This window comes from Panicum virgatum, chromosome 5K (assembly GCF_016808335.1).
Source record: "Panicum virgatum strain AP13 chromosome 5K, P.virgatum_v5, whole genome shotgun sequence".
In the NCBI taxonomy this organism is placed as follows: Eukaryota; Viridiplantae; Streptophyta; class Magnoliopsida; order Poales; family Poaceae; genus Panicum; species Panicum virgatum.
In genome coordinates this window covers 24,528,095-24,589,789 of record NC_053140.1, presented here as the reverse complement: position 1 = coordinate 24,589,789, position 61,695 = coordinate 24,528,095, and the positions used below count along the sequence as shown (strand labels likewise).

Genomic DNA, 61,695 nt, shown 5'->3' with positions numbered 1-61,695 from the left:
GGTGCATGAAGCTCTATGTCAGTGCGGATCGGGTTTGGTAGCCCTCCTGTGAACAATTGCACTTGCTGTTCTGGGGACAAGTAGCCAGCGTGTGCCTTACGAGCTTGAAACGCCTCTTGATAATCAGTGACTGAACCACGGAATTGGAGGCGAGCAAGATCAGACAGGTGGTTAGTGCCGAGTGGTGGACCGAAGCGTTGCTGGCACAAGGAGCGGAAAGCAGGCCAGGTGATGGCGTTGATGTCGCCCACATCATGCTCGAGCATGTAATACCAGTGTTGAGCGACGCCAGTCATGTGGAAGGAGGCTAGCCACACCTTGTTGGCCTCGTGAGTCCGCTGTGATTGGAAGAAGTGATCTCATTTGTTGAGCCAACCAAGAGCCTTCCCATCATAAGTTGGGAACGACAGTTTGTGATACCGCGGGATGCCGAGATCATCCTCGTGTTCCGGCGGCGGGTCATGGTGAATGGGCGGTGGAAGGTGGGGAATGACGGATGGGGAATGGGGAAAAGGAATTTGTGTGATGGGAACGGAACGGCTGGCTGGGGTGGAGTGAACGAGGATGGATGGAGTGGAGTGTGGCGCTGGAATGCCGGCATAGCCTTGTAATCTGTAGGGAAGATAGGTTGGCGGTGGCCGCGGGGCGGAGGAAGTACCAGCGCCCATAGACAGCAGTTGGGACTCGCCAGGAGACGATGATTGACGCTCAATGTCCATTAAACAGGTGGCGAATTGCCCCATCTGACACTGGAGGCAGTAGATCGCCGCCGTGAGAGTGTCCAGAGCGGCGGTGGGGCTGGCAGTTGTTGGCGGGGCAGTGGCGGCGGCATGAAGGGAGTATGGGGGAGGAGCGGGCGGCGTTGTGGCTGCCGCACTCGCGCCAATCCCCACGGGCGGAATGGTTGTCGGCGCGGCGGTGGCGCCAGTTGCAGAGGCACCGGCGGACATCGCGGCGGCAAAAACAGAGCCCGAGATCAGCCCAGACATATCTGATACCAGATTGTCAGAGCGCGCGCGTCTTAGGCCGTAGTTGTGGTGGACGGGAGGCTGGGGACTCGGCTCCCGGTGGCGGCGAGGACACGGCGCCGTCCTGGCGGCTGGTGTCGAGCGAGCGCAGGAAGTAACTGGAGCAGGGGAGGAGCGGGATCCCTGAGATCCAAATGATCTCAAAGCATAACTACTTCATTCAGTAGTACAATAGTTATAGGTCTATTACATAACCAAACCCTGAAACTGAAACACACGCACACATCTAGTATTTTTTAGCCACGGCGCCTACTTTCATACACGCGGCCGACCATAACATCTGACCACAGAACATAGAGAGCACCACATGGTTCAAACATGTCTAAATCTTGTGTGTTGCTTGTGTGTGACCATTGGTGTGCTTGAGTCTATTCTCCCCCACCGAACTAAAAAATGGGATCTCCAGCCTCCAGGGGCCCTGCGACCGGCTTCTACGTGCCGACAATGTCCTGCACCTCCTTGGTACCAAAGTATACCATCAACCCCCACCTGCGTCCCTATACCATCAACCTCAACTATCGCAAAAGTCTTTTTTTCTCCCTCAATTATAAAATCGGATACAGTAGCTCCCTTGTCTCTTTAAAACCGGACACATGACCTTCATGGTGGTTTCCCTAAGTGGTTTTTGAAATTTTCTTTTATTTTATTACGGTTGAATACTTAAAAAATCATAGTAAATCACAAAAAATCATAAAAAAAGAAAATCTAATTTTGTGGGATTCTACATGAGTATATCTATGCTTGAACATATTATATGATATACTTTAGCATAATTTTTTGTTGTAGTTTTAAATATATACTTCTTGGTAATTAATTCATAACTACAGTTTCCATGGTCAATTTTGTGGTGCGCTAATCATTACATGCATGCTGGAGATGTAGTAAAAATTCCATGCTCATTGGATCAATGTATACCTGAGTTATAGTTACTGGTTTCTCTCTGTGGGTTTTTCTATTTTTTTTATATTTATTTCAGTTGAATCTTTAAAAAATCGTAGTAAATAAAAAATAGTCATAAAATGGAAAATCATTTTTTCTGACTCCACACGGTAGTGAACATATGATATGATATGATATACTTTAGTATAAAGTTTTTGTTGTAGCTTTAGATGTATACTTTTTAGTAATTAATTCATAGATACAATTTTCATACTCATTATGGTGAAATTTTTATGGTAGGCTAATCGTTATAATATTGAGATGTAGTAAAAATTGCATGCCCATTAGATCATGTATGCCTAAGTTATAGATTTATCTGAGTTTATCTAGACAAATCCATAACTCATCGTGATCTAATGAGCATAAAATTTTTTACTACATCTCAACAGTATAATAATTAGCCCACTATAAAAATTTCACCATAATTGGTCCATAAAAACTGTAGCTATGAATTAATTTAATAAAAGTATATATCTAAAGCTACAACAAAAACTTTGTAGTAAAATATACCATATCATTTTTTCACTACATAGATGTACTCATGTGAAGTCATACAAAACTGGATTTTCTATTTTATGATTTTTTATTTGCTAAAATTTTTCAAAGATTCAACCGAAGTAAACATAAAAGAAAAACAGCCAAGGAGGTCATGTATTCGGTTTTATAGAGATGACAGAGAAATTATGCCCGGTTTTATAGTTGAGGGAGGAAAAATAGACTTTTACGATAGTTGGGGGATATAAATAAAACTTTTTCCTAACCACAATTAAGAAACATAATTGGATTATTCTTTCCTTAAGTTCACGCGTGGCCCAGCCCATTTTCTTATTTTTCATGTTTCTTATCCATAGCATCTACTGCATGCTTCCTCCTGGTCTTGTTTATCCTAGCATTAAAATCAAGTTCTCCCTGCTCCATGACTCTCCTCTCTCTTGTGGAGGTTTGGAATTGATTTCGCTCTCCTTTTTCTGTGGACGTTCTTCAGAATTTTTCTCCGCTAAAAGGAGTACTCCTAGTCCCTAACATTTGCAGGGGAATATATCAGGTGCAAACCAACCTCTCCGTGCAAACTGTACAAACATCAATCTGGACTACCGGATCAACATCCAAGGAGCATGGGGGATTGGATAATTTTCAATTAACCGTCCGCTCTTAGATTGGGTAATCACACTTTTACAAATCCCCCCTCCCACCCCCTGCGCCCCTCCCCTTGATCCGATGGTCCAGATTGAAGTTTGCATGGTTTGCACCCGATATATTCCTATTTGCAGTTCTTCTAACATTTTTCTTTGCTCGTAACAGTTCACGTTCATGTTTGGAACAATCAATTTTCATACATAGAGCATTTTTGTTACTAGCGAAACTTTTTCTTGTTTTATTCACAACATTTTTTCTACTACCAGAATATTTTTTTTATTATTGGAACATTTTTCCACACATCAAGAATCATATTTACTACTTCTAGGCGATGCAAATAGTGGTAGTGGTGCAAACACTATTGTAGTAGCAACTTATGTGTATATCGACTTCTTGCGGTAACAACTTATGTGCGTAACAATTTTTATCTTGTGTCAACTTATATGTATAAGTGTACGATAGACTTTGTTCGTAACTTATATCCTATATGTTTGGCAACTCATGTATGTAATAGATTCTGTTTTTTGGCAACTATTATTTAAATGTGTGACAACATTTATTTTTATGACAATGTGTATAAATTTATGTGTACATTTTTAACTTTGTCTTTTTTTACTACTTATGTACTCCCTCCATACTCATATTAATCATCGTTGTGGGCTCTAGGCCCGTTTTCACAAAAATTGTCGTCCCACGCCAAAGGAGTAGCAGATGGACGCGATTGCCCCCGGCTCGCTGCCTGTTCCGCTCGCCCTCTCGCCAACTGACTATGGTCTGCAACATAACAATATCCTACATGAATGTTAGAGATGATACAGATTAGCATGTCACCTGAGGCGGGGCTCTTGATGGCGATGCACCCCTCTTTTATGTGGGGATTTCCATCTGTTCCACTAGGACATAGGCAATTGAATCCTCCAGGTAAGTTTTTACAAATCCCATAACATGGGTAGCGATCGGGATGTGCACACTCGTTAATGTCTAGAAAGATAACACAAATATATGAATAAGCTACGTGCTGCAAAATAAGCCACACAAATCATCAATTTGATGGTGTGTTCTCGTACCTTTACATCCATTTGGGATAGAAGCGTTGCCGTCGTAGCCATCAAGGCAGTGGCACATAAAGGATCCTTTGTCACACTTGGCATAACACGAGTACTTGTCTGGAGTCTCTCACTCATTGATGTCTGAACAATAATGCAGTGCAAAGCAGAGAAACTAATTAAAGAGTACCATCATTGGAACATGGCGGGAGCAAAACAACTCGCCAGCTTGGTTGGTTTCAACCAATGTTTTAAATAGCGGGCTAATCCATTTAGCTATCTATGTTCAAAAACAGACTATAGCCGGCTATACCGGGCTATAGCAGCAACTAAGAGCTAAATTATACATGAAAAAACTTAGCTAAATCTCTCTCAAACAGCTATAGCCGGAGATAGCAGAAGCTATAGCCGAAGATTTAAAACCTTAGTTTCAACAATAGGCCTCTAGTTTTTCCTCTTGTGTTGGGAGCAATGGCGCTGCTCCACCTTTTCAGGCTCCTCCCTGATCAAGCTGTATTTTATTTAGCGCAACTAAACGCTTGTAAACTCTTTACCACTTATTAATATACGTCGGAAAACTTTCCAGGTGTTTCGAAAAAAAATGAGTACGATCATTGCATATTCAAGCTGAGCAAAACGCCGAATATTGTTGATTTATTGGGAACCAAAGGAAGAATAAGGGGGAAAAAAGGCTGAGTTGATTCATTACCATAGCATCCATCTGGGATGTAAGGATTGCCTTGGTAGCCCCCCTCGCAACTGCAGAGGTGCCCCGCATATGAGGCATGAGTAGTAGAGTTCTCACAAAAGCTGTGACTGCTGCGGCACGCTGCCGAGGACGCGTTGCTGTGGCACGTCGTGTCGTTGATCCTCCAGTTCAGCACCGCAGGGAGTCTCATCATAGGGTCAAACCAAAGTTCAGGCCATTCAAAGCTGAAGTCCGAATCCACTATGCAGGCCTTGGCGTAGTTAGAGCCTGTCGCTCCGCTCATCCGGACAGCCTTGAACTGGTAGGAGCTGCGCCCCCACATGATATTCGCTTGGCAGCAGACAGAGCCGACGCACTCTCTACTACCCTTCCACCAAAATTCCCAACCGCTCGAGCTTTCGCAGAAGGCAGAGCAGGTGCTCATCAGGGTTGCATTGGGATCTCCCACGAGGAGGACCTGGACGTTGCACCCTACTGCCATCAAATGGTTCCTATCCGCCGCCACTGTGTACGGCCCGCCCTCCCCGAGAGCGCCGCTCCACGTGCCATGTGCACCATCAGTAGCATTAGTGGGAAAGGCGCTAGGGAAGAAGGAGCCGGTGGAGCTGCCATTGATGCGCACCGTACCATTGGCATGGTTTTAAATAGCAGGCTAAGGAGTTTAGCGACTGGGCTAAAAAATCAGCTAATAGCGGGCTAAATGAAGCTATAGAGAGCTATAGCGGCTAAATTACACATGAGTTCAAATAGCGGTACCATACCTCAAATAGCTATAGCGGGATATAGCGGAAGCTATAACGGGAGATTTAAAACCTTGACCATTGGGCAGCGAGATATCGAGCACTTGCACGGTGCCGTCGCCGAGGAACAGCTCGGGCGGCTCCGCGCCACCGCTTCTGCACGTGAGGTTGAAGCCGGCTGCCTAGAAGCAGCCCGACTCGATGCCGAACGGGTACTGGATTTCGATGTCGCCGCACTTCCTCGTGCAGTTCCTCCCGAGCTCGGTGGCTGCCGCAGCTGGTGCCAGTGCCACGCCGGCGCCGCCGAAACGGCAGGAGCAACAGCAGCGTGGCCACTGAAGCAGCGAACGCTACCTTCGCCATGTGTGCGCGTGTGTGCCACGATGAGGCACTGTGCTTTTTTTTTTCTTCTTCTTCTTTTTCGCTACAGCTAGATATCTCTCATGGCTATTATATTCGCTACAGCTAGATATCTCTCATGGCTGCCAGTCGGTCTCCGTGACCCCAAAAATCTCGCTCCGGCCGCTCACTCGGTTGCTTCCTGTGCCAACCTGCGACGACTGCGACTGCGACTGGTTGGCTTTTATGTGTAGCGTATATGCCATGCCCATGAATTCGCCAGTTCGCGTGGGAATCCGGATAGGCAAGCGGCTTCCTCTACGAACCTTCAGACACGTAAAGCTCCTCTGTGCAGTCTCCCTCTTTCCAGCTGCAAGTCCCGGTCTCCGGACGCCCCCGGTACGACTGGTTTGTTTTCACTCACACCTCAATTATACACAGTCTCCGCCTGTGTTTACTTGTCCCTCCAATTTTTACCGTAGCAAATTTGACCATTTTTTTCTACAAAATATTTATAGTCATTTAATGTTGGGAACGTATCTGATGCAAACCAACCTCCCCGTGCAACCGTGCAAACTTCTAATCTGGGCCACAAGATATTGATCCAAAGGACACGGGGGAGTGGGTAATTACACTTAACTGCCCGCTCTGTCAGACCTGGGGCAGCGGGACTACTTACAGGCGTGGAATATTTTAGAGTAAGGGATAGTGCATAGATATACCTTACCTCTTTTGTAACTACTCGGATAACAGTAGAACTAGTTGATGTACAAGAAAACTACCCGACTATGTTGGAGTAGGACTCTAGTAGTACTCAGCTAGGACTTTCCATGTAACCCTGTCCCCCCAGAATATATAAGGGCGGGCAGGGACCCCTCCAAAAGAACAGATACACATCTAACAACACCTAAGGCAATACAAACAACCACACACTAACAACTACACATTGAGTCGAGATGTGAGTTTGAACCTCATTTCTCCCAGGTATTGTAACGCATTGGATAACCTTCTTCTTAACAAATAAGTTTTCAAGTGTCATCTCTACTTCCCTCATCGTAGGCCGATCTTCTCCTCTTAATTTAGTACATGTTGCTGCAAGTGTAGCTAGTTCTTGGACATCTCCATCTTCCTCCTCCATGACTTGAGGATCTATTATACCAGCCAAATTACTTGCTGTGAGCAGCTTCTCAAAATGTGAAATAAGACTGTCACCATCAACAGATCTGTAGACGAATGGTTTCTTTCTAGTAAGCAATTCTATAAGAACACCAAAACTGAAGACATCACTCTTTTCTGTTAGCCGACCTGTATAATATTACATGGGGTCTAAGTAACCTAATGTTCCTTGAACGGCTGTAGTTAGTTCTGTTTGATCAATTGGTATGTACCTCAAGGCTCCAAAGTCCGATACTTTTGCTATTAAACTATCATCAAGAAGTATGTTAGAGGACTTGATATCTCTACGAAATATTGGAATAGAAGCAGCTGAATGTAAATACGATAGAGCTCTAGCCACTTCAAGTGCAATCCTTATTCTATGAACCCATGATAGTGATTTTGGTCCTTCGACGTGAAGATGTTGATAAAGGGTTCCATTTGAGATGAACTCATAAACTAGGAATGGAACTTCTGTCTCAAAGCAACATCCTATGAGTTTAACAACATTTCTATGGTTTACTTGGGAAAGTATGGCAACTTCATTTATGAATTCATCAATTTCCCTTTGCACCATGATCTTTGATTTCTTGATTGCCACAACATGTAAGTCAAGAATTCCTTTGAATACGACACCATGCCCTCCTCCACCAATCACACGAGCTCTGTCAAAGTTGTTTGTAGCCTTCTCTAGCTCCCTTAGGGTAACGATCATTCTTTCCCCGATATCTGCATTCTGTGATATCAACTGCTGCAATAGTAACCCATGATTTTGGTTGAAATACTTCTGTCTCATCTTTTTCATCTTTCGTAGCTTGATTTTACGTGTTATGATGGGAGCACCTAGTGCTACAACCAAAATACTTGTTCCAATCCCAACACCGAGCCTGACACTACAAGAAACCATTTAATCTGTGACGATTTTTGACGAAATTTTCGTAACGTTTTCAGATATCGTCACGGATCTGCAACTATGGATATAAGGCCCATAACACAGTGACAGTTTATTGATTTCGTCATGAACGAGCCCAAAACCTGTGACGTTTTAGCAAATCCGTCGCAATTAATAAATTTAGAATTATTGTCATAGCACAAGGTGAGAAAACAAAATTACAAAAAGAAAAAGAAAAAAGGCATCACAAGGTGACAAAACAAAAATACAAAAAGAAAAAAAAGGCCTCGCACTTAGTATTCTCTAATATTATGGTAAACATAAGGTTGTGTTCAAATTCGAGGTGTGTACAAGTTCAAAAATATTATGAGGTATTCAAATTTCGAATTCTACTTGAGTTATATGAAACTATGCAAGAGATGTATCATTTTGTGAATAATGTATAGTGTCACTTTATTAAAATCATATGAAATTTTTATTATAAGCTTATGGACCTAAAATGTAATAGCATATCAATTTTTATGATAAGCTTATGGATCTATATTATGTTGTTATGTAAATTTTTAGAATTTCCTGACCAAATTTAGATATTATTGTAATTATTATGATAAGCTTCTTACATTTTCAATAAGTCCAATCTGATTTGAGAAGCTCACAGTGGGCTGGGCTTGCAAGACTCGGTTAAACTAGTGGATGGCCCACAACTCATAGAGAAGCTAGTAGCACCGCAGCAGTCTAGTTCCGTGTGAAAACTGTGAGGTCAAAGGCCAAAAATTTTGGCGGCCAGAACTCCCGCTCATGAAATCCATATTCATTCCGCACAGAGCACCCTTTCCTGTCTGCCTTGCCCTTATCCTTTTCGCTTCGCTCCCCATCCACCATCTGGCCGCGTGCTCCTCCTGTCCCCTTCCTCCACTCCCTTCTTCCCCCGCTTTCCCTGCCCGTTGGCACCAAGGTCGTTTAGGTCGCGCCCGCCGGCCACCGCATTCGTCGGCTTCCAGTGGCCAGTCGCCAGATCCACCGCCCCCTGTCCCGGATCCGTTGTCTCCGGGCCCGGGGTGGCCTTCTCCCTGTCCTCGGTGCCGCCTTGTGTGCTGTGGCCGCCGATTCGTGCCGTGGTGAGGGGTCCGGCCTGATTCTCTTGGGCTCCCGTCGACGATGGTGCCAACCGTGCCTCCTGCTGCTTGCACCCGTCCCCGCCACCCGACCAACAGCAGCGCCACGGGCCGGGCGGCACGGCACCCCTGCGCGGCGCACGCGAGCGCGATGGGTGGCGCGGCACCACCCGCGCGGCGGCTAGCGGGGCACGCACGCTCCCCCGTGTGGCGCATCACTCTGCTTGAGGCCGGCTCCGTCCTCCTGCTCGCGCCTTGCCGCAGGTATGACTGAATGCTAAGCAGATCTCGTGTTTCCCCCCTTTTTCCGATCTGATGCGCTGAAGGGCTAAAAGATTTCTCGATCTGTAGGGGTTCCTCTGTGTGCTGGTTCATTTGAAGGTAAAAAGGCAAGTATTTGTCCTAGGGTTTCGATTCAGTCATGATCTTGTTTGATGCTGCTGTTCTTTTTGAACATGGCATGATAGATTTAATAGCACTTCTATTTTGTCGAAATAAAAATGCTACTAGTGATTAGTATACAAGTAACTCTGCTTGTATTTTGTGCATGCGACTGCCCTAGCATGATTATGTCATTTTTCAGATTGACAGATTTGGCCATTTGAAGCTATGGCACATTGGAGGATCAGTCCTGGTTGGGTTTCCCTTCGTTCTGGGGACTGTCCGTTACAGCTTCTTTGCAGCGGTGTTCAACATTGGATAGGCAGCCACACAAGTATCCCACATGTAAAAATTCTTCTGCAATTGGACTGAACTTTTTGCCTGCCATTTGGGTTATGAACTTCAGACTGATGCATTCCTTCTTTCAGGTCAATGGTGAACTGCATGACACTGTTAGTTTGGGTCACTTTGTTATATGAAAATGAATCAATAGATGGGCATTAAGTGCATAGAGGTTTTAGTTTTGTATAGAATAAACAGAACCATTGTCCTATATGTCAGCACCTAGTTGACATGCAGAAACAGTTGGCTGAGCATTTTGATTCTTCAGTTTTCTGATTTTTGTGCAGTTATGTCCTAATTAAATGCTTAAATGTATAAAATGTTGTTAACTAGTGCTGATCTGCTAGCTCCAACTTGGCATCCATCTCATTTGTCGTGTGCTGCTGGGTTGATTGATGGATCAACTTGGCCTCTTCATTTTTTATTCAGCATTGTTCTAATTTTGAATCAAATTGTTACCTAACCCAGTATTGCATTGGCGTGGTGTAGCTCTCCATGCATCTGTGTCCATGCAGGTAATCTGTTAGATGAAATGGCCTTGGAGACAAAGTAGCTGCTGGTTGCTTTGCTTTACGGTCATGCAGGTGATCAGTCCTTTCTTATCTGCATATTTGTTTGCTTTATGGTTGAAACTTGAAGGGATCAGGAGTTATGACATTGCTAATCTATGCTATTGAAAAGATCTCATCGCATTGTCTATTTCTGTATTCCTAAGTTGAAAATTATGCTTCATAGTTCCTCTACTTCATTTGTCTATTTCTTATTTGATCTTATCCTTGCCAATGTAAAATTAGGATGCCACTTGTACAGTAGAATTTATAAAAGAACGATTCATATCAGCTTCTTAATATTTTTTTGTTAGGAAACGGAGCACTGGGGAGGATCAGTGAGGAGATGAACAAGAAGCAAGTTGAGCGTGAAAACCTATGTGATCTATTGTTGATGTTGCAGGTCCTGTTGGTGCTCTGGAACATTTGCTCCTTTGCTTCCGGAATCTAACTGCTACTTGTATCAGATGCTTGGATTTTTGTGCTGTAGGTCTTGTTGGTGTGTATTCTAGGCTATTGTATCTCTTTTTAGTGTAAACCTGAGATTGTATCTTTTATTTTGGGCTGCTAAAATTTGGTATATATTCTAAGCTGTAATGATCATTCTGGTGTATGGTATGAGAAATTGAATTGAATTGATGGGCTCAATTTTTAATTGGTCTGTGACGTTTAATTTCACTAACCACGTCACCAGCCACGTCATCATCACTATCCATATCACTAGTCATGCTGGCCGCCACGTGGCATACATCCGTGACGTTTAATTTCGTCATGAACGATGGGCTTGGGCTTGGGTGCACGGGCCTAAGATTGTTTTATGACGGTAAAAAAACGTCATAGATTGTGCTGATCTATGACGATTTTGAAAAAAACGTCATCCGATTTAATCTGTGACGCTCAATACATGACGCTGTTCGAAAACGTCACGAATAAAATTTTATGACGAATTTTCAACGATCTATGACGAAATTGTTCCGTCATGAAATAAATGATTTCTTGTAGATTGTTAAACCTGAAAGATAAAATGACAAGAGTTTGGAGCAAGCAAAATAAATTAAGAATAAGCTAATAATAGGCGCCCATAGTGGTTTGGCACCTGTGTAGGAATTCTTTTTGCACCCTCCTTTAGTGAAAGGATTTCCAGAGTTTCCATCGGGACATTGGCAAGTAAAAGATCCTAGGTGATTTTGGCTGGTTCCGTAGCAAGAAAATGCTTCAGGATTCTCACACTCGTTTACGTCTAAAAAAACATACACAATGAAGCATCCATGTCAACACAACATACCTGAGAAGAACAGGATACCAGTCGGTAATAACAGAAAATACAGATATAATACCATGCTTGTTGAGGATAAAATAGACGAGCAAGATGACATATCTAGATTGTGGATGACGTTGTGAGGCATATATGTAAGCATATGTTAGCAGTTATATATTACCATATACTAGCAAGAAAAGGCGTAAGCACAGAAAACTGATTTGTATTATTGTGATACCTTTGCATCCATCTGGGCGAGAAGCGTTGCCTGTATATCCAGCGGGGCACTGGCAAATAAAACTTCCTGGCGTATTGGAGCAGTTGCCATAACAGGGGTAGCTGCCTGCAGTGGCGGATTTACATGGGGGGCTAGGGGTGTTGGAGCCCCCCCTACTGCCTTGCAAACTGTGGATCCCCCCCACAGGCCCTCCTAAAAATTTTAGCACCATTGATGAAGGAAGGGAGGAGCTCAAAGTAGAAGAAGGTCACCAGCCCCCCTGTTCCTCATTCCTGGATTCGCCTCTGGCTGCCTGGAGAACGGCATTCATCGATGTCTAAAAAAGTACATGCATGACTTATATTAGTATGTAATACTGTATAACAGTAGGAGGTAATTTTGTATAGATTCTTCATTCTTGCAGCTGAGGGAATATATAAATCAAAGAAAGTGACTATATATATATATATATATATATATATATATATATATATATATATATATATATATATATATATATATATATATATATCACCTTGGCATCCATCGGGGACATAAGGATTGCCTTGGTAGCCGTTAGAGCACCGGCACACATACCCAGTGATACTGGTCGAGGGCTTCGTCTTGTTTAGGCAAGAGCTATGATCGCTGCGGCATTCAGGGGCGGACACGGATCCATTTGCAGGACATGTCGAATTACTTGGTAGTATCCAGCTTAGCGTTGCTTTAGGAGTCTCCTTGTTCATCAAATTGTAACTCTCGTCAAGTGTGGCGACGTCACCTAATTTATCTCCACTGAATGATTGATTGATCTTGCGAAACTGTATGCTGTAGAAAGAGTGGCCTTCGTTGATGTTTACCTCACAGCATCTATGGCCCTCGCATTTACCATCCCTATCAAGATCTCTGATGGCCAGATCATCTTGGACCTGGGCTTGGAGTGCCGGACATAGGCATATAGCGACACAGGCACCGATCAACTTGTCATCTGTCCCGCCCCGGAGCTCGACATGGATGTTGCAGCCTTCCACCCGCACCGTGTTCTGTGTCGTCTGCGACAGGAAGTACGGGAGGGGCAGGTCGGCCCCCCACGTCCTATTCGCGGTGGCTGCACCGCCACCGGCACTACCATGACGCCAACGACTGAACTCCAGTCTGCGGCTGTTGATTCGCACCGTGGCGTTGCCGGGGGAGATGTCAAGCACCTCGTGCCGCTCGGTGCCGGCGTCGCCCAGGAACAGCTTCGGCGGCTGGTACGAGTGGTTGCAGTTGAGGTTGAAGCCGGCGGAGTGGAAGCATCCCAGCTCGATGCCGAACGGGTACGGGATGCTGACGCTGCCGCAGCTCCTGGTGCAGCTACTCCCCGGCCCGCCGGCTGCCGCGCCGCCGCGCCGCGTGAGCAAAAACAGCGCGGCAACTAAAGCGCCGAACGCCACTGTCTTTGCCATGTGGGCGCGTGGTATGCGAGGATGACGTTGCGCTAGCTACGAGCTCTGATTTGCTTTCTTCCCCGTCTTTGGCGGGGAAGCAGTCCTCGGCACCGTATGTACTATTCATACAGTATACATGCACTACTTCTCGTCGACTGTGATGCTTCATTGACGTGGTGAGCTAGCATGATAATGCTCGCGTGATTTTGGTCTACTGTGACTTTTCTCTGGAAGATTACACGCTGCATCTGCGTGTGAATTTGACCAGTTGATAAAAATGAAAAATCTACTTTGTTCTGTGGTGTAGGATAACCATCTAGATAGGCCCCTGGTTTCCACGTAGTTTTGGTTACAGTGCTAAAATTAACAACGCGGAGTACTCTAATTTTCAAAAAAAAAAACAACGCGGAGTACTCTAAGTTCTCTTGTGCCAATGTGGGACCATGACTGGTTGGAAAGAATATATAGCAGCTTGGATGTGTAGTGTGGCGTATATGCCACCGTTTTGCCCAGTTTTCGTTGAAATCCGGATGGGCAAGGCGGTTTCCTCTACGAACGTTCTAACACGGAAAAATTCGCTCTCCTGTTCTCCTTTCAGACGACAGGTCAGAAAATTCCTCTACCAACTGAAGTCCCGGACGCCCTCGGCACCTCCGTTTTTATCTCATTCACACCTCGATTCCATACTCAGAACCTTGTGTCTTCAATGTAGTAATTCTGAAAGCGATCGGGTGCTCTAGCCTAAGAGGGGGAGAGGGTGAATTAGGCACTCTTAAAACTTTAACCTATGGCTTCAACTAGTTTGCACAAAGCTTAAACTAAATCAAGCTATCTAGATGTGCAACTACGGTTCACCTTAGTGTGAAACCCTCATCCAAAAGAGTTGTGCAACCTATATCCAATCCTAGCAAGATACTATACTAAGAAAGTAAGGGCACGCAAGTTGCAATATGAAATGCGGAAGCTTAAGGAAAGGGATGAGAGAAAGCGAACTCTCAACACGAGGATATATCCCGTGGTTCGGTTTGCCACAAAAGCGCCCCTACGTCCACGTTGTTGAAGCACTCACGAAGAGTATCGCTTCCCGGCAATCAAGTCTCTTCCGTGAACAAAATCACGGTCACCTTGATCCCGATCTTCACTAAGAGAGATTGCCCACGAAGGAGGGGTCTCCGTCCCCCGCACAATGTCGTCGACGCTGCTCCACACTAAGCCGGAGGGTCGTTGACTTGCCGGCGAGCCACCAAGGCTCCAAGGATGGCCGGCGCACCAAGATACAAGGATGATTCACACTAGAACCATAGCACAAGGATCTAAACCTTGCTTGATCACTCACTCAAGAGCTAACCTTGCACTAACACTCACAAAGCTTGTGCTAAGGACCAAGGATTTGAACTCTATGCTCTTGGATGGCTTGGAGATGTTCTTGGGTATGTGTGGGATGTCTAGCAACTCCAGCAATCTTCAAATGGCCGGGGGAACACATATATATATGCCACCAACTCGAACTAGCCGTTAGCCAGTTTCTGCGTAGGCATCGGAACTTCTGGTGCTTCTGCATCGGTTTTTCTGGTCACTCACAAGCTGAAACTAGCCGTTGGCTTCTCTGACATTCATTGCTCCGACGCCTTGCTCCGACGCACCACCAGTTCAACCGGTGCTGAAGTTTTGGCTCTTGTGCGCTTGACATCGTCTCTGGAACATAGTACATTGAATGCACCGATGCCTCTCTTGACACCGTCAGTTCATCCGGTGCTTCACTTCTTTCTTCACTTGATCTCCAGAGGCGCACAGATTTGTGCCAAAGCCAGGGCGTCGGATCTTCCGACAACCATCGGATTCACCGATGCTTAGGCATCGGTTCTTCCGGTGCTACTGATTTCAGTAGAACTCGTCCAATTCAGCGTTTCTTTGAGTTCTTTCTTCGTGTTTTGCTTTATATGGCCTTTTGACTTCATCCCTAGGATCTAGAAATGTTCATTTAACAAAACCATTAGTCCCATACGATCACCAAAATCACTCGAAATATCATAAATGGTGACATGTTCGTTACAATCTCTCCCTTTTTGGTGATTGATGACAACACAATCAAAGCAAGCATAAAATTTACAAGAATTGACAAATTTAACCACTTACACTTGCTTGGATGCTTACCATCATCCAATGACGGCTTGGCCTCCCCTTAAAACCATGATCCCCTTTGTTCCTCCTTCTATTTACTACTCTTCTCATATATGTTGATTTGATCCAGTCGGCATTTTACCCCTTTGGAATATACTTTTCCTTCTTGGGAACATCTCTCCCCCTTTGTTGGAAACATGTCTTACTTTGATCCACATTTCTCCCCCTTTGAAATCAAATCACCTAAAAGGCCTTGCACCTAAAAGGTCTTGCAAAACAATATAGCTCAAGAGAAGATTAGTGGCCTAGGGAGTTAGTTCCATGACTTATGATCGAAATGTATGATATCAATGAAGATACCAAATGAAAATTTACTACGATGGATCACAAAATCACGAAACTAGCATGACATGAGCTAAGCTTTTCACAAGCGTGTACACAATATGATAATGTGAAAATCAAGTGTATAACTAAATGATTCAACAAGAAAGTTTAGATCATATCATACGCGGAGGTAGCTCTAAAAAGATAAGAAATTGATAATTATACCAATTGAATGAGTTTAGAACCTTGCATACCTCCGGGGGACATTTTGTTTACCTTGCATATACCAATTGAAAGTGACTTGCAACCAATTAAAATCTTTAAACAAAGAGCACTTGGTACACCAAGGTTAAGCAAATGTATGAGCACATAGCCTATGAACTTAGATATGAGCATTTTAGTTCAATAGAGCATGGCTCAATATGCATTAAAGCACAATTAATCTAATCACTCTTGTAGAGTTGTTTGTTAACATTGAATGTGAATAACATTCTCTTAGAGTGTTAATTCCACGTGAGACTACAAAAGATAAACTTGCAAACATGTTAGTCTCAAAATCACAAACCATAGAGTGAACCCCCCCTAAATGTGTGTATTTAGTGTTTGAATTACCAAGCAAATGTATGCACATTGATTTTGACACAATTGGGAAGTTTACCCTATAGCTTGTGTTCATGGTACACATATGAAATATATACCTCATGAGATCCATGTACCATGAGGGGTGATTTTGTGTAGCTTTCTACATACTTATCAAACCATGTAGGTTGCTCATGGGTTAGAGTCATGGCACAAGCAACCCACCATATATAACACTAGGTGATGCAATGCAAACAACCTAGCAAGAGCAATGGAGCTACATGATGTTTGAATTGAAATTTAGCTACCATTACCTTATGGGGGACTTGGGCAACAAATGTCCAAGTTGTGAGCTTAGCTACTTTGGCTTGAACTTTCACTTTAACTTGTGAGATAAGCCTCCAAATCCCCCGAAGCCATTCTTGGGCTTCAAGTTTCCTTTGGAACCCACACCATTTGAGGCCCCTTCATATTGGTGATGATGTCTTTGGGCACCCAAATGGAGTGGTTCCAATTCCTTTCCTTCTTCCCAACCTTGTGAGCAACCACCTTGCCATTGGTCTTCTTTTTTATTACATAGGAGGTGCTATTGCTTTTGTTCCTCCGGTTGGGCTTGCTGTAGATCAGAGAACTTTTGATTGTGAGCTTCTTCTTGTTCTTCTCATCCGGAAGCTTCTTTTTTGGTTGAGGACATTTGTTGGACTTGTGGCCTTCTTTGTGGCACTTTGAGCAAGTCACGGTGGACCTCTTTTTAAACTTCTTCACCATGTCTTCACGGTTATCTTGAGAAGGTTGGACATTACTCTCTATGCCTTTGCCCTTCAATCTATACAAGTCCTTCGTGAGCCTTTCTACTTCTTTCTTGAACTCATCATTCTCCTTGGCAATGAGGTCATCACATGATTCTACAATAACATTCTCATTGCATTTCTCATTGCATGGATTAGAACAAGATTCATCAATTAAATCAATGCAAGAAGTTGAAGCATCTACCCTAGAGAATGGAATTGCATAAGGGATAGTTTGCTTCATTTCCAAAGTGTAATTAGTATCATTAATGCTCTCAAATTTTAATTTGAGTTCTTCATGCTCCTTGCTAACCAATTTGAATTTGCACATTAAATCTTCAAAATTTGTAGTAAGAGAAGCATTTAGATCATTGAGAGCATTAAGGTTTTTAATTTCTTTTGATTGCTTCTTAATGACTTTTTGGTGCTCATGAATAAGGTCAAGAAGTTCATCAATTGAAGGAGAGTCGGAGTCATCATCACTTATATCGCTATCCATACCTTTGGCTAGAAAGCAAGTGTTGGATGATGATCTCATGCGGGTGGTGAATTTTTTGTTTGATTCATCACTAGAACTTGCACTTGATTCTTCACCACCGCTAACTCATTTACCAAATATGGCAAATGATTCATGCTTGGGCTTTTTCTCCTTCTTTTGCTTGTTTTTCTTGAACTTCTTCTCAACCTTCATAAGTTGATGGTGAGGCCCATCTTTGAGGAAGACCATATACCCCATTGAGTTGATTTCCTTCAAGCATTTGTTTATCTTCTTTACTTGCTTGTAGAGGTAGGGGTGCATTGGCTCTTGATCATCACTTGAGGAGCTTCTTGCTTCCTCTTCTTCCTCATCACTTGAGGTATCTTTGATGGCCATCTTCTTCAACTTCTTGAGTTGCTTGCATACAAGTGCACTATGTGTTGGTGAAGAAGATGATGCCTTTGTCTTGATGTCATTGCGTAGCTCATGGGCGATCACCTTGTTGAGGACTTGCTGCTCCACACTAAGCCGGAGGATCGTTGACTTGCCGGCGAGCCACCAAGGCTCCAAGGATGGCCGGCGCACCAAGATACAAGGATGATTCACTCTAGAACCATAGCACAAGGATCTAAACCTTGCTTGATCACTCACTCAAGAGCTAATCTTGCACTAACACTCACAAAGCTTTGCTAAGGATTAAGGATTTGAACTCTATGCTCTTGGATGGCTTGGAGATGTTCTTGGGTATGTGTGGGATGTCCAGCAACTCCAGCAATCTTCAAATGGCCGGGGAACACATATACATAGGGCATCAACTCGAACTAGCCGTTAGCCAATTTCTGCGTAGGTATCGAAACTTCCGGTGCTTCTGCATCGGTTTTTCCGGTCACTCACAAGCTGAAACTAGCCGTTGGCTTCTCTGACGCTTCTGCAGCTGAGTTGGCAACCACCGGTTTAACCGATGACATGGTGTCGGTTCAACCTGTGCTTCTTGATCTCCATGTAGCCGTTGCCCTTACTGACGTCATTGCTCCGACGCAGCACCGGTTCAACCGGTGCTGAAGGCTTGGCTCTTGTACGCTTAACATCGTCTCTGGAACATAGTACATTGAATACACCGATGCCTCTCTTGACACTGTCGATTCATCCGGTGTTTCACTTCTTTTTTCACTTGATCTCCAGAGGTGCACAGACTTGTGCCAAAGCCAGGGCGTCGGATCTTCCGACAACCATCGGATGCAGCGATGCCTAAGCATCGGTTCTTTCGGTGATACTGATTTCAGTAGAACTCGTCCAATTCAGCGTTTTTTTGAGTTCTTTCTTCGTGTTTTACTTTGTATGGCCTTTTGACTTCATCTCTGGGATCTAGAAATGTTTACTTAACAAAACTATTAGTCCCATTGATTGCGTTGTCATACGATCACTAAAATCACTTGAAATGATATAAATAGTGCCATGTTCGTTACAAATTCATTTTATTACAGCGTGTCTTCCGTCTTAGCATGGTACCCGGGACTGCTCCGGCCAATGGCGCCGCCCCTGCTGCTGCGTTATCCTATTTCAAGTCTGAACATGACCTCCGGGCTCCCACGGCATGCACACTCTCAGGCCGTTGACTGCCGGAGCTTACCTCTCAGTTAGCTACTAGCACCGCTTGACTTCGTTTTTGGAGGAAGATCGTCGCTCTCGCATTGGCATCAGAGAGCCATGATCTGACTGCTGCTAAGAGAGTCGTGTTATGATCCGTGGAAGCTTGCTGCTCATGCAGGCATTGCAAGCTGCACTTCTTTTCTCGATTATTGCAGATGGTGTTTGTCGACACCTACATTATTTCAAAGTCCAAACCACAGTATTACCTTGCATGATTACATATATGGACCACGGAGTAACATTATCTCAAGAACAGAGAGACACATCCATTACTCTGCTTCTAACTCCCTGGTCCTTACAGCAAACCGGAAAACAGATTAATAACATTTCGGTTAATGACAAGTGATAATCACAAAGCACAACTGCATAGTACTACTTTCTTTACAGTACTCGTGAAAGAAATATGTGAGAGCAACAAGCAAGCAAATTCATCCGCCTAGAAGATGTACGGAATAGTTTAGAAGCAAGAATGATGTTCATCGCTGTCCATAACTGCACATTTCATCGGGGGTAGCTTGCCGACAACAATATCTCCGCTTCCATAGTGTATTGTCTGCTTGTGCTAACAACTACATGTTGAGTCGAGATGTGAGTTTGAACCTCATTTCTCCCAGGTATTGTAACGCATTCGACAACCTTCTTCTTAACAAATAAGTTTTCAAGTGTCATCTCTACTTCCCTCATCGTAGGCCGATCTTCTCCTCTTAATTTAGTACATGTTGCTGCAAGTGTAGCTAGTTCTTGGACATCTCCATCTTCCTCCTCCATGACTTGAAGATCAATTATACCAGCCAAATTACTTGTTGCGAGCAGCTTCTCAAAATGTGAAACAAGACTGTCACCATCAACAGATCTGTAGACAAATGGTTTCTTTCTAGTAAGCAGTTCTATAAGAAGAACACCAAAACTGAAGACATCACTCTTTTCTGTTAGCCGGCCTGTATAATAATACATAGGATCTAAATAACCCAATGTTCCTTGAACGGCTGTAGTTAGTTCTGTTTGATCAATTGGTACATACCTCGAGGCTCCAAAGTCTGATACTTTTGCTATTAAACTATCATCAAGAAGTATGTTAGAGGACTTGATATCTCTATGAAATATTGGAATAGAAGCAGCTGAATGTAAATACGATATAGCTCTAGCCACTTCAAGTGCAATCCTTATTCTATCAACCCATGATAGTGATTCTGGTCCTTCGACGTGAAGATGTTGATAAAGTGTTCCATTTGAGATGAACTCATAGACTAGTAATGGAACTTCTGTCTCAAAGCAACATCCTATGAGTTTAACAACATTTCTATGGTTTACTTGGGAAAGTATGGCAACTTCATTTATGAATTCATCAATTTCCCTTTGCACCATGATCTTTGATTTCTTGATTGCCACAACATGTAAGTCAAGAATTCCTTTGAATACGACACCATGCCCTCCTCCACCAATCACACGAGCTCTGTCAAAGTTGTTTGTAGCCTTCTCTAGCTCCCTTAGGGTAACGATCATTCTTTCCCCGATATCTGCATGCTGTGATATCAATTGCTTCAATAGTAACCCATGATTTTGGTTGAAATACTTCTGTCTCATCTTTTTCATCTTTCGTAGCTTGATTTTACGTGTTATGATGGGAGCACCTAGTGCTACAACCAAAATACTTGTTCCAATCCCAACACCGAGCCCGATTGTTAAACCTGAAAGATAAAATGACAAGAATTTGGAGCAAGCAAAGTAAATTAAGAATAAGCTAATAATAGGTGCACATAGTGGGTTATTACCTGTGTTGGAATTTCTGATTATCATGCAACCTCCTTTTGCAAAAGGATTCCCATTGGTTCCATTAGGACAACGGCACTGAAAGGTTCCAGGAAAATTGAGGCACGTTCCATAGCACGAGTATGTTTCTGGTTCCTCACACTCGTTAATGTCTAGAAATAATATATAAATGTCAGGTCGAGATTTTCCCATATCAATAAAATTAATGAATACAAAATGACATGTTTTATGTTTTGTTAGAATTGAAAACAGACAGATGACAGGATCATAAATACAGTAACAACATCGGATGGTATGGAATTTTTCCATCCCATTTTTACCCGGATGACAATGTTAACAAGAGCTCGGAGAATTCATCAACTACTATCACCATGTTAATAGAAAGGTATAGACCTATAAATGAAAGAAGGTATAAAAGAATAGTAACCCTACATAAAATAGGGGATATGCTTGCTCGGATTGGTAATGTTGTGTGCTGTCGTATGTGGAGCACTCTGCCTACCAGGGGTAGGAGCTGGATACACATTTTCTTCTAATTATATTAACTTGTGCAAGCTATATGGTGTAATTTTTATTTAGAGAAAAAAATCTAGTGGCATGTATTAACAGTGTTATGCTTAAAGTTGCACTAGCCTTGCTAGTTATTACTAGAATGTTGCGGCCAGTATGTGGATTCTGTGTACCTTCGCATCCGTTTGGAACATAAGCATTCCCTTTATAGCCACTTGGGCATCTGCATGTATAGCCTCCTACTGTATTCTTGCAATCGCCATCGCATGGGTTGGTATCTCCTTTGCACTCATCCATATCTAAATAAACACACAATTAATGCAACAGATATAAAGTGATATGTAAATCTGTGGATAAATCAATAAGATTTATGTATGAGTTGCCGTCTGCCGCTCTGTGGATACCAGATATAGTATAATTTTTGTATTTAGCTATGGATAAAAAAACCCGCTGTGATTAATATAATAGGTAATTGTTTTCTTACGTACCCTGACAGCCACCGGGAATGTATGGATTGCCCTGATAACCATAAGAGCAGGAGCATACATAGCCACGAGAACGGACACCGAAGCCAATACTAGAAACTGAGCCCTGGCAAGAGCTGTTGGCACTGAGGCACTCAGGGGCAGATCCATTTGCCGGACATTCCGATTCATTGATTACCCAGTCCAGCGTGGCCGGGAGCGCTTCAGGAAATATTGTCGCCCCAAACTTGTTCCGGCTAGAACTATAAACACTGTCAGTCACGTAGACAGAAACTTTATTATTACCAGCGGACGATGATCCGTGAAGGTGGTAAAACGAGTAGCCCAGAGGGATATTTGCTTGACAGCAGTGAAGACCACTGCAATCACCGCCGGTCCAGACATATTTTGAGTGCTGGTTCCTGCTGCCGCTGCCAGCCGTACCCGGGCAAATGGTAGAGCAAGAGCTGACAAAACCGCTGTCCTCTCCACTCTGGAGGTTGACCTGGACACTGCAGCCTACAACCACCATCTTGTTCGTTGATGAGTCCGCCGCCAGGAAGTAATTCCCGCCCTGTGGGAGGCCGGCCCCCCATGTTCCATTCACGGTGGTGTTTGTGCCATTGAACAACAAGTCCACGCGGGTGCTGTTGATGCGCACGGCAGCGTTGGGGAGCGAGATCTCAAGTACCTGCACGGTGCCATCTCCGATGAACACATGGTTTTAAATAGCGGGCTAAGTGGTTTAGCGGTTGGACTAAAAAAACAGCTAATATCGGGCTAAATGAAACTATAGCGGGCTATAGCGGCTAAATTACACATGAGTTCAAATAGCAGTATCATGCCTGAAATAGCTATAGCGGGCTATAACGAAAACTATAGCGGGAGATTTAAAACCTTGGATGAACAGCATCGGCGGGTTCTCTTGCTGGTGGCATGAGAGGTTGAAGCCGGTGGCGTGGTAGCAGCCGGGCTCTACGCCGAACGGGTACAGGATGCTGATGTTGCCGCAGCTCCTGGTGCAGTTACTCCCCGGGCCGGTTCCGGCCACCGCCATCGATGTCGCCGCGACACCAGACGATTGCGGCGGCGGCGGCGGCAGGAGCAAAGAAGCTATCACAGCGAACGCCATAACGCTGCATCCAATCTTTTCCATGTGTGTGTCAGTGAGTGTTTGTACTCCCACGATATTGCACTATCTTTTTTCGAGGGAATTAAGCATAATACAGCAGCGCGGCAACTAACTAAAGCAGCGCGAACGCTACAGACGACTCAAATAAAAGCTGTGCGTGTATGCAAGGCTGCTATAAAGCTCTAAATAAAAGCTTCTTTTCTTTTCTTCTGAGATGGAAAAGAACTCCCCGTTGCCTTACTAATCATAGAATCATGGAGTACCTGTCGTTGTCGTTATTGGTCATGGAGACACTTACGCTGTGGTTGGCTTAGACCGATGTGTGGTGCTCACGTAACCTGCTTTGATCCACCATACGCCTCTGTGACTTCAACTAATTGACTTACGACCAGGGTTTTCCTTACCGGTAAGGAAAAAAAATCGGAGGTCAGCGAGAAACGCGTTTATCGGATTTCTCGGAAAATTATCGGATTTGCCATTTTGATTTCGGATGAAATTTAGAAAAAAAATTCTCAATTTATGCAGGAAGTAACCTAGATTATTTCCAAACAATCTAATAGTATAAACAAGATACAACAATGCATATAAATATGACTTTCTTGCCACAACAAACAGTCTGTTTAATATGGCCACCGCGTGAGCGCAAAACCTCCGTTCACTCGCTCAGTAGCTTTAGATGTGTCATTGTGCCCTACCACCATACAAAACGGTCTTCAGGCTCCAAGGTGTAAAGTGTCCCTGTCCCTTACAACACCTTTCTCTGTTTTGTCATTGGAATCTGGACGAGCAGGAGGTCTTCGCCTGTCCTGTCATCATCCTCGCTCCTTCCTCGCTGGTTCCTGCTGATAGCTAGTCTCCGGGACCCTCTGATCTGATTCCTTCTCATTCACTCCTCAAATGTAATCAGGAGTCAAAACCTTTCTGTCTACATCTTGATTTGATTAGTGTGATGACTCTTTGATTATTCAGTTCCTTCTCATTCACTCTAGTGGAGCTACTTCTTTGATTTCTCTGTCTTCTTCCATCAGCAACGGTGACGACTCTGCTGACAACAGGCTTCTATATTGTTCACTCTGCTGGCAAGTTTCCCCATACCACGGTTTATGCTTTAAACAGGGAAATATCTGATCATACTCCACTACTGGTAAATACAGGAGACTTGTCTCCATCTTACCAGCCACAATTTAAATTTGAATTGGGTTGGGTTTATGGATATGGTCACTGATATATGGCATAATATTTTGGTAGAGGGCACAGCGTTACAATGATGGCAAACCAAAATAAAAAAGCTAAGACAGTACTTAAGGGGCTGGGCGAAGCATACTAGTGGTATGTATAAAAAGGAAAAGAATGAAATCTTAAACAAGCTAGATGAGTTAGATAAAAAGGCTGAAACAACACCCCTACAACCGATGGAAGTTGATTTGAAACATGTGCTTCATGAACGATTGGCAGAACTATTAAGAGAGGAAGAATTGAAATCGTATCGAGTCAAAGTTAAGAACCTACTAGAGGGTGATGCAAACACAATTTTTTTTCATTTGCTAGCTAATGGGAAACACCGTAAGACTCGTATTTTCCAACTGGAAGATGGGGAAAGAATAATATGTGGTGATGCTCAACTCAAGAGTTTTATTACTATGTTATATAAACATCTGTTCGGTCCATTAGAGACGAATGTATCTCTGGATGAATCACGAACGGTAGATATTCCTCAAGTTTCCGAGTTAGAAAATGAGCATTTGACACAACAGTTCCACGAAAGTGAGGTTAGGGCAGCGGTATTTCAAATGGAGCATAACAAAGCTCCAGGTCCTGATGGATTTCCGGCAGAGTTTTATCAAGTCTTCTGGAATGTGATTAAAGATGACTTGATGGCGCTGTTTCAAGAATTCCATCAAGGCACACTAGATTTAGATAGCCTAAACTTCGAAACAATTAATTTACTTCCTAAGAAAAGTGAGGCAAAGCAAATTCAACAATACAGACTTATATGTTTCTTGAATGTTAGCTTCAAAATATTCACAAAAGTAGCTACTAACCGCATCACCTGTATAGCCGAAAGGATTATTAGACCGACACAGACAGCGTTCATCCTATGTAGAAATATAATGGAAGGAGCAGTTATTTTGCATGAAACAATACATGAACTTCACAAGAAAAAACAAGATGGAATAATTTTTAAAATTGATTTTAAGAAAGCGTACAATAAGGTTAGATGGGATTTTCTGCAGCAAACTCTAAGGATTAAAGGATTTTTCGACCTTTGGTGTAATTGGATAAAAAAATTTACGCAAGGCGGTAATGTATGATGCAGCGCCGATGCTCAGGCCGATCAGGGTAACCGGTCAGACCGGTTCGCCGGTGAAGAACGGCGAAGTCCAACGAATGCTCACCCGGGAGGGACCCCGTCAGGGCAGGCGCACGTAGGGTTGCTCTAGGATTGGCAAGCCACCTAGAACGCTTTCAAACGTCACGGAGACGAAAGAAGAACAGCAGATAAGGGTTGGAAGAGCTAGGGTTTGGAGATAAAAGTAAAGACAATAAACGATAAAGAAAAGTAATGTATTATTGTGTTTTTGATCGATTGGATTGCTCAATCGGCCATGACCCTTTATATTTATAGGGTGGGGTGGACTTATCCCGCAAGAAATCCTATTTACAGATCTAAATCTATAAAAATTCTTAATTGTATCCGGACTCCATTTGGACCGGTCGAACCGGTCGGACCCACCGGTCAGACCGGTTGGTCGTGCCAGGCTGGCTACAGCATCACATACCGGTCAGACTGCCCGGGATGACCGGTCAGACCGGTTGGTCTGGTCTGCTGCCAATTTTGGTCGTTAACATATGGCTCTCTGTTTTTTGGCAAAGCTTGCACGCCAAAGAACACTCATCTGGACCAAAATTTTCTAAGGACGATGATTATTAATATATCGGCCATTTTTTTGCTAAGGGCGATAAACAATTATTGGCCATGACTTGCTCTATTCAAGTCATTGTTGAAACAACTTGTTTAGACCGCCACACCTTCTTCGTGGTCACTGAAGTTGTTGGCACGACCTCTACTTATTGCTCCATTGTCTTCTTTTTGCGCATATGTTGCAGTCTTCATTTTTGAGTATGGGACAAGCCTAAGGGACACCACCTTGGCTATAAGTACCTTGAATCTTGCTTCGTATCCTTTCTACCCACTTTGCTGCAACCAAAATCTTTTTTGACCAGATTATTGCTAACAACAATCGGTCTTTGTAGTGAAGCATGATTTGGATACATAAGAGGATATTGAATGTAATATGATTGCCTATGCATCCTACTATAATCCAAAGGCGTATAAAAGTAAGGATGAAACTAGGGAGTAACTAGCCCATAATTTGCAACAACATAATTATTTTGATGTGGACAACAAACCGGTTGCTCTTGAAATTTTGATGACGATCTCACATCCTTGGCTTCACCTGGCTGCTTCTTCTTCTTTTGAATAGCTCCTTGCTTCTCATATTTGGCCAAGAGTTCCTTAAAACTCGGCCGTATCTTGCTCTTGGAGGAACTCTCAGGTTCTCTGGATGCACCGGTCAGACCGGTCTTGGTACCGGTCAGACCAGTCGGACCGGTCGGACTGCTATTAGATCCGGTGAGACCGGTCGACTTGCTGTCGTCCTTCTTCTTGTCTCCCCCCCAAGTGTTGAAGTAGCTCGAGAAGTTTTGTTCTGCAGCGTCTTCTTCTCAGGCCTCTCTTCTCCAATGATCATATTCTTTCCCTTTGTCAATTCGGCTTGATTTGGCCGAATTAAAACCTTTGGATTTTTCAATTCAAGCACATGCGTATGCATTGGAAAAGGATTTTGATAAACTTGCATATCAGAAATAACCAATCGTCCTTCATTTATGGCCGATTGTATTTGTCTACGAAGAATATTGCAATCATTGGTAACATGAGAGAAGGTGTTATGCAATTTAAAATAAGCACGTCGCTTCAACTCATCCACCGATGGAATAGTGTGAGAGAACTTAATTTTTCCAAGCTTTGCTAACTCATCAAAGATCCTATCACACTTAAACACATCGAAAGTGTATTTAACTTCATCATGCTGATTTTTAGGAATCGGCTTTAAAGAAGCACAAGTGCTAGGTTTATCGCTAGATGACCATACAAATTCAGCAGCATAAACCTCACTATTCTCATCGTCTGAAGAATCATCATGTAACATATGCATACTAAGATGATCAGATTTAAACTTAGACTCTTTGCTTCGGCTTTCTTGAGCCAAAGCCCTTTGCAACACTTGGTTAATGGTTAAGAACTCATATCCTTCTAGTTTCTCTTTAATATGAGATCTCAAACCATTAAGAACTAATTCGGCAAGATCCTTTTCAGAAATAACCAAGCTTTAACATCGGTTTTTTGTATCTCTAAATCTTCTAACATATTCAACAACAGACTCATCATGCTTTTGCTTAACCGATGTTAAATGACATAGTCTCAACTCATTGTCACCATTGTAAAAATATTCATGAAATTTACGCTCCAATTGAGACCATGTTTGAACAGAATTAGGAGCTAATGCCGAAAACCATGAAAAAGCAGTACCAGATAATGACAAAGGGAACATTCTAATTTTTAAATGATCAAGACTACCATAGATTCCCATCTGTGCATTAAACTGACTAAGATGCTCCCATGTAGTTTTATTATCCTCCCCAGTGAATTTAATAAATTCTGGCACCTTAAAATTTTGAGGATATGGAATAGAATCAAAACTCCCAGGATAAGATTTTTGACAAACAAGAGTTTTGTCCTTAATTTCTATGCCGAAATTTTCTTTAAACATAATAGCCAAATCTTTCTTATGTTTCTTAAGTATTTGATTAAAATAAGAATCATTTGGCTTTTGCACATTAGCACTAGAATTATTCGGCACATGCGGTGCATGGTTCGGTTGTGTATATGATATTTTCTGCAAATATCTATTATTTGGCATTGTACCATATGAATAACCTAAACTCTGAGGAGGCATAGTGTATGAATTATTCATTCAGCTAAAGTCAGCCGAAACATGAGGTACACTAACAATTGGTTCAGGAGAAGATGGATATGAAACTAAAGCCCCAGAACCGGTCTGACCGGTTGGAACCGGTCCTCCATGACCGGTCTGACCAGTCGGCAAGACCGGCCCTACCGCTCCATCGTTCGGTACTGTTCTGGGCTTTTCTAACCATTATAAAAATTCATCGGCATGCCATAATGAGGTGCATATGTTGCCGATGATTTAGGAGGCATGTTATTATACTGAAAAGTGCTATCAACATTAAATCTAGGAGCACTACCATCATCAGTCAAAGGCTACTTTCCTAATGATTTATCAATCATGTTTTGAACAGTAGCAAGCATCTTTTCTTGACCACTAACCACCAAATGAGTAATTTGCTCCAAACGAATGGGTGATGTTGCAGCACTTACATTGGGGTTTGATTTGGCTTGTTCCTCCTCATCTGAAAGAATGACCACCCCCTTGTCCTTGGAGACATCACCCTTCCGATTCTTGGAGAAGTGGGACAAGTACCATTGACGCTTCTCTTCAATTTCTTTTTCTTTGTGTCGTATGCTCTCCTCTTCACAATCTTTGATGAAGGCTTCGTACGCTTTATGATCCTCAGCCGACAACTCATCTTTAGTCAGCCTAACGATGTTGCCAGCATCAACTTCACCAGGATTTGTAATCTTCACCATGGTAGTAAATTGGAGTAGGTTAGATCGGTTTTACAACCAAGATCTTTCTTTCTCCAGCGGAGTCGCCAAAATATGTTGGCGCCAATTCAGGGCCAACACACGAAAACGCACGGTCGCGCAGCGAGCGACGGCACAGATGCAGTGCCGATGCTTAGGCCGGTCAGACCGGTCAGGGTAACCGGTCAGACCGGTTCGCCGGTGAAGAACGGCGAAGTCCAACGAATGCTCGCCCAGGAGGGACCCGTCAGGGCAGGCGCACGTAGGGTTGCTCTAGAATTGGTAGGCCACCTAGAATGTCTTCAAACGTTGCGGAGACGAAGGAAGAACAACAGATAAGGGTTGGAAGATCTAGGGTTTGGAGATAAAAGTAAAGGTAATAAACGATAAAGAAAAGTAATGTATTATTGTGTTTTTGATCGATTGGATTGCTCAATCGGCGGTGACCTATTATATTTATAGGGTGGGTTCACTTATCCTGTAAGAAATTTTGTTTACAGATCTAAATCTATAAAAATCCTTAATTGTACCCGGACTCCTTTTGGACCGGTCGGACCGGTCGGACCCACCGGTCAGACCGGTTGGTCGTGCCAGACCGGCTACAGCATCACATACCGGTCAGACTGCCCGGGGTGACCGGTCAGACCGATTGGTCTGGTCTGGTGCCAATTTTGGTCGTTAGGGTGCTTATTTCCAGACACGAAAAGGCTTACGGCAAGGTAACCCATTGTCTCCTTTACTATTTAATATAGTGGTAGACATGCTAGCCTTACTAATTGCCCAGTCAAAACAAGAGGGACAGGTTGAGGGGGCAATTCCACACCTAGTTGATGATGGTTTATCAATCTTACAGGATGCGGATGACACAATTATTTTTATGAGCCATGATATGGAGAAAGCAAGAAACATGAAGTATATACTTTGTGTTTTTGAACAACTATCTGGCCTAAAAATAAACTTCCATAAGAGTGAAATTTTTTGCTTTGGACAAGCAAAGGATTCAGGATATGTGAATTCCCCTTTCGTTACCTGGGCCTACCCATGCACTTTAGAAAATTAAGCAATAAAGATTGGAGAATTATAGAAGAGAGATTTGAGAGGAAATTGAGTAGTTGGAAAGGAAAACTTTTGTCTATGGGAGGGCAACTTGTACTCATCAACTCGGTGCTAACTAGTTTACCGATGTTTATGATGTGCTTCTTTGAGTTACCCAAAGGGGTTCTCAAGAAGTTGGATTACTACAGATCACATTTTTTTTGGCAAAATGATCAACATAAAAAAAATACAGATTGGTGAAATGGAGTCTAGCATGTCAGCCAAAACAACAGGGTGGTCTAGGAATTCAAAACCTGGAAATACAAAACATGTGCTTGCTAAGTAAATGGTTATTTAAGTTGTGTAATGAAGATGGACTTTGGCAATCTTTGCTCAAAAATAAGTATCTCAGCAACAAAACCATAGGGGGATGCACTAAAAGGTCATCAGATGCACACTTTTGGAAAGGACTTATGAAGGTGAAAGACCAATTTTTAAGTTTGGGATCCTTCAAAGTGCGGGATGGGACACAGACCAGGTTTTGGAAAGATGTTTGGTTAGGTAATCAACCTCTTAAACTGAAATTCCCATCGTTTTTTAACATAGTCCGCAGGAAGCAAGACACTGTTGCTACTGTTCTAAATTCAATACCTTTAAATATTTCGTTTAGGCGAGTACTAAGGGGGCAGAATTTGAACAATTGGAGCAGAATTGTTTCTTCAATAGTGGATTTGCAAATTAATGATGGCCCAGACATTTTTCATTGGTCATTACATTCATCAGGTCAATTTTCCGTTAAGTCTATGTATGCTGCGTTAGTCAACAATGGGGTTACAGTGTCACAAGATATTTGGCAGGCTAAATTACCAACTAAAATTAAGGTATTTATGTGGTATCTAAAAAAGGAGGTAATTCTAACAAAAGACAATTTGGTTAGACGAAACTGGAATGGAGATAAGTCTTGTGCTTACTGTCATGTCCCTGAGTCTATCCAACATTTGTTTTTTAGTTGTGTTCATGCGGAGTTTTTGTGGCGCGCAGTTCATGTAGTGTTTGGTTTACCACAACCATCTTCTATGGACGATCTTTTGAATCGTTGGTGCAAAGTGGGGGGGGGGGGTATCAAACAAAATTTATTGTTACTAACTGCAGCATCAGCTATTTGTTGGACGGTTTGGATTTCTAGAAATGAGGTAGTTTTTGACAAATGCAAACCAAAATCATATTTGCAGGTACTTTTCACGGGAACACATTGGCTCCACCAATGGGCTCTGTTGCAGCGCCATGAGGATCAGCAGGCCCTAGTCCTTCCATGTCAGCAGCTTGAGGAGGCGGCACTTCGAGTCTTTGCGTCCTCCGGTTGGTTATCGTCGAGTCGATTAGGTTTTCATTACTCATGAGAGACTTTCTTCAGTTTGTTTACATCGCATGGACTTGTTTGTGCGAGCGTGTGGAACTTTGTCCTTCGTTTGTAATAAATTGTCTGATTCTACCATGGGTAGATGAAGCCGGATAGTAACTATCCTTTATCTAAAAAAAACCTATATGTACCAAACGCGTTGCATTGAGCAGTATGCAACAGATTTCAATTGATCCATTAAGACCTTTCTTATGTCAATGGTTCTCACCGATAGATTTGTGGAAGCGCCTGCTGCCGTACAGAAAAAGATTGGCAGATGGGCTAGTCCTTAAGGCAAGCTGCATTTCTTTATAATTTCTCTATTGTAGATTGTCTTTGTCCAAACTACCTATTACGTAGTACTCTATTACTGCAACATCACATGCAGACGAAGCAGGCATGGGATAACAGTTAAGTTGAATTATCTCAAGTATAGAGACTCGTCCATTACTCTGCTTTTAATTCGAGGATGATCACAGAGAACTGGGAAATAAATCTATTATCTTATTATTTGGCTAACAAATGGAGCCTCCACGTTCGCTCTCAAGGTGTAGAAATCCTCACATTAATCGAAGAAAATAAGATAAATTAAAATTACCCACCACTGCCATTACAATAAATAGTAGTCCAACAAAATAAAATTTACCCACCACTGCCTTACGATAAATATTAGTCTAAAATAATCTTGCACCAAAATAAAAATAATCCACTATTGCCAATATGCAAAATTGAATCTAAAAGATCCTTTAGCTATGTATAAATTACAAATATATACTATTAATAAAAAAACTAAAGCCAACAACAATTATTAAACCGGAATAGAAAGAAAATAGAAATAATTATATGAAGGATATTATTAAATCTCAACAAAGTAAATTGTACTATGGTAAGCCAGATTTGAATTGTTTTTATCAACACTAAGGCATAGTTTACAATAACAAAGAGGGTGATGTATGGTAAGAAATAATACAAATTTTTGAAAAAAATAGTAAGGACACAAAGACATAAAGTTTTGAAGTTTCAATAATAGCCGCCCAAATGCGCCACCCATACGCCTAGTTAAAATAGTTTCACGTTCATGACAAGCAATAAGTACAACACTACATATTATCTGAAGGGAAAAAAACATGGAAAAACTACATTTATGTATTCATGCCAGAAACTATGTGAACTACATGATTCCCCATACGTTGCTACGGGATTTGAGGGAGCCTTTCGATAAACTATGATCAAAAGATGCAAAAGACTCTTAGGTTAAAGAGTATGAAATGAGCCTTAGATTGAGTTTAATTTGTTGAAAACATGAAACAATAGATTTATTTTTTGAATAAAATAAAGCATACAATGCTTAGGACAACTATAAACCAAACCCTTGCTAATTATTAAGAGCTACACATCACCATCCGCCAACAAATAGAAAGAAACGATATCAGTCAAGTATAGATATACGTTGATTGAGATATATATTAGTATGAGTAGAGAAAGCAAAACTAGGAAATTAAGATTGTAATAAAACTCTGAAAATCATCCAAAATTGTAGTGCATGAACTGGATGAAAATAATTTAACGTGAGCTAGAAAGATTAGCTCTATATAGGATGGCGCCATGGAGGGCGGATGGGTAGCAAGGTGAGGCGTAGTGACTGCCAAAATAATCACCGGTGTCAATGGTGTAGGTGTCTCTGGTCAATGATCCTTCGAGATCATGTCTATTGTGGATGACATGTGACATGCATCTCAACACATTACAATCAGGAAAAATGTATATGGGATAAACTAATCGAGTAAGAGAAGATTTAGAGTTGGGAGGATAGAACACATTCATTTGCTCGCATAAAGTGTTGCAAATGCAGAGATAGATAGTGGTTATTTAGTTGCTCATATAAATGGTGCACTTGGATGAACATCACAGACTTTTGAGTTCCTCTTTGATTAATTAAGGAATGAAGAAGAAAGAAATAAAAAAGGCATGTATCTAATGGACATAAGATGTGCATATAAAGTTAATCAGATGGCTAGTATTATTTAGATGATGTGGCTGCTTGAGAGAAGAGAGAAATAGCATTTATTGCACTTAGTGGGTTCCAATTTATATAGTTATATAGATATAGAATTATAGATAACAACCAAGCAAATGCATTTGCTGAAATACTTACTAAAAAACTTAGAACGAAGAAGCAATGGTGTAGGTAGGATTATTTTAAGCTAGGTGGTTTAACTAAAATGTTTTTTAAACATCATAAATGTAATGAGCCAACACACAAATATAGAATTTACCAAACGCAATATGATCATATAAAAAGGTCTTGGAAACATCTAAAAGTAAAATTGTCATTGCACATACACACTACTAGAAAGCAAAATTTCCCCGTAGGTGGGAAACCGACATGAAAAAGAAACAACAAAAACAATTTTCATGTGGGTATACTAACAGAAAAATACTGGCAGAAAAAAAAGTTGCATATCGGGCAATCGAAATATTTCCTGTCATTTTCACCCCGATAGGTCAAGCACAATTTTCCTTGTCTCCGCGGGCCACAACAAAATGGCTACACGGACAGGGAAAAGGGTCAAATTCTGTCGGTATGTGAACCACGGAGAAATTGTTTTTACCCTATCGTACTTCAACCAACAGAAAAATGATGTTTACAGTCAAAACAAACTATTTCCGTGTTGATATACCCGACAGGAAAATTATATGCATGTAGGGATTTGCCTCAAATTGAATTTGGTACTGAAATGATATATCACGTCTATGATTCAGAATACATAACATGTTGATATATGATGGATTTTTATTATCATAATCCAATCAACACATAGCATACGTACAGTACAACAATACATTTGCTACCTCGGCCAAAGCTGCTATCTCTAGCCCAACTTTATCATGCTTCTATAAAGAAGGGCTAAATCAACCTTTCTCTACCTTATACCATGGTCTGAAGTTGTCAGTGAAGATGTTTTCATAGCTTACTTCAAATCATTTACTATTTTTTTAAAAACTTCTATAGCTGTTATGCATTGTTAACAATTGATGCTCTGGTGTTAAATCCATATGTGAACTTGGTAAAGATTTATGTATGCTTGTTTATTTTGTTAGAATAAACCACGCCATGGTGTTCACGGCCGTGGCGCGTGTGTCTGTGTCCGTGTCGCGTGTGTGGCGCGCGTGCAGTGTGTGCGCCATGAACGTCATGTGTGTGTGCGCGCGTGTTCATGGTAGCTAGCTTGTTAGGGTCGGTCTGTCGTCTAGGTCTAGTTAGCCAGTCGTGTTGCAAGTGTATGAGGACGTGCTCGTGTGCGATGGCGTACGCCTGTGTGTGCTCGCGTTGGAGCGCATCGCACAGGTCGAGTCGGACGGCGCGTGTGCGGGCTCGCGTTGTGTCCATGACGTTCACGTCGTGGACTTGCAGGTTGTTCGAGTTGTTGCTGCAGGCATCAAAAGCGGAAGGGATCACGATCAGGTGTACGAGTGGAGGTGAAGACCGGGTGCTGCGGAGGAGTTCGTGGCTCGTACGCAGGGGGAGACCGGGTCTGCCGGGGATGATGCGTTTGTGCGCGTCAAGCTCGCCATGGTGGATCATGTAGGCGCTGTGATGCTGCTAGGCCTATATATGGTCATGTAAACTTTGTGTTCTGGTTTGAGCCAAGTCCAGGAAATAAAGTCGCCAACATACAGGCCGTCGTTGCGGCCGGGGCGTTCGTCGCCATTGCTATCTCCTTGAGCACATGTGCTATGTTCCAGTGAGTTGTGAGCGTGTCTATTTCTTGGGCTGCACCAACAATTGGTATTTTGTACATTGCTACTCCAAATGAAACCATGCCCTTTTTCCTGCAAGAATCCCTTGTCTATTATCAATATTATGGTGACATACACAATCAGTCTCTACTCATTTTATTATGTCTAATTTTATCAGGGAACTCAAGGTAGACTTATCCAAGATACATCCTGAATATCCACCATTCACCCCTCTCATAATCCGGATGCAAACTATGGTCTGAAGGTACATAAAGAAAAAAAATTTAATCTCAAGCTAGGTACTTTACTGTCTGTGTATTCCATGTACTATTTTAAACTAAAGTGAGGTGCAATATATTATTCATGCAAGGAACTAAAATCAATTGTCCAAGAAAATATGTTACATTTAGAAGACAACAAAGCAAGTTTATCGAAGGTAGCTTGCAGACAACAATATTTCCTCTTCCATAGTGTACTTTTGGCTTGCTTCATCAGTTACCCGTTCAGTTGGCATGTATTGTACCAGAGTTTCATCCTCATCATTTCTCCTTGGTGCCATAGTACTTGGGACAAGCTTCTTCTTGACTAGTAAGTTCTCAAGGGTCATCTCCACTTCTCTCATCGTAGGCCAGCCTTCTCCGCTAAGTTTAGTACAGGCCAATGCTAGTATAGCTACTTCTTGCACTTCTCCGTGTTCCTCTTCCATGACTTGAGGATCTATCATTCCAGCTAGGTTTCCCTGTGCTACCTGCTTCACAAAATGTGAAACAAGACTGTCACCATCAATGGACCTATAGAGGAATGGTTGCTTCCTTGTGAGCAATTCCACAAGAAGAACACCAAAACTGAAGACATCGCTCTTATCAGTTAGTCGGCCTGTGTAATAGTACATTGGATCTAAGTTGCCAATTGTTCCTTGAACTACCGTGGTTATTCCTGTTTTATCAATTGGAATGTACCTTGAAGCTCCAAAGTCTGATACCTTTGCTGTTAAATTATCGTCAAGAAGTATGTTGGAGGACTTGATATCTCTGTGGAATATGGGCATTGAAGCAGATGAATGTAGATAGGATAGAGCTCTAGCAACTTCAAGTGCAATTCTTATTCGGTCAGCCCATGATAGTGATATCGGTCCTTCAATGTGAAGATGTTGATGAAGAGTGCCATTTGTGATAAACTCATAAACTAGTAGTGGGACTTCAGCCTCAAGGCAACATCCTAATAGCTTCACCACATTTCTATGGTTCACTTGAGAAAGAACCGCAACTTCATTTATAAATTCTTCGTTTTCCCTTTGCACAACAATCTTTGATCTCTTGATTGCCACTACCCATAGATCAATAATTCCTTTGGACACAACAACATGCCCTCCTCCACCAATTATACGGGATTTATCAAAATTGTTTGTAGCCTTCTCTAGCTCCCTTAAGGTAATGATCATCCTTTCCCCAATATCAATATTATTCGATATTAGTTGTTGCAAGAGTAACCAATGATTTTGATAAAAATATTTCTCTCTCATCTTTTTCACCTTCCGTAGCTTGATTTTGTGTGCTATGAAGGGAGCACCAAGTGCTAGAAGCAAAAGACTTATTCCACCGTCAACTCCTAGGCCAATGCTTAAAGCTGAAAATTAAAGATGCCAATTCATGTGTTGGAACTTGGAAGCATCGCAATAATGAAGCTCTATAATGTAGAAACACATATAATGTTTGTGATTACAAAATTAAATAAATGTAGAAAAATAAGGTAACAGGTCAGAGGATAGTGGTTTAGCACCTATGAAGGAATTCCTTTTGCACCCTCCTTTAGTGAAAGGATTTCCAAAGTTTCCATCGGGGCATTGGCTAGTAAAAGTCCCTTTGGCGATTTTGGCAGGTTCCATAGCAGGAATGTGCTTCAGGGTTCACACACTCATCTACGTTCTATATATATATATATATATATATATATATATATATATATATATATATATATATATACCTATGTGCTATTTTACACCCTAGGTGTAGATTAGTATTCTACACCCAACATCCAACCCACCCAAGCCCGCGCGCCCGACCCGCAAACCTCTCAACCCCGCGCGCCTGACCGGCTGACCCGCACACCACCCAAACCCAGACACCCATTAACCCCACATGCCCCACCACCACCCAACCCAACCCTGATTGGTTGCTTCTTTTCCCCCAACGCAGAAATCCCGCCTGGTGGCGGCGGCGGCGGCGGCGGCGGCGGCGAGCAGCGGAGGCGGACGGCCCCGAGCACAGCTGGGAGCGCAGCCCACGAGTGGAGCTCGCGTAGCCGGCCCGAGTGGCAGCGACGGCGAGCAGCGGAGGCGGGCGGCCCCAAGCGCAGCCGGCTCGTGCGGCCTCGAGCAGGCTCGAGCAGCGGTCGCGTGGCCGGCACGAGCGCGGCGGGAGCAGGGAGCGTGGCTACCCGGACAGGCGGCAGGGCTGCTGATCTGCGCCAATGGCTCAAATCGGGAGCTGCCTGGCTGCGCAATTTGGGTGTACGCGGTTCTCCCCTCCACTGCGTTCTGTAGTTCCTGCTTGTTGATGAATTGTTTCTTTTTGTTTCTCTTTTCCGTCAGGTTCATCGTGGGCATGGCACCCTTTTCGACTCATCGCCTCGTCCATAGAACTAACTATTCAGTATTATGCACTTTTTCAGTAATTTCTCAGGTTTTTGATGAATTGTTTTTCTAGTAACACACCATGTTCATGCTTGGATTCAGTAACAGGGAGATCGAGTTATTCAGTAGTTCTTTTATGTAATAAATATTCAGTAATTGGATTCAGTAACTGAGAGACTCAGTAACATAGAGACTCCTTTTTTACATTGAATGGATTCAGTAATCCGAAGATCCAGTCATTCACGAATTTTTTATATGCATTCGTAGGTTAAGTAATCAATAGATCCATCTAATCAGTATTTTCATGCCTACTAATTGTTGCAAATAGTTCATATATTTGGATTCGGTAACCAAGAGACTCAGTAATAAATATTCAGCAGATACTTGCATTCATTAATCTAGTTATTCAGTAATAAATATTCAGCAGATGCTTGCATTTAATAATTCATTAATACTTACATATATGAGTAATCCCTCAATACCCCAGTAATACTATATAATTCTCTGTAACCTATTAATACTATGCAGCGTTTCATTTATTCTCAGTAAACCAGCAACCAAGTAATTCAGTATCCTGCCGGTCTTTTGCTCTGTTTTTCTCAATGATCTTTATCAGAGTTTAACTGGTGGCAGATTCATGTGGGCATTGCACCCCTTCCCAACTCATCGGATCATGCATACGACAATGATACTACTGAACTTTTTTTAGACTTTATGTGTTTTTGTGTTTTGGAGGCTACATGAGATAGTTAAACATAACTAATATGTGTACATATGTGTAGTAACCACCCAACTATATGTATATTCTTGGATTCAATAATCCAGAGAACTAGCTTTCAGTACTATGCACTTTTTTCCAGTAATTTCTCAGGTTTTTGGTGAATGATTTTTCCAGTAACCCACCATGTACTTTCTTCGATCCAGTAATATGAAGATCAATTATTCAATATTTTCTTTTTATGTACATCCAATATTTTTTCCTTATGTTTTTGGTGACTTGGGACTTTTCACCTACACTTTTTTTATTTGATGTATTCAGTAATTTGGAGATCTAGTTATTTAGAATTTTTTTGTACATTGGATGGATTTAGGATTCCATGAAGGGCAGTAATTGTTGCAATAGTTCAAGTGTTTTTGGATTCAGTAACTGAGAGACTCCGTAATAAAATAAATATTCAGCAGATGCTTGTATTCAACAATCTAGTTATTCAGTAATATATACATCCAGTAATTTTTTCAGGTTCACCAACACCTTGTTTTCATAAATCATTTTTTTGCAATCAACAAAGGTGTACCTTCCAGATGTTCAGTATTTTCTCATGCAGATCCAGTAGTCAGTAAGTATCGGCAATTTTTATGTACGTCCAGTCATGCCTATGCATATATAGATTAAGTTATTCCATACATCGAAGCCCATTTATCGAACAAATCCATAGAATTTTTTTGTGATCCGGTAATGCCTACCCATATGTCTTCAAACCTGCATATCAAGTGCCAGATACTTCAAACCCTAGTGAAAGTTTTTTCAATAATTTCCACACCCCAACATGCTCACCTCGGGACAGATAACACGCGGCCGCCTCCAGGCACGTTGACATATGTATACTATGTCAGTAATTTTTCATGTCATCGAATCAACTAATTCAGTAATTCACACAATTCTGTCATACATGCTCAGTAATTACTTGGATCCAGTATTTTCAGTAATGGAAGCACCCAAGAACCATGTGTATACCAACTCTGTGCACATCTCAAGTAATTCAGTAATTCAAACACATATTCCCATACACGCTCAGCAATTACTGACAGCAATGCATCCAGTTGCTGGATCTTAGAGAATAGGCCATTTTTACTGAACCATTTTAGATCCGAATACTGATCTCGATAGCTAAGAACAAAACTAAAAACCATACCACCAATTAATGAACTTAATCATAGAAAAACATACTAAGTGAAGAAGTAATATGCTTTGGTAATTTTTTCGAATTCCAAGATGAAGCTTGAGTAATTTTATATTTTTACTACCAGACTATTGGTGACTTTTTGATATATCACCAATGATAATATTGGACTACTGAACTACATGATATTGAGATAGTTTAGTAATTGTCACTAGTGAAACTACAAAAACGCATTACTGGAACAATACAACGCATCTTAAATAATTTTTTGCCATGTCAGTTTGACGGAGTGCATTTACTAACAAAATATAGAGATTTTTGAGCGGAGGTAGATTACTGAATTTGATGGATCAAAATACACACGAACAAAAAACTATTCCCTCAAATCAGTGTGGCAGTGAAATCGTCGGTGATAAGAGCTCAATTACTTTGGCAGATGCCATTATCTACAAATCACAGCAAATCAAATCAGTGAAATTTCGCAGCATGCGCGTGCTCCTGGCTCTGCTCCACACTGCTCTATGCGAGCTGCGATTTTTGCGGGCTGCGCTCGCCTGCAGCCACTCCCGCCCCGGCCGCCGCTCCGAGCACGCTGCGCCGTCCCACGCGATGCTGTCACTCCGCGCGGCCGCCGCTCCCTGCGAGGCTGCTCCGCTGCTCCCGGGAAGGCCGAGCCGCCGCCACCGCGGCACCGCGCCCGTTGGCCGCTGCGGTCACCGCTCCCTGCTGCGCGACTGCTGGTCCACGGCCGTTCCGTGCAGCGAGTCCCTGCGGCTGCACCCATGCCGCCTCCGCTCCTCGCGAGGCCACGCCGCTGCTCCCCGTGCATGCCGCCCCGCAGCTCCCAGCGCGGCGCGACTTCTCGCGCTCGCCTCTCGCCACGCTCCGCGCGGCTCATGGCTCGCGCTCGTGTCGTTTTCCGCCCCGCCGCCGCCGCTCGCTCCGCCACGACCTCCGCCCCGCGCGGCACACCGCAGGCCCGTGCACGGCCGCGGCCTCTGCCCCCGCCGGTCCGCGCGCCCCCGATGCGGGAGGTCTCGCACTCGCCGCTCGCGCGCTCCGCGCGCTCGCGTCTCGTGCTCGCAGAACGCAGAAGCTGGACAGGTGGGGGACGGGTTGGATCGATGGGTGGGAACCGGATTTATATATATATATATATACACACACACTAAATTAAACATGTTAACACAACACAGCGAGGAGAAGAAAATCATATCATTGCACTGATAATACAGATACGATACTATGCATTCTTTCTGAAGGAGGATATTTGAGGCTTAAATAGACGAGCAAGCTAAATATGTTTAACGTGGCTGACGTTGTGAGCGAGACATATATGTAAGCACAGATCGAGCTATGTTGGCAGTTGTTATACTAGTAACTAGTGGCGTGACATGTGCAACTTGCACAGCTAGTATGAATATTTCAAATGGTTATATATCTTCGTATTCTCGTGATTTTTTATAAGATTATAATTCTACTTGATATCTTTTCCTTTATTTCACACATATGACTTTTTAAAATAAAAATGATTCAATATATATGCCTATTATCACAATGTTCTTCTTTGTTGGTGCCCTACTATTATCTTCTTTGTTCAATCTTCTATAGATACTACTCCGTGTATAATTAGTTCTTTCCAGATCAATAATGTTTTTGGATTAATGTTTCATTAATTCTAGAAGTCGGCCATATATATCGTACACACCTAATAGTATTAGATTTTTTTTCATAGCAGTATAGATGTATACAATCATTTTCCTTGTTTTATTGAATGGATTTTGTTGGCTTTATTTTTGTAATATTGATATAACCAGATAATGTGTGTATATATATCTAATAGGTATATTGCATTAATCTCTTCATAATGGTATGGTGGGTTATATTTAGTTAGATACAAGGCTATTTTGGGTTAATTTTTATTGTAATGGCAGTTGTGGGTAATTTTAATTTTTTTTATTGTAATGGCAGTGGTGGGTAATTTTAATTTTTCGGGAATCCTATATCACACTCGGATATTTGGTTCTACTAGCCACACCTGAATTTTTCTTATCTCCTTTCTTTTATTTTTCTTCTTTCTAATTAGCATGTATGAAGGGAACAAGTCAAAATTTGGATGTTGAAATGTCTTATGACACTTGAATTCCTAGTTACAGTCAATTTATACTAGATTTACAGTTAACGTACACTAGAGTTACAGTGATTTTTTGGTGTGATTTCTTAATAGGTTTGGTGTAACTAAAAATTTTGGTGTAGAACAACCTCAAAATACCTGAATTCTGTAACACAATTAATTTAGGTGCTACACACCTAAAAAATACCTGATTTTCTTTTTAAAAAAAACATGTTGCGTGCATGCCAAATATTTGGGTGTGGCCTGTAGAGGGCAATACCCTGGTGTGGTATAGACATCCCCATTATGATACCTATGCATCCATTTGGGCGAGAAGCATTGCCCGTGAATCCAGCTGGGCATTGGCAAATAAAACTTCCAGGCGTATTCGTGCAGTTGCCATAACAATCGTAGCTACCTGGAGAGCTGCATTCATCGACATCTAAACAAACACATGCATGGACTTATATTAGGAATATAGGGGGTAATAATTTTTGTAGATTCATACAGCTCAGGTATACTTATATAAAATGCAAGTTATTAGTAATATAGACGTATACCTTCAATTCGCATCCATCCGAGACGTATGGATTGCCCTTGTAGCCTTCAGAGCACTGGCACACATACCCACTGTCATCAAACAAGCCTATCGTCATGTTTAGGCATACCCGCAAAAAAAAAAAAAGCCATGTTTAGGCAAGAGCTGTGGGAGCTGCGGCATTCAGGAGCAGACACATTTGTAGAACATGTTGAATTACTTTCTGCCATCCAGCTTAGCGTTGCTTTACGAGACACCTCGTTCGTCGTCTCAGCATAACTCTCGTTAACTATGGTGAAACCACTGTGATAATCGAAGGAAGAAGCCCTATATTCTGATCGATTAAGCTTGTGTATCTGTATGTTGTAGAAAGAGTAGCCAAAATTGATGTTTGCCCCACAGCAACGTATGCATGCGCACTCACCATCCCCCACAAGAGTGGTTACACCTTCACCTAATTGGACTTCCGGACACAGAGTAATGCAAGCAGCGATCAAGCTGTTATTCCACGTACGTTGACCTGGATGTCGTAGCCTTGCGCCCGTATCATGTTACGGCGCCTCAGGAAGTATGGGAGGGGGAGCTTCACGTCGACCGCCCATGTTCTTCCATTCACGGTTGGGTCAACGCCAACAACACTATCCCGTGAGAACCCCAAGCTGCTGCCACTACTACAGAATAGGGCTTTGTTCCAGGCCATTTGTCCCGGCAGCCTTTGGGCCCAGGACAATAGGTGGCTTTTGTCCCGGGTCCAACGGCTAGCCGGGCTAGCGGGGTACAGGGGCCTTTTGTCCCGGTTGGAGGTACAAACCGGGACAAAAGGACGGCATTTTATTCCGGTTGGTGTCTCCAACCGGGACAAAAGGCCTTGGCCCCCTTATCCTCTTCCCTCTCCGCCCGCCCGAGCCATTCAGCTCACTTGTTTCTTGCTGTTCTTGGCTCGGGAGAGGGGAGTTCTTGCTCATTTCTACACCATATTTGTGAAGATCTTTGATTCCCCGTCCATCCATTGGCGCTAAAGGTTTGGGGCTTGTTTTTCTCTTCTTCCTTGGCTTGTATAGCTCATTTCATGCTTTAGAAATAGAGAAAATGTGTAGCTAGCTCATTTCTTGGACATTTAGCTAGATTGCATATGTAGGTGTGATTTTCTTTTAGATTTAGATGAGTATGTGGATAGTAGAAATTTTTAGAATGAGTGTAGACACTTCATGTGATGTACTTGTATATATGACCATATTGTTGATAGTTGATTTTTTATTCATGAATGAATTAATGAAATGAGTATATTAGAATTTTTTGTATTATGAATGGATTATTTTGACACTCTAGTGATATATTTATTCAGGCTCACATTGAAACCATCTAGAAGCTAAAAAAATCTTTATTTCGAGACAAGTATACGTCGTTAATCTCCATCCAACGGTGATGGCACTACCTTTCGGGGATACACGATGCGCTATAAGGACGTCGCGAATCGGTTGGTCGCATCACCAGCACTTCTGATTGATAAGAAGACAGCATTTGACGCAGTCAGCATGGCCGTTGTTGTACTGAGAGCATATCAACGAGCACGCTGCATGTGCCAAGTGCTGTGCCTATTAATCGTAAATGTTGGTGCTGCGACTGGCCGATTGGTGACATCCTTGTACCGCACCGTGTCCCCCCGAAAGGCAGTGTCATCACCGCATGGTTGAGGTTACTGACATATACATTTTCAGAAATAAAGGTTTATTTTTCTTCTAGAGGGTTTCTGGATATTGAAAAGAGTGTACTCCTGGAACTGAAGGGTGTCAAAGTAATTAGAAGTTATGGAGATTTCTTTCAATTAATTAGAGATTTCTTGAGGATTAATGATACATTTCATCTTTTTTATATGTATGATTTCATTGCTATTTGCAAGAGTTATTAATCTGATCATTGTAATTGTAATAGTAAATAATTTTTGCATTGTAATGGTAAGAATTTATAATTTTGTGTAAAATATGGCTTCAACAGCTGGAGGGAGTGGCGCCGGTGGGGGTGATCGTTGTCCTTCTGAAGAGAATGGCACAACTCGAGTAGGTCGTCGGTCCAAAAAACCTAGCGTTTTTCATAGGGCAGCGCTCCGTTATTTGAAAAAAAGAATATAGAGAATGCATGGCAAGGGGCGAGGAACCTCCGTTTGATCTTGAGGATTTATTGCGGCGTTACGGTTTGTCACCACCAAACTCGGAGGTTTCAACTCCGCCATCTTCTTCTGCGCCAGCAAGAAATCCGTTAGAGCATTCTGCGTTCCAACGCAAGGACGGTTGAAAACCTATGTGTTGTTGTCCGAATTTTTAAGTTTCATGTATAGTACTCCTTTGTTAAGTTCTGTAATGGATTAAGTACTCCTTTTAATTAATCAAGATGTATGATGGATATTGCATATCTTTTAATTATTCATGTTATGTTATATTTAGTTTAATTTAGGTTTGATATATTTTATTTATTCGATACGTGTAAAGAATTCAAATCGATTTATTTAAAATACAGATGGACCGGCAATGGATGTACAATGCTGACTGACGTTCGAAAGAATTCATTGATGGCCTGCATTATTTTTTGTCTGTGGCTAAGGCAAACAAGAAGAATGGTTTTATGTGCTACCCGTGTGTTCATTGCAACAATAACAAGGATTACTCATCTTCAAAAATCCTACACAGCCACATTTTCGCAAATGGTTTCATGGAGAAGTATGTTTGTTGGACGAAGCACGGAGAATATGGGGTTACCATGGAAGACAATGAAGAAGAAGATTTTAACGACCACTTTCCCGGGAATGCTAGAATCGGTGCATTTAATGACGATATTCCCATAGAAGAGCCCGAAGTAGATGTAGCAGAAAATGATCCCAGCAACGATCTGGGGCAGGCATTGCACAATGTGCAGGCAGACTGTGAGAGTGAAACGGAGAGATTGAAGTTCCAGAAGTTGTTAGAGGACCACCGTAAGTTGTTGTACCCAGATTGTCAAAATGGATTGAAGAAACTTGGCACCACCTTGGAGTTGCTGCAATAGAAGGCGACAAATGGTGTATCCGATAAGGGATTTGGTGAATTACTCAAACTTGCTAAAAAATGCTTCCTAAGGACAACGAATTGCCTGCCACAACGTATGAAACCAAACAACTTGTTTGCCCTTTAGGATTGGAAGTGCAAAAGATACATGCATGCCCCCAAGGACTGCATCCTCTACCGAGGCGAGTACGAGAATTTGGATGCATGTCCCGTATGCAGTGCATTGCGTTACAAGATTAGAAAAGATGAACTTGGAGATGTCGAGGGGGAGCCTCCCCGGAAGAGAGTACCTGCGAAGGTCATGTGGTATTCGCCTATAATACCACGTTTGAAGCGTCTGTTTAGAAATAAAGATAATGCTAAGTTGATGCAATGACACAAAGAGGAACGCAAAAAAGACTCGATGTTGAGACACCCCGCTGAAGGGTCGCAGTGGAGAAAAATAGATAGAACGTACCCTGAATTTGAGTTGGATGCGAGAAACATAAGGTTCGGTTTGAGTACGGATGACATGAATCCTTTTGGTGAGATGAGCAGTGGTCATAGCACTTGGCCTGTGACTCTTTATATGTACCATCTTCCACCATGGCTCTACATGAAACGAAAGTTCATCATAATGCCAGTGCTTATCCCGGGTCCAAAGCAGCCCGGAAATGACATTGATGTGTACGTAAGACCATTGGTCGAAGAACTCTTATTTCTCTGGAGCGATGAAGGTGTACGGATGTGGGATGACTACAAATAGGAAAACTTCAACCTACGAGCATTGCGGTTCGTAACGATCAATGACTGGCCTGCTCTTAGTAACTTGTCAGGACATTTGAACAAGGGATACAAAGCATGCACACACTGTTTAGATGATACCGATAATATATGGTTGACTCACTATAAGAAGGTTGTATACATGGGTCATCGTCGGTTTCTTCCCATCAGGCATGCGGTACGAAAGAAGGGCAAGCATTTCAAAGGCCAAGCGGACCACCGAACAAAACCGATGCACCGTAGTGGTAAAGACGTCTTCAACATGGTAAAAGATCTAGAAGTTATTTTTGGAAAGGGATCTGGTAGCCAGCCTATTCCGAACAAAAACGGAATGGCGTCCATGTCGAAGAAGAAATCTATATTTTGGAAGCTACCATATTGGGAAGTCTTAGATGTTCGTCATGCAATTGATGTGATGCACCTCACGAACAATTTTTGCGTCAACCTGATAGCATTCTTGGGAGTGTACGGAAAGACAAAAGATACAGTAGAAGCATGTCAAGAATTGCAACGTATGGAAGAACGAGATGCCTTACATCCACAACAGTGAGATAATCGACGACAATACTTAAGTCCTGCCAGCTATACTCTTAGCAAGGAAGAGAAAGAAACCATGTTTGACTACTTGAGCAGTATAAATGTTCCATCTGGATACTCATCCAATATAAAAGGAATCTTAAATTTGGCGGAGAAGAAATTTACAAATCTCAAATCCCATGACTGTCATGTGCTTATGACCGAACGTCTTCCGGTTGTGCTGCGGGGGATTCTGCCTGATAACATCCGGTTAACCATCGTGAAGCTATGTGCCTTCCTCAACGCAGTTTCTCAGACGATAATTGACCTGGAGAATTTGATAAAGCTGCAAAATGATGTGGTGATTGTCTTGTTGGCTTTGAGCTGATATTTCCACCATCTTTCTTCAACATCATGACACATCTTCTAGTGCACCTTGTCAAAGAGATTGATATCCTCGGACCATTATTTCTACACAATATGTTCCCATTCGAAAGGTTCATGGGGGTACTCAAGAAATGTGTTCGTAATCGAGCTCGTCCAGAAGGAAGCATCGCTAATGCCTACGGAACTGAGGAGGTCATTGACTTTTGTGTTGACTTTATTGATGACCTTAAACCAATTGGAGTCCCTGAATCGCGATATGAGGGGAGACTAACTGGAAAGGGTACATTAGAAAAGAAATCTTATGTCTGCATAGATGATTTCTCATTCAAGAAAGCGCATTATACAGTTCTTCAACAATCATCCTTGGTTGACCCATATATCGAGGAACACAAGAAAACTCTGCTCTCCAATTTCCCGGAAAAGTCTGAGGCATGGATTACACGTGAGCACATGAACACTTTCTGCAGCTGGTTGCGGAAGCATCTAAAGCATAACATGGATATAAGTGAACAACTGTTCTTATTGGCTAGGGGACCATCTTGGAATATCTTAACATACCAAGGGTACGAGATAAATGGAAACACATTTTATACGATAGCCCAAGATAAAAAGAGTACCAACCAAAACAGCGGTGTTCGTATGAATGCCACGGACAATAATGGAAAAAAGGACACATATTACGGCTATATTGAAGAGATATGGGAGCTGGATTACGGTCCCAATTTTAAGGTGCCTCTATTTCGTTGCCAATGGGTTAAGCTATCTGGAGGAGGGGTAATAAAAGATGAGTATGGGATGACAATAGTTGAGCTCAACAATCTTGGGTATAGAGACGAGCCATTTGTCCTAGCCCAGGATGTCGCTCAGGTTTTCTACATTAAGGACATGTCCAGCAAGCCAAAGAAGAGGATAAACAAGCAAAAGGATGAGTCTAAGCGACACATAGTTCTATTAGGAAAGAGAAACATCGTTGGAGTGGGGGACAAGACAGACTTGTCAGAAGAATATAATAATTTTGTTGTCATTCCACCTTTCGAAGTAAATGCTGATCCATGCATCCTGCTAGCCAATGATGATGCTCCATATTTGCGCCGTGATCATAATCAAGGGACATTTGTGAGGAGAAAGTTTGTTACCGCTAATCCTTCATGTACTTGAATCATTTTATATTATTGTATAAAAATATAATCGCAATTCGAATACTTTTATTATATATGTACTGTACAATTATACTTTATGTGTTATATATATTATTTTTTATATTTTTCACTTAATTACCAGACTCAATTATAATTTTCATTCAATAATGGATTACTCAACTAATTTTATTTAGTTCATGAAATTACATTCACATTAACACACTATACTCTCTCACTAACACACACAATCTCACTAACACACACTATCTCTCAAACTCACACACTACTCATTAATATCATGAAATTGCTTAATTTTATCTAAAATTCACTTTTTAAACGTTAATATCGTGATAGAATCCACTTTCTGTCGAAAAGCAACAGTTTGAAAAAATTTGTTCACCTAATATATTTTTGCATGGTCAAAATAACAAATATGATTTCAAAAAAATTAGATATTTCGTTGACCCAATCACTTGAATGAAAATTAATTATTTTTGTTGCGTGTATCAAGTTTATATAGAGATAAGAAATTTTGTTCCATAATTTTTGGAATCATAATTTTATTAACTGAATTAACAAATGAAAGCCAATTTTAAAAGAGAAGTAAAAAGAAATAAAAATAAACATAAGATTTGGCGGGAACGAGGGAAAACGGGCCCCTTTTGTCCCGGGTGGTAGATCCACCCGGGACTAAAGGTGGGCCGCGGGCTGGGAATTTTCCCGGCCCGCCCAAAAACACATTTTGTCCCGGGTGGAGCCACCCGGGTCGTGGCTCCACCCGGGACAAAAGGCCCCCCCTTTTGTCTCAGGTGGAGCCACGACCCTGGACAAAAGGGCCTTTTGTCCCGGGTCGTGGCTTCACCCGGGACAAAAGGGGGCCCCCTATATATGTCGCTCAACCTCCGCCTTCCTCCAACACTTGGGTATTTTTCTGATCTGCGCCGCACCGCCGTCGTCTCACCCATCGCGCCTCCTGCTCCGCCGCCGTCCCCGAGTGCCGCCCGAGCTCCGCCGCCTCCACGCCCCGGCCGCCTTGGACGACGACCCCGCCAGGCCGCTCACCGATGCGCCGCCGTCCCCGGCCCCATGCCACCTCGTCTTCGCCGCCCCGGCCTCCACTCCGTGCGCACACCCTCGTCTTCGCCGCCCCCGGCGGCCTCCACTGCACGCCGCCACCCTCTCCGCTGTGCGCCACCGCGCCGCCAGCTCCCCGCCTCGTCGTCCAGGGCCGTGCCCCTAGGTTTCCCCGCCCTGTGTGAGTAGTGTGCCGCCGGCATTTTCTTTTTTCTTTTCAAATTTTATGTTTATGTAGAATTCAATTATTAGAATTCAATTATCATGTATGAGTAGTGTTAATTTTATTTATTATGTATTAAGTAGAATTCAATTATTAGAATTAGGTGCAAATTTTGTGCAAATATTATTATAATTCAATTTTGGATATATTATTAGAATTCAATTATAGATATATTGGTAGAATTCAGTTATGGAAATATTATTAGAATTCAATTTTGGATATATTATTAGAATTCAATTTTGGATATATTATTAGAGAGAATTTAGAGTGAAATAGAGAAGGAAATATAGAATTAGAGAGAATTTCTATTATGATGTATTCATTATTTAATTATGTCATTCAAAGACATTAATTTATCATGTATTTATTATTTTTTTATGTCATTCAAAGAGTTCAATTTATCATGTATTTATTCTTTAATTATGTCTCGAGCTCGCAAACTCGCGCTAACACACAAACATTTCCGATAGTTTTCGATCGTTACCGATCCCGACCGAATCGTTTCCGATAGTTTCCGATCGTTACCGATCCCGACCGAATCGTTTCCGATAGTTTCCGATCGTTACCGATACCGAACGAATCATTTCCGATCGTTACCGATACCGATCGAATCGTTTCCGATAGTTTCCGATCGTTACCGATCTAAATATATGGATTATTTAGATAATTTTTTTAAGGGTTTTATTTGTATTCATATTTTAGTTACGATGGACCCGCGACACACAGACGCGGAAGACGAACAGTTCCTGTTGAATATGATTGGCGAAGGTCAAGGAGATGTCGCTGAACAAGCTGATGATGGCAGCAATACCGACATATATTTGAATATGTCCGGTGATGGAATTGAGCCACCATCTATTCAGGATGACGCTGCTGCTGAACAAAGTGTTAATGTACATATCACAACTATACTTATTTGTAGTGACAATCATATTTTCATCTGAATCTATATGAATACAATGAATGTTTTTTTATAGCCGTCTGGATCATCGTCGCAGCAGAAAAAGACGAAGCGAGGCCCAACAAAAAAACTGGAAGGGCGGTTCATTATAACGGAAGTTGGTCCAGATGGTGAACCGATCGCTCCAGAAGCTGCCGCCAAAAAATTCATAAGACAATCCGGATGTATTGTCAGGGACCACATCCCGATCAGCTTCAGGCTCTGGAAAGCTTACAATCCAAGTGAGGAACGGGATGCGGTACCCGAAAGAGAAAAAGAATTTTGCTGGCGGGAGCTTAAGAAAAACTTCACAGTTCCAGCTGAATCCGAAGAGATATGCAAGCGCTGGGCCTTGAGTAAGATGGCCGAACAGCTGCAATCATTCAAGAAAATTTTGACGAAGAAATATATCAAGACCGGGACCACACCCGTATTTACCGGCAAGCTCGAAAAGCTCAGGGATCACTGGGATGCATTTGTGGAATACAAGTCTTCAGAGCTTGGGCTTCAGAAGGTGCAAAAGGCCAAAGACAATGCCTCGAAGAAAGTGTACCATCACACTCTAGGCCAAGGAGGCTACAAGCTTGCAATACACAAATGGGAGAAGATGGAGCAGGATCTGCTTGACAGAGGCATCCAACCTGCGACCATGAACTGGCCTGAAAGGTCAATGACCTGGTTTTATGGTCACGGGGGAAGCTTGGACCCATTGACTGGTGACTGCATCTATGGGCCAAACATCCAGCGAGCAGCCCAGAGACTACTGGAGGCCATACAGGCAGCGTCCGAGGGAACATGCAAATGAAATGCAAATGGAAATGAAAAGCAAGAAAATATTTTTCTTCTTTTCTTATGAACTTGCATCAAGAACAAGAGCAAAGAGAGTAGAAGGAGGAAGAACTCGACGTAGTGCTGGTGTATCTCGAGCTAGGGGTGGTGCAAGTGACCCCTGTGCACCGGCTTTTATAGAGGGGCGCCACCCCTTGGTCGACCGACCAAGGTGGTCGGCCGGCCATGTACCGGGCCCATTCCCCTTCAATCTTTTTCAGAGATGCTTAATGACTACCACACACTCCAAAAATGTATGAATGCGTGCAGGGGTAGGCTGGTGCAGGCCTAGGAGTGGACCCAAATGAATTTGGACATGAAAATCATCCAAGCTGATGCATGCACTAGGTTCCAAACTTTTATGGCAGCCATTTTCTTCCAAGATTGCTCCTTGGGCACTTGTTTAAATCCAAGATTCATGAAGGATGCAAATGCAAAAGGTGGGGAATCAAAACATGCAAGGGTTTTTGTGCAAAGGATGCAAATGCTCATGCAAGAATCAAATGAAAATGGAAGGATTTCAAACATGCAATGATCGAATTTAAACATGAGATAGCTACCAATTTACCTATCGGCAAGGGTTCAAAATTTAGAGTCTTTTGAACGGGACATTTTAATTCTTATCAGCTTGGATCAAGCCTGACGAGGATTTCCAAAGTGATCAAGCCTGACGAGGATTTCCAAAGTGGAACACTGCATCATGAAAATTGTTAGAAAAATTCGTACCATGATGTGGTGTCTGGGGTGCATCGGGAATATCATTTGGTCCTCTTTGATCGTGTAGAACTTCTTATGATACTCATCATCCCGTGGTACTGCCCCTGAGGGTTGAGTATATTTACTCACCTTGATTGCACCGAAATGTGGCTACTTGTCCGATCGATGCAGTGTTCCTTGTTGTTGGTGATCAGGCAACGACAATAGAGCACCTCATTCGAAAGGAGAACTTGAGCCTTTTCCAAGGTCTGATGCAATCATGATCAATTCAATTGCTGGATTGTTGACTTCTCGAAGTTGAGAGTGCCAAATCACGCTTGTCTTGGAGTCGACTCAGATTCGTCGTGGAATTCATTGGCGTATTGAAATCGATCGGAGACTACCCCTGTCTTCACACAACGAGAAGACAGCATGGTTGTCCTGCTGGACTTCCGGCCACCAACCATAGAGATTTTCCAAACTTCAATACCTTCTTTAACCTATGCCTTCCCCGGCAACGGCGCCAAAAATGCTTGTTGACGCCTACCAATGTCATCACCGGGACTGGGTAATCCCGAACGATAACGCCCGCAGACGTCAATCGGGTGGCAGGTATTTCATGGGCCACGAATAAATCCGCAAGCGCACGGAGTATCGTCGTAGCATTTTACCCGAGAGTGACTAGGGGTGTCATTTATATTTCTGCAGGGAAGGTGATGGTATAAAAAGTTTATTAAGTTATGGAGAACTCTATGAATTAGAATCCATGGTCGAACAGGGGTGAATAGCTCATGATAAAAGGGGGTAGCGTAACATACAAACGTAACTAGATAAATTTTCCTTAGGACAGTGGAGAGGCAAGAGCTAGATCAAGGGTAACTAAAACCATAATCTATCGCACACACTCATGAGCATGTTGAGCTGAGCCATTCATACACATAGAAGAGCCTACGAACATGGACTAGATAGACCGCAACCAGCTGAACAGGACAGGCCTAATCAACCGACAGCTTTATGTACCTCCTACCACTCTATCCGAATGTGGAGGGTTACTAGGGCTCGAACAGGGCTGTCACCACCTACCGGCTACCTCTCAATCCGTGGGATAGAGTCGCATTCAAACGTGGTCATTAACCCAGGCACCACGCCTGCGCTAACAAGCACCACTCTAGCCTTGCGCAAGGACACCCATGTCTATCAGGGGCCTTAGTTCTAGAGCGCCCAATTAAGGAAGATGAAGCAAAGCCATGAAACAAGAACTAGACTAGTATATGAATCAAAAAAATCAAGCATGGCTCAAGAGAAGGATCATACACACAAGCACAGGCATATGAACCAAAGTACTGGATAGATAAATAAACTCTAATACAAACTCAGAACATTACATAAAGAGAAGGTAAAATACATACCGAACTCTTCATGAAGACTCTAAGACCTTGAACTACGACTCGAACCTGAACTCCACTAGCCCTCCTCTTTTGCGTAGTGGCTAATCAGTGGGCCCTCCTATCCCTTGATGCTGACATGGTGTGTGTTAAGTCGGTTTGCTTCTCTGGTGGGCCCTCCAATCCATGTAATGATTGCGTGGTGGCTTCTGATTGGACGACGTCTTGCTCCTTGGATTAAAAGGGTGTGATTGCCCTTCATTTTTAGCTAAAACCTGCACTCATAGAAATCTAGAGGAACATGTGGAATTCGGTGATTTATTAGCGACATGAGTGTAAGAAATGCAAGTTCATCCATTTATTGTGACCATATTGACGCTCAGAAATGGTCACTAGTGAGCGTCAACAGCACGCTCAAGAAGATCGAGTGTACTGGCGTTGATGAAGGAAGAAACCACGATCAGACTGGTGCACATGGATGCCGAGGAAGTTGTGCAATGGTCCCATATCTTTCAGGGCGAACTCGTTGTTGATGGCGATGATCACCTGACGAAGCATAGCTGTGGACAAGGCGGTGATCACAATATCGTCGACATAGAGAAGAAGGTATGCCGACTCGCCGCCGCACTGCCGCACGAACAATGAAGCATCAGAATGTGTCGGAGTGAAGCCCAGCTCGCCGAGGAACGAGGAGAAGCGCTTGTACCAAGCCCGCGAAGCTTGTTTGAGCTCATATAAGCTCTTGTTGAGGTGGCAGACATGGTCTGGGACTCTGGGCAGGTGCGGTCAACAAACCCTGCCGGCTGCTTGGCATTGATTTGCTTGTCGAGGATGCCGTGGAGGAACGCGTTGTTGACGTCGAGCTGGTGGACAGGCTAGCTGCGTGACGCGGCAAGGGTGGACACCGTGTGCACTATGGCGGACTTAACAACGGGACAGTATGTCTCGTCATAGTCCACGCCGACACGCTATGTGAACCTCCGCACAACCCAGCGGGCCTTGTAGCGGCCGAGGGAGCCGTTGTCCTTGAGTTTGTGGTGCCACACCCACTTGCAGGTGACGACATGACCATCACAATAGGTTTAGGAACAAGTTCCCATGTTTGGTTGGCGAGAAGCGCGCCGTACTCGGCCTGCATGGCGGCGCGCCAATTGGGATCGCATAGCGCTGCATGAACAGACTTGAGGTCTGGGGAAATGTTAGTCGATGTAGCGAGACCTGCAGGCGAGTCACCATGGGATGAGCAGGCAGCGAGTGTTGAACCACGGGAAGTGGCTCGGCGTGGGCAGCTGGTTTGGTGTCATTGTCCTGACTTGTCGTGGGGGCAGGTGGTGTTGAAGGAGTGGCAGTAGCATGGCATCGGGGTGGTGTCAGATCATGCGGTGTCGGAGATGGCATCAGCTGATCCGGAGAGCTCGATGGAGAGCTCGATGCAGGCTCGACCGTGGACTGGGTCACAGGCGTCGGGGGTTGCCGAGGATGCGCGGTCACCATGGTGAGAGAAGGGGACTGGATCATGCAATGCTAGGGAAGGCACGATTGGGTCCGATACAGGTGGGATGCCATTGAGAGCGCCAGGTTGACCGCAGCTCGAAATGGGAACTGTGTCTCGTCGAAGTAGACGTGGCGAGATACAATGATGTGCCGAGAAGTCAAGTCATAGCAGCGATATCCACGGTGATCCTGCGAGTAGCCCAGGAGCACGCATGCCACAAAACGTGGGGCAAGTTTATGCGTACTAGTGGCAGCTGTGTTAGGATAGCATAAACAGCCAAAAACACAGAGCATGTTGTAATCAGGAGCTTGCTGGAAGAGGAGCTCGTGAGGTGTCGCTAGTGCTTTGGGTTTGCAAGGCTGTCGGTTAAGAAGGAAGGTGGACATCTGACAGGCTTCGGCCCAAAAATGCAGTGGCATGGAGACATGGAAGAGAGAAGAGCATGAACGCTATCATTGAGAGTGTGCAAGATGCGTTCGGCTTTGCCGTTTTGTTGGGATGTATATGGACATGAGAGGCACATGACAATACCGTGAGTGGTGTAGAATGAGCGAAGAGCGGCATTGTCGAATTCACATCCGTTGTCGGATTGAACAGCAAGGATGGGTCGAGAGAACTGTTTACAAACATACGCATGAAAAGCGATTAAGGTGTTAACAACATCAGATTTGCGCTTGAGCGGAAATGTCCACACATGGTGAGTAAAATCATCAAGCATAGCTAAATAATAGTGATAACCCGAAACACTTAGCACCGGTGAGGTCCATACATCATAGTGGAGTAAATGAAAAGGAGCAGTACTAGAAGAACTTGAAGAGGAAAACGGAAGCCTCACATGTTTGCCAAGGCGGCAAGCATGGCAAGTGTGGGACAAATCCTTATTGCGAGTGAATTGAAAAGTACGAGAGAGATGATCAAAAGACTCTCTCCCGTGATGGACAAGCCGTTGGTGCCAGAGATCGGCAGTGGAGATGGTGAAGCAATGAGGAGGATCCGACGACGATGCAGGGCGAAGTGGATACAAATCGCTAGCACTATCACAGCATGGTGTGGAAATCCCTTGAAGGCATAGAACAACGGGATGAAGGGGTGATGTTGTGCCTGTGTAGGTCTCTACAAAGGTAGTGGGAGTTGACCTAGTGGTTCTTGTCTTTTCCATAATGCTCAATTTGAAAGAAGGTCCAAGACATTCTCGCTTTGATGATTGGAGGAATTGTGGCATTATATTTGGTGTATCCTTCTGGTATTTAAGAAAGTCCCTTTCTCTCCAATCCTATTTGTTACCAAGGATTGAATAGTAACAAGGAAAGCACTCAGTTCTTCACCTAAAGATGTAAGTGTAGAGGATGTATGTGTAGATGTTTTAGGATCCTTTGCTGAGGAGGTTAAACTACGGATTTTGGATAAGTAGTTTATTTGGATATGAGATCCGCTACATTGGTTTTGTGAAGTATTTGGCATAATTTTTGACATGGTTTTATCGCTACGTTTCTTGTGTGTGAAGGTATTCCTGTTATAGGCCGCTATCTGGGCTTCCCGAGTTGCCTCCTAAGCCAATTTTGGAGATCAAGTTGATTCCGGGTACACAACCTATTAATTAGGTGTCAGCCATATACTTCATAACTAGTTTGCATTATTGTTGTATGCTTGAGATGATTAGTCGATTAGCTTTAGAACACCAGTACCCGTTCCAGTATTCGTATGATTGCTCTAGTGTGATGTCTGTCCATCCAAAGGGTGGAGGCTCCATGCGGGATACTAGAGTATCGCTTATTAGCGCAGACATAGTGTTTGGGTTAATTAGGTGATGTTGTATGTCACCCTTTCCCACGGTTTGTAGAGGTAGCCGGCAGGTGGTGACAGCCCTGTCTGTGCCCTAGTAATCCTCCACGTTCGGATTGGGGGGTAGGAGGTCCATAAAGAGTTGTATGGTTTGGTCAGATTTATTCTGCCAAGCTAGTAGCGGTCTCCCGGTTGTGCTAGGTTGCCTGGAGTTAACCTGATCATAAGTATAGTCTAGAACATGATGTAAATATATAAGTAACTAAAGTACATGAAACCCGAGCTACTAACTTCTTCCTTTCTCCCTATCTTTATTTAAGCTTGAGCTAATCTTGGGACTTGTGTGTCACACTACCTCACTATACCATTTATCTTACCCCTGTTTATGCAATAGAATAACCAATCATGATTAGTTCATTAACATGTCTGTACATCTTTAACCGCCGCCTTCCCTGCGGAAATATAAATGACACCCCAGAATACTTCTGGATAAAATACTACAGCGGTATTCCGTGCGCTTGCAGATTTATCCATGGTTCATGAAATACCTGCATCACACCCGGCACCTGTGAGCATTGCCGCCTAGGGTCACCTGACCTAGCGGTGGCGCTGGTAGGTGCCAACAGTGACTGGGACGCTGGACTCCAGGCAAAGGAGGCATGCTCCAATATACATTGACATCAATCTGCACAAAGACATCAGCAGTCGTCTATTAGCGCAAAACTCCACAGATCGGATCTCCTCGTCAGAACACACGAGAGATCTGCTTCACTCCGTAGTACAGAATCAACTTGATGTCGTGATGGTGCTAGGCATGCTAGTCAATTTTTTCTACAATTGACAAGGGAGAGTAAATGTCAAATTCTGGAACGTATCGGCTAGGGGCCGAATTGTTCCACCAGTGCATCAGCTAGACAGCCGATACGAGTAAGAAGAACAATCAGCTAGAAACAGCCGATTCAGCAGACAACATGTAGCTAATTGCTTAGCGACACGTGGGCAACACCTAGATCCAAACTCGATCGGTTCTAATAATAGGATTACATCAAGAAGCCCATGAATGTAATAGATCTAGGCTGGATAACTTGTGATAAAAACTAAAAAACAAGCTGTAATTACTCGATCAGGAGTAAAACTAGTCAGAATAGAAGGAAAGTACTCGAGTAGTACTCGTGTAGGACTCCTAAGCTCATATCTGGCTAGGAATTTCATGTAACCTTGTCCCCCAAACTATATAAGGCCGGGCAAGGAACCCCCTCCTTGGCATAACATCTAAGGAAATACAAACCAGCACACAGAATGTAGGGTATTGCGCTCTTGGAGGCCCGAACCTGTCTAAAGTTTCGTGTTCCTGATCTCGGCGATACTCTGCCTAAATCTTACCACCTCGGGGTATCCCTTGGTGGGCTTGACGGCTAAACACTGACAGCCCTTTAGTACCGGTCAGCCCAACCTGTACTAAATGCAAGCGTATTTAGTACCGAACAGTCAGTACCGGATACAAAACTGGTACTAACCGGGGGGGTTTTCAACTTGTACTAATGCTAAGTTTTCTAACAGTGATATTTAATAATAATCTTGTCCATCAACGTTTCTCTGAGTATAAAGATATAGTACTCTAGAATACTCTCGGGTGAAATGTTATAACAAGATTATGTGTGATTGTGAAATGAAGTTATATTTATTCTAGTGCATAAGGACCAAATTTTGTTGGGCCCTCTTTAACCAAAAATGAAAAACGGTTTCATGCATGCACGATATTTTTGCCATAAATTTTGTTGGGACCTTCCGTGCCAATGAAGGTTCATTGCAGGCCATTTTGGGCTGAATTGTACATAGACCAAGCCCAAGCTCCGATCAATTGTATTTGAATTAATATTTATTAGCAAATATTCGTGCATTGCTACGGAAAGCCATATAAATATATTGATTAGTATATCTATACACTATATATATTTAATAATAATATTGTACTTATCGGATGAGGACTTCAATCTTTTTTATTTTACTCACGAGTACGATCACCCGGATTCCGGTTGGACCAAATTTTTGTTGGGCCCTTTTAAACCCAAAAAAATGAAAAAGGCTTCGTGCATAATATTTTGGACCTTTCTTGCCAAAGAAGGTTCAGTGCAGGCCATTTCGGGCCCAATTGTACCAAGCCCAAGCTTCGATCAGTTATATTTGAATTAATATTTATATTCATCCAAAGCATTACTGCATTTCTTACCATATATTTAATTATTGATCATACATCTATATTATATTATATATAAACTATAAAGATCGAAAACAATTGAAACATTTTCTCATCCATATCGGGCCTACCGTACCCCTCACGCTGGACCCACTTGTCAGGGTCGAGGGAGGTGCTGGACCCACCTGTTAGGGTCGAGGGAGGTGGGACGAAGGATAGACCCATAAAAATCACATGTTCGAGAATGTTTCTACCAAAAAGTAATTTTTTTCTCACCACATGTTTGCTTACCCGCCCGTGTTTCGCAAGAAAATAGAGGCCTGCGCCCGGAAGAAAAGAGGACTCCTAGGCTGATACTACTTCTTACCTGATAGATGACTGCCACGTTACCTGTTGCATGTCTTTTGCTCGGAGTTACGTGTTCCTCCGACTCGGCAAAGACTTCCTCAAGTTGTTTACCAACGTGTCATGTCCACAGTCCACACATGCTACGAGTCCCCTCTTGTAGCGTTTGGGAAGGAGATCCGTGTTTCGCAAGAAAATAGAGGCCTGCGCCCGGAAGAAAAAAGGACTCCTAGGCTGATACTACTTCTTACCTGATAGATGACTGCCACGTTACCTGGTGCATGTCATTTGCTCGGAGTTACGTGTTCCTCCGACTCGGCAAAGACTTCCTCAAGTTGTTTACCAACGTGTCATGTCCACACATGCTACGAGTCCCTTCTTGTAGCGTTTGAGAAGGAGATTCTGGCACGCTCTTCGTTCGCGTCGTCCGTGTCCTATCACAACATCGAAGCAAGTTTAATTTTTAGTCAAAACAAGTCTAAACACGATCAATATGGAGACTCTGCAAATTTGGACAAAAAAAGAAGCAGCAAAAGTTTAGCTGTTGTATGTTTGTACTCATAAATTAGCTCAAAATGAGAACCGATGTAGCATATATAGCTGAAAATAAATATCCTGGAACTGCCGCATAATATCGTAGTCATTTAAGCTGATGAGCTATGTTAGGCAAACTAAATAAAAGAATTACAGAACAGTAGGGGTCCTAAAATTAGCCTTCTCCTACAACCATATTGATATTGATATTGCCGATCATTACCTTATATATATATATATATATATATATATATATATATATATAGAAAACAATTGAAAATGTTTCTCACCTATATCAGACCCACGTGCCAGGGTCGAGGGATGTAGGAGGAAGGATAGACCCACAGAAATTGCATGTTCAAGAATGTTTCCGCTAAAAAGTGATTTTTTCTCACCACATATTTCGCTTACCCGCTCGCACATATCCCTCCACCAAAGCATACGCTCGCTCACCCCTGCCCTGCGGCCACCTTTTCCTATTCCCTCCCTCTCCTCTGCACGGTCTGGGCCTCACTACCGCCACCGCCGCGGGTCTTCCCTCCACGCGACTTCCACCGCCGCGTCACCGTCCCCAATAATCCTCTCCATCCAGCTCTTGCAGTGCGCGTCTCCGCCCTTGATGGCCAACGGTGCCGCCACCGCCACCAGGCTACCTGCATCCTCCTCCTTCGCCCACGACCGCTGACACTACTACAAAAACGTTGATTTGTCCCGGTTGGGAAACCGCTGTTGTCCCGGTTTCCCAACCGAGAACGCCTGTCCGGGACAAAAGGGGGTGCCCTTTTGTCCCGGGTGTGGCAACCGGGACAAAAGAGAACCTTTTGTCCCGGTTGGTAACACCAACCGGGACAAAAGGTGCAGCCAGCGCCCACGTGGCTGGCGCACCCTTTTGTCCCGGTACTTTTGCATTTCAATTAAACTTATGTATTGGAATTCAGTGTGTATGATCTCCACTAATATATACATATATATATAGTTACTTATATAATATTTGTCCTAGATAGTTTTCATATATAAATTAATTCACTTATATATATATATATATATATATATATATATGTATACACATATCTATACATGTGAATTCCTTTACATATGAAAATGTCTAGGACCAATATTATATAAATATATATATACACATATATATTATTGGAGTGCTTATATATATAATACATACATACTCCATCATATTTGCATAGGTATATTCGTTCTTAATTACATAGTAGAATTCGCCTTTTGGAAATTTAATACATACATACATACTCATAAATAGAAATTTAATACATAGACACACATATATATTTACATAGTTATATTCATTCTTAATTACATATATACGCGTATATTGTCATATTTACTGTGATTGTCAATATTAGATATTCCATCATAGTAGAATTCGCCTTTTGGATCGAGGACTTGCTCAACAATAAATCCAGAGAATTGTTCTTGAATCGCCATAATCTTTTCCTCCGGTATGAGTTTATCGCGCATCTCCCCGACCTATGGAAAAAGGGGATAATTAATTTCGACTAATTAAAATATGAGTTCAAATATTAACAAGTTTTTTTACTTACTTCCTCCTCCCAATCTGTCCAGCCCTTTGGAGGACCTACCAGACCATGGATGTTCTCGCATACATAGTATGCGCACAATACAGTGCCTGGTTTCTGCCTCATACACTTTAAGAGAGAAGAAATTATCAGGTATTTACATGAATATATAATAAAACTAATGAATCGTGCAACGAATCATCCAAGCGCGTACCGGAAAATCTATCTTGATCTTCAATTCCTTGTCAAATTTGCCTGGATGATTTTTAGCGAATTCTTTCCAAACCCTGTGCATGATTAGAACAATTATAGTCAAGTAACAAAGTGATTCAAATTATCGGTCATGGACGGAGTAGTGGTAGAATTACTTTTTCATCATGTTAAGAAGATTTTCGTATTGTTCTGGAGGTCTCCTCAATGAGTCCATAACCACGAGTAGGCTCTTCTCGGGAATTATGACAATTAGGACAAAGTGTTCACTGCAAGATTATACGGAGGCAGTTCTTGGTAGTTAAGGTTTAAACAATTCGATTATAGAATAGAAAGAGTTAGACGGAAGGAATCACTCACGCAAAGTTGTAAGGAAACAATATCATTTGCTTGTTGTGATGAACGCTTATGTACT

General features: G+C 42.8%; 1 protein-coding gene and 2 pseudogenes across 1 annotated transcript; all 3 read right to left on the bottom strand.

The window, feature by feature from the left end:
* Positions 1–6,560: 6,560 nt before the first annotated feature.
* Positions 6,561–13,294, bottom strand: LOC120709811 (annotated as a pseudogene).
* Positions 13,295–19,420: 6,126 nt separating this feature from the next.
* Positions 19,421–34,193, bottom strand: LOC120706976 (wall-associated receptor kinase 2-like). Its single transcript, XM_039991731.1, has 6 exons — positions 34,173–34,193; positions 22,870–23,243; positions 21,985–22,677; positions 21,670–21,795; positions 20,989–21,138; positions 19,421–20,904 (listed from the first exon to the last, which is right to left on the bottom strand). The coding sequence occupies exons 2-6, from the start codon at positions 23,114–23,116 to the stop codon at positions 19,718–19,720; spliced, it is 2,403 nt and encodes an 800-aa protein (XP_039847665.1). The 5' UTR covers positions 23,117–23,243; positions 34,173–34,193; the 3' UTR covers positions 19,421–19,717.
* A 1,229-nt stretch (positions 34,194–35,422) lies between these two features.
* Positions 35,423–42,297, bottom strand: LOC120709809 (annotated as a pseudogene).
* Between the last annotated feature and the right edge of the window lie 19,398 nt (positions 42,298–61,695).

Excerpts from the sequence above, each read along its gene's own strand:
- LOC120706976 (XM_039991731.1), bottom strand. The coding sequence starts at position 23,116 with ATGGAAAAGATTGGATGCAGCGTTATGGCGTTCGCTGTGATAGCTTCT. Across the intron at positions 22,678-22,869 it reads GCAAGAGAACCCGCCGATGC|TGTTCATCGGAGATGGCACC; the intron begins TGTTCATCCAAG and ends TTTAAAACCATG. Across the intron at positions 21,796-21,984 it reads CATTCCCGGTGGCTGTCAGG|ATATGGATGAGTGCAAAGGA; the intron begins GTACGTAAGAAA and ends GTGTTTATTTAG.